The sequence below is a fragment of the Hevea brasiliensis genome, chromosome 12 (genome assembly GCF_030052815.1).
Source record: "Hevea brasiliensis isolate MT/VB/25A 57/8 chromosome 12, ASM3005281v1, whole genome shotgun sequence".
In the NCBI taxonomy this organism is placed as follows: Eukaryota; Viridiplantae; Streptophyta; class Magnoliopsida; order Malpighiales; family Euphorbiaceae; genus Hevea; species Hevea brasiliensis.
In genome coordinates, this window is record NC_079504.1 from 72987831 (window position 1) to 73059919 (window position 72089).

Sequence of the window (72089 nt, forward strand, 5' to 3'; positions counted from 1 at the left end):
TATGGCATTAGAATGCCAAGAAAATACTTAGAAAAATTTTTCAATCGGTACAGACAATTTTGGCCCGTTAAGCCAAATGGAGAGCATTTTGGTCATTTCATCCTCAGAGATGATTTTTTGCTAACTTGTCTAGTTAAATAAATAATTTATATAACATAAAATATGAACAAATATTGTTAAAAATTTAATTGCAATTAAATAGATAAGAAATGAAGAGAAAATGAAAGAAAATGGACTTATGACATTATAATAATGTCATTAAAAATCTTCCAACTAATCCAATCTTGACACATGGCATAACTTTATATAAAAGAGACTAAATGAGCTGAAAATGAAAAAAAAAATCATAACCTCTTCCTTCTCCTTTCTTTTTGCCGTCACACTCCCACCATGGCCACCATGAACAAGCTTTTTCAAACTTGATTTTCCCTAGCTTTCTTCCACAAAAAACCCTAATTGTCAACACAAAAAAGTATTCTTGTAACTTGGTGAGTATTTTGGGAACAAAAATAAGAGGAAAACAAGAGCTTTAGCAAGTGGGAAAAATCTCACTCCATAGAGGTTAGTGACTTAAACTTAAATTTCACTTTAAATTCATGTTTAATACTTATGAATGAGTGCAAATGATAAGGAAATTGATGGAGTAACATTTGTATTTAAACCCTGAATTTTCAGCAGCCATGGTTAGGGTTTGTTTGTGATGAGTTTAATGAAGTTAAAAGGTTATTATGGCTGCCCTTAATGTGCATCTTGTAAGTGGATTGAAGAAATGCAATGAAAATGCATGAATGGTAATGTGTGAGTTAGGGTTTGGGGTGGAGAAATGGGACTTTGACCATGTGATAATGAAAATAGGTTTTAATGGTCAATTAGTGACCATGTGGTTCTGTTTAAATAAAAAATGAAGTGTGTTGAGTAGTGGAGTTTGGGTTTGGTGTGGCTGCCCATGGTGACCTGTAGAATTAGACATGAGTCTAGCAGGTTTGGGCAGCCATAACTTGAATTGTAGAGGTTCAATTGGTGCAATGCCAATTGGACATGAAACTAGACACATAATAGTGCAACTTTGGTGAAGAAACCATGCCCATAAAACCAAATCAAGTGGACCAAAAGCTTGCCCTAATTCGGGTGACCTGCAGTCTACCTGGGCAAAATGACCAAATGAATAGTGTTTGGTCATTTGGCCATAAATTAGTGTAGAAAGGTCCAATTGACCTGAACTTTTACCAACAACAAGTTGAGATATAGACCAAAAACTTTCATGAAGAAACCTAACCCAAATTATGGCCAGAACATATTCAAAAGGTGAGTTATATTCACTATTCATTACACTATAGATATGGTCAATCCAGAAATTCTGGACAAAATTTCAATCCGGCCAGTTGTGGTTTTTGGACCATAACTTGAGCTAAAAAACTCCAAATGGAGTGATTCAAAAAAGGAAATGAAACTAGACAAAATAAGGAACAACTTTCATGTTAATCATTTTGCCAAATTTCTACTACAAAAATGACTAATGGAATAGTAAAAATGAAGCATGAAAACTGAAAATTCTGTCTAATTAACATTAAGTTTAGAAATGGTATTGGCAATCAATACCAACAAGTTTAAAATGCAAAATGTGGTATGTTGGGAGTATTAGAACCAATGTGCCTATTACCTATACAAAAGTCAACATTTTTGTTGACTAATGAATGGAATAGTAACACTAAAACTTAAATTTCAAAAATTGTGAAACTTAAAAGTGTAAAATGCCCTAGTATACCTAACAAGATTGGTTTGGATAGCTTGGCATGCCAATAGGGTTCTATTAGCAGTATTGCATATGGCTTCATGCCATTCTGTGTTTCATGGTTTCCCATGCCATTTTGTGACATAATAGCCTTTGGCTATGTTATTTGAATTATTACACTTGGGTTTTAACCCCGATAATTATTACAGCTTATTAGCTGTTCTGTTGCACACCGGGAGACACAATGTGATCGATGGTGTGATGGTCCAAGATACTTAGTACCCAGTGCTAGTTTACCCGTTTATCCAATCCAGTCAATTAGTATGGGTTACTCGGGTAATGATAATAAATCTGACCAAATTTTAATCGAATAATAATGCAAATAATATCAGAAGTTAAGTTACCAAAAATGTAATCACACATTTTGCATATTCATTTTATTTTATTTTATATTGCCACCACTAAGCAGAATTGCTTAGCGCGTCACTTTTGCCACGTGCAGGTACTGGAGACCTAACTGGTGAGCCCAGCAGACATCAGACCTGGTGAGCCTTCAGATTTGCATCCAGAGTCCCGAGTCACCTCATACCTGCAGTGCATATGGTAGGACATAGGATTTTGGGAGCATTTTGTATTTTGGCATTTTGTATTAGTCTGGATTGTAACTATAAAGTCTTGTAATTATGTATTAATGTAAATATATGAAATTTCATATTATTGAAATTTTCTGCATAATGTATGTTGATAAATGAAATGTTGAGAAATATTTATGAATGAGCTTCCAGTGATGATGTGAACTGAAAAGAAAAAATTTTGAAAATAGTGTTGTGATTTGAGATTGAGATTTTGAGATTGATTTGAAATGTATATAATGGAGTTTGGATTTGGAAATTATATTGGAAGTGTTTTTAAACAGGTTCAAAAGAACTGTTTTTCCAATTTACAGCCAGCACTCTACCGGCTTTTTTATAAAATTTGCAGAAAAATTCAAATTTATCAAAAATTAAAAATAAATGAATTAAAAGAGATAAATTGTAATAGAAACATAAATTGGTGCTCTGGCACACTGAGTGGCATAACTTGCTCGGCTACACTGTAGACGGGTAAGGGGTGTCACATTTAGTGGTATCAGAGCCTGGTTTAGGCGTTTCTGGGCCTAGATAGAGTGCATACCATTGCATTGCATTTGTAAGTGTTGAGGTGACACAGATGCAGATCTGTTTGTTTTCTTATTTTGAATAGGATATGGATCCTACTTCGCAAAGAGCAGTTGAAGAAGAGGTGGAGAGTCGTGCCCCACCTGTGAATCAAAGGCGAGGAGAATCTGCTCCACCAGCAACTGAGGCACCTGCCCAACCTCAGTTTGCTCTATTTCAGCAAATGACTAAATTCTACCGACAAATGATGGGGGCAATTCCACCACTACAACCACAGCCACAACCACCACCACCACCAGCACCACAGAAATCTCATTTGGAGAAATTAAGGAAGCATGGGGCTGTGGACTTCTTTGGGAAGAGGGAGGATGATCCCATGGCCGTAGAAAACTGGTTGGATAGAACCATCAGAGTGCTGAAATAGCTTAACTGCACCCTCGAACAGAACCTGGAGGGTGCTGTGTCCCTACTTCATGATGATGCATATCAGTGGTGGGACACAGTAACCAGTGAGGTTCAACCTGAATGGATCACCTGGGAATTCTTCCTCACAGAGTTCAGGAAGAAATATGTGAGCAAAGTGTATCTAGAAGAGTGCAGAAGAGAATTTATCAGTCTGAGACAGAGACAATTGTCAGTGATTGAGTATGAGCGTGAGTTTGTTAGACTGAGCAGATATGGGAGGGAGATAGTCCCTACAGAGGCAGAGAGGTGCAGAAGGTTTGAATAAGAGCTCAATGATAACATCAAAGTCATGATCACATCACTGTAGATGACTGATTTTGCTAAATTAGTTGATGCTGCATCAAAAGTGGAAAGGGTCAGAATCAATGAACAAAATAGAAGGGAAAGACAGCAGAAGAGGGGTCTGGGTCAGTCCAGTACATTTTCTGCTCCTAGCAAGAAGAGTAAGGGTCCTCCTGCTCAGAGTTTAGGACCACCACAGGGTCAAAGTCAGTCTCAGGGGCTCAGACCACAGTTTACACATAGGAGAGGCCAGTCCACACCATCAGTGGGTAGCTCTCCAGGGACGGTGTTCAGGGGACCAGCCCCTGCATCTTCTGCTTGTCAGTACTGTCAGAAGTGGCATAAGGGGGATTGTTGGTGAGTGACCGGTGCATGCTTACGGTGTGAATCGACAGAACATCAGATCAAGAATTGTCCGAAGAGGACTACTACAGTTACTCCAACACAAACTGACAGACCTGCTCCTGCACCACAAAGGGGTAGGAAACCTGGTAAACCTGAGGCAGCTGGTCCATCACTGAGGCCTGCATTCGAGTCAGCTGAGAGGCCAGATACTAGAATACCTGCCAGGGCCTATGCCATCAGAGTTCAAGAGAAGCAAGATGCCCTGGATATCATCAGGGGTACGTTTTCCCTCTACAACACTTCTGTGCATGCATTGGTGGATCCAAGATCCACTCATTCCTACATTTGCATCAAACTACCCGTAGAGAGGGGAGTTCCAGTAGAGGAGAGAGATTAAGACATTCTGGTCACAAATTCACTAGGCCATGGTGTGGTAGTGAATAAGGTGTATAAAGGTTGCCCGTTGAGGATTTAGGGGTATGAATTCTCGGCAGACCTAATTTAATTGCCTTTCCACGAGTTTGATGTGATTTTGGGAATGGACTGGTTGTCACGTCACCAGGCAATAGTTGATTGTAAATTGAAGAGGATTTCTCTGAAAACTTCTGAGGGTAATGAGATTACTGTTGTGGGTGAAAGGACAGTTATTCTATCCAATGTTATCTCAGCCATAGTTGTAAGAAGATTGATGAGAGAAGGCTGTGAAGCTTACCTAGCACACGTGGTTGATACTAGGCAGGCTAAGCCAAACCTGTGTGATATAACCACAGTGAGAGACTTTCCAGATGTGTTTCCTGAAGAGTTACCTGGTTTACCACCAGAAAGGGAAGTCGAGTTTGCTATTGAGGTAATGCCGGGTACAGCACCCATTTCTATTGCTCCTTATAGGATGGCACCCACTGAATTGAGAGATTTGAAAACTCAGTTGCAAGAGTTGCTTGATAAGGGGTTCATATGCCCTAGTGTGTCACCATGGGGAGCTTTGGTGCTGTTTGTGAAAAAGAAGGATGGAACCTTAAGATTGTGTATTGATTACCGGCAGTTGAACAAAGTAACTGTGAAGAATAAATATCCATTGCCCAGAATTGACGATCTGTTTGATCAGTTGAAGGGAGCCAGTGTATTTTTAAAAATTGATCTCAGATCAGGGTATCATCAGTTGAGGGTAAAGGATGCAGATGTGTCAAAAACTGCATTCAGAACCCGGTATGGGCATTATGAATTTCTAGTGATGCCATTTGGGTTAACAAATGCACCAGCAGCATTTATGGACCTTATGAACCTTATCTTCCATCCATACTTAGATCGGTTTGTAGTGGTCTTTATTGATGATATTCTGGTGTATTCCAAGACCGGGGAAGAACATGATGAACATTTGAGGATTATTCTACAAACCCTGCGAGAAAAGAAGATGTATGCTAAGCTATCCAAGTGTGACTTCTGGATGAGTGAGATCTCTTTCCTTGGACACATTGTATCAGCAGAGGGGATTAGAGTGGATCCCAAAAAGATAGAAGCAGTGATGGAATGGAAGCCTCCTAGAAATACAACTGAGGTCCGAAGTTTCTTGGGGCTAGCTGGGTATTACAGAAGATTTGTGCAGGGGTTTTCTCTTATAGCTGCGTCAATGACTAAGTTGTTGCACAAGAATGTGAAATTTGGCTGGAACGACAAGTGCCAAGCCAGTATTGAGAGGCTGAAGGCTATGTTGACAGAAGCACCAGCAGCACACCAAAGGTCGGGGAAAGACTTTATGGTCTACAGTGATGCCTCACATAATGGGCTAGGGTGTGTATTGATGCAAGAGGGGAAAGTGGTCGCCTATGCTTCCAGGCAGTTAAGGCCACATGAACAGAACTACCCTACTCATGACACGAGTTAGCAAAGAATTATCTTCACACTGAAGATATGGAGGCATTATTTATATGGTGAAAAATGCTACATCTATACAGACCACAAGAGTCTAAAATATTTGCCAACCCAGAAGGAGCTCAATCTTAGACAGAGGCGATGGATTGAGTTCCTAAAGGACTGTGATTATGTGATAGATTATCATCCTGGGAAGGCAAATGTAGTTGCTGATGCTTTAAGCAGGAAGTCCATCACAGCTTTAAGATCACTAAATGCCTGTCTGTCCTTAGCTCAAGATGGAGCTATTTTGGCTGAGTTGCAAGTGAGGCCAACCCTGCTACAGCAGATACAAGATGGGCAGAAGGCAGATGAAAAACTAATAGCCATTGTGGGTAAAATTCCTGAGGGAAAGGAAACTGAATATGAGGTGAAAGTAGATGGTTGTCTGTACTACAGAGGAAGAGTGTGTGTACCAGATGATGGGGAATTGAATACTAGTATTCTGAAAGAAGCACACACTAGTGTTTATGCTATGCACCTGGGAAGCACAAAAATGTATAATGATTTGAAGCCTCATTATTAGTGGCCTAGTATGAAGAGGGATATAGCTGACTATGTGACTAAGTGTTTGACATGTCTGCAAGTTAAAGCAGAACATCAAGTTCCATCAGGATTGCTACATCCTATAAGCATACCTGAATGGAAATGGGATTGGGTCACTATGGATTTTGTTAGTGGTTTACCTCTCACCCAGAAGAAGCATGATGCAGTATGGGTGATAGTGGATAGATTGACAAAGTCAACACATTTTCTGCCAGTTAGGACTGACTACTCACTGGAGAAGTTAGCAGAATTGTATATCAGTGAGATAGTTAAACTGCATGGAATCCCACTTTCCATCATATCTGACCGAGACCCAAGGTTTACATTGAGATTCTAGAAAAAGTTGCAAGAAGCCTTGGGCACACAACTCCGTTTTAGCATGGCTTTTCATCTCCAGACAGATGGACAGTAAGTAATCCAAGTAAACTTAGAAACTAATTGAATTTTCGCAATTAATAAATTGAAATGATTGTAACAATATGAATTATGTGATAGATCCTGGAGGATATGCTGAGGAGTTGTGTCATTGAGTTTGAGAGGAGTTAGGATAGATACCTCCCACTGGCAGAATTCGCATATAACAATTGCTACCAAGCTAGCATTCAAATGGCTCCGTATGAAGCACTGTATGGGAGAAAATGTAGAACCCCAGTATGTTGGACTGAATTAGGTGAAGATAAGCTAGTAGGACCAGACCTGGTGAAACAGACTGAGGAGAAAGTGAAGATAATCAAAGCTAACTTGAAGGTTGCCTCAGATAGACAGAAATCTTATGCCGACTTGAAGAGAAAAGAGATAGAGTATGCAGTTGGCGATAAGGTGTTTCTCAAAGTCTCACCGTGGAAGAAAGTACTGAGATTTGGAAGAAAGGGTAAGTTAAGCCCTAGGTTCATTGGCCTATATGAAGTCATTGAACTTGTGGGACCAGTGGCCTATCGGCTAGCTTTACCACCAGAACTTGATAAAATTCATAATGTATTCCATGTTTCTATGCTGAGAAGATATCGCTCAGACCCTTCCCATGTCATTTCCATGGAAGAGATTGAAATCCAACCGGACTTGACATATACAGAAGAACCTATACAGATCCAAGCTCAGGAAGTGAAAGAACTGAGAAATAAACAAATTCCACTAGTGAAAGTGCTTTGGAGGCACCACACACTTAAGAGGCAACTTGGGAAAGTGAAGAGACGATGAGGCAACAGTTCCCTCAACTGTTTGCATCAAGTAAATTTCGAGGATGAAATTTTTATTAGAGGGGAAGAGTTGTAACATCCTCACTTTAGCTAATCAAATGCCATCGCTCTGGTGACGATGTCTCAATACAGCTAGAACGTCTGGAAAAATATTTAAACTAAAGTGAGTAACCATAATTAACTCAAATATTAATAAGAAAAATTTATGAAAAATTTTAGAAATAAAATACAACCAAGTTAAATGAGCTGGTGCCCTAGCGATGGGTAACCTAGTGAGAAGTTGCGGTTCTTGCAACTAGGAGCCTTAGACCAGGGGAAAAAATTATAAAATAATTTTTGGGACTCCAGAGAAGGGTCATTGAGGTTCTCATGGCATTAGAATGCCAAGAAAATACTTAGAAAAATTTTTCAATCGGTACAGACAATTTTGGCCCGTTAAGCCAAATGAGGGTATTTTGGTCATTTCGTCCTCAGAGATGATTTTTGGTCAACTTGTCCAGTTAAATAAATAATTTATATAACATAAAATATGAACAAATGTTGTTAAAAATTTCATTGCAATTAAATAGACAAGAAATGAAGAGAAAATGAAGGAAAATAGACTTATGACATCATAATGATGTCATTAAAAATCTTCCAACCAATCCAATATTGACACATGGCATAACTTTATATAAAAGAGACTAAATGAGCTGAAAATGAAAAAAAAAATCAGAACCTCTTCCTTCTCCTTTCTTCTTGCTGTCACACTCCCACCATGGCTACCATGAATAAGCTTTTTCAAGCTTGATTTTCCCTAGCTTTCTTCCACCAAAACCCCTAATTGTCAACACAAAAAAGTATTCTTGTAACTTGGTGAGTATTTTGGGAACAAAAAGAAGAGGAAAACAAGAGCTTTAACAAGTGGGAAAAATCTCACTCCACAGAGGTTATTGACTTAAACTTAAATTTCACTTTAAATTCATATTTAATACTTATGAATGAGTGCAAATGATAAGGAAATTGATGGAGTACCATTTGTATGTAAACCCTTAATTTTTGGTAGCCATGGTTAGGGTTTGTTTTTGATGAGTTTAATTAAGTTAAAAGGTTATTATGGCTGCCCTTAATGTGCATCTTGTAAGTGGATTAAAGAAATGCAATGAAAATGCATGAATGGTAATGTGTGAGTTAGGGTTTGGGGTGGAGAAATGGGACTTTGACCATGTGATAATGAAAATAGGTTTTAATGGTCAATTAGTGACCATGTGGTTCTGTTTAAATAAAAAATGAAGTGTGTTGAGTAGTGGAGTTTGGGTTTGGTGTGGCTGCCCATGGTGACCTGCAGAATTGGGCATGAGTCTAACAGGTTTGGGCAGCCATAACTTGAATTGTAGAGGTTCAATTGGTGCAAGGACAATTGGACATGAAACCAGACACATAATGGCACAACTTTTGTGGAGAAACCATGCCCATAAAACCAAACCAAGTGGACCAAAAGCTTGCCCTAATCCAGGTGACCTGCAGTCTGCCTGGGCAAAATGATCAAATGAATAGTGTTTGGTCATTTGGCCATAAATCAGCGTAGAAAGGTCCAATTGACCTGAAATTTTACCAGCAATAAGATGAGATATAGACCAACAACTTTCATGAAGAAATCTAACCCAAATTATGAGCAGAACATATTCAAAAGGTAAGTTGCAGTCACTGTTCATTACACTGTAGATATGGTCAGTCCAGAAATTCTGGACAAAATTTCAATCCGGCCAGTTATGGTTTTTGGACCATAACTTGAGCTACAAAACTCCAAATGGAGTGATTCAAAAAGAAAATGCAACTAGACAAAATAAGGAACAACTTTCACGTTGATCATTTTACCAAATTTCCACTGTAAAAATGACTAATGGAACAGTAAAAATGGAGCATGAAAATTGAAAATTCTATCCAATTAATATTAAGTTTAGAAATGGTATTGACAATCAATACCAACAAGTTTAAAATGCAAAATGTGGTATGTTGCGAGTATTAGAACCAATATACCTATTGCCTATGCAAAAGTCAACATTTTTGTTGACTAATGAATGGAATAGTAACACTAAAACTTAAATTTCAAAAATTGTGAAACTTAAAAGTGTAAAATGCTCTAGTATACCTAACAAGATTGGTTTAGATAGCTTGGCATGCCAATAGGGTTCTGTTAGCAGTACTGCATATGGCTTCATGCCATTCTGTGTTTCATGGCTTCCCATGCCATTCTGTGGCATAATAGCCTTTGGCTATATTATTTGAATTATTACACTTGGGTTTTAACCCTGATAATTATTACAGCATATTAGCTGTTCTGTTACACACCGGGAGACACAATGTGACCAATGGTGTGATGGTCCTAGGTACTTAGTACCCAGTGCCAGTTTACCCGTTTATCCAGTCCAGTCAATTAGTATGGGTTACTTGGGCAATGATAATAAATCTTACCAAATTTTAATTGAATAATAATGCAAATAATATCAGAAGTTAAGTCTACCAAAAATGTAATCACACATTCTGCATATTCATTTTATTTTATTTTATATTGTCACCACTAAGCAGAATTGCTTAGCGCATCGCTTTTGCCACGCGCAGGTACTGGAGACCTAGCTGGTGAGCCCAACAGACATCAGACCGGGTGAGCCTTCAGATTTGCATCCGGAGTCGCGAGTCACCTCACACCTGCAGTGCATATGGTAGGACATAGGATTTTTGGAGCATTTTGTATTTTGGCATTTTGTATTAGTTTGGATTGTAACTATAAACTCTTGTAATTATATATTAATGTAAATATATGAAATTTCATATTATTGAAATTTTCTGCATAATGTATGTTGATAAATGAAATGTTGAGAAATATTTATGAATGGGCTTCTAGTGATGATGTGAACTCAAAAGAAAATTTTATGAAAATAGTGTTGTGATTTGAGATTAAGATTTTGAGATTGATTTGAAATGTGTATAATGGAGTTTGGATTTGGAAATTATATTGGAAGTGTTTTTAAACAGGTTCAGAAGAACTATTTTTCCAATTTACAGCCGGCACTCTACCAGATTTTCTATAAAATTTGCGGAAAAATTCAGATTTATCAAAAATTGAAAATAAATGAATTAAAAGGGATAAATTATAATAGAAACATAAATTGGTGCTCCGGCACATTGAGTGGCGTAACTTGCTCGGTTACACTGTAGACGGGTAAGGGGTGTCACAAAAATCCTGCCTAGAAAATTAAACCAAGTTGACCTAAAAATTGCCCTAATCCGGGTGAATTGACCTGAAATTTTACCAGCAGAAATCTGAGACATAGACCTACAACTTTCATGAAGAAGAAAGCAAACCCAAATTTTGATCATAACATGTTCAAAATTTGACCTGTAGTCAGTGTATAAAACACTGTAGATTAGGTCCTGTCCAGAAAATTTGAAAATTTGTAATCCGGTTAGTTATGGTGTTCGGGCCATAACTTGAGCTACAAAACTCCAAATGGAGTGATTCAAAAAAAGAAATGTAACTAGACACAATAAGGAACAACTTTCATGAAGACAATTTTGCCAAATTCCTACTGTACAAATGACCAATGGAATAGTAAACTTAGTGCTTGAAATCTGAAAATTGTGAATAACTAACACTAAGCTTTGAAATGGTATTGGCAATCAATACCAACAATTTCAGAATGCAAAATGTGGTATGTTGGGAATATTAGAATCAATGTACCTATTGTCTATGCAAAAGTCAACATTTTAGTTGACTAGTGAAATAAATAGTAACACTTAAACTTCAATTTCAAGAATTGTAAAAATTAAAAGTGTAACATGCCCTAGTACACCTAGTAAGATTGGTTTGGATAGGTTGGTATACCAATAGGGTTCTGTTAGCAATACTGCATATGGCTTTATGCCATTCTGTGTTTTATGGCCTTCCACGCCATTCTGTGATATAATAGCCTTTGGCTATGTTAATTGAGTTGTTATACTTGAGTTTATCCCTAATAATTATTACAGCTTTTAACTGTTCTGTTGCACACCGGGAGACACAATGTGATCGATGGTGTGATGGCTCGAGGTACTTGGTACCCAGTGCCAATTTACCCGTTTATCCAGTCCAGTCGACTAGTATAGGTTACTCGGGCAATTAAAATATATCTTACCAAATTTTAATTGAATAATACTGCAATAAATGCCAGAAATTAAGTCTACATAAAATATAAATATACATTCTACATATTTATTTTATTTTAGTTATTTTATTTTATATTGGCACTACTAAGCAGAATTGCTTAGCGCGTCGCTTTTGCCACGCGCAAGTACTGGAGACATAGCTGGGGAGTCCAGCAGACCTCAGACCGGGTGAATTGTCAGATCTGTACATAGAGTCCAGTGTCACCTCACATTTGCAGTGCATTGGTAGGAAATTAGGTTACTTTTGGTATTTTTTATTTTATAAACTTTTGTAATTAGACTTTTATTTTGCCATGTATATTATAAACTCATGTAATTATGTTTTGATGTAATTATTTATAAACCATATTCAGTAATAAATTTGAGTATTTCTTATTGAGCTGAGTATGATATGAAATGAATTGAATTTTGAAATTATTGAAGTCATTTGAGAAATTATAGAAATATATTGGTGGTTGACTGAGATTGATAATATGATTATATTGGAAGTATTTTTAATAGATTCAGAAGAACTATTTTTTTCAATTTACAGCCGGCACTCTGTCGAATTTTCTATAAAATTTGCGGAAATTTCAAATTAATCAAAATTATAGATAAATAAATTAAAAAGGGTAAATTGTAATGGAAATATGATTTGGTGCTCCGGCACACTGTGTGGCATATCTTGCTCGACTACACTGTAGACGAGTAAGGGATGTCACATTCTTTGATTGAAAAAATTCAATTTCATTATTATTTAATGACTTAGAAACATACATTGATCAAACATTCTTACTAGGATAACTTTTTTTATTATGTCTTAGTTCACAACATATTGAACAGTGGATATTTAATCTGTCCCCCATTTTTCCTTTAAGCCTCCAGTCCATTTCATTCTTCCTTTTAGTGGACTTTGGCCTTCCTTTCAGCCTTATTTGAGTTAAGTCAAGGATAAGAGGATTGCCATCATCTTTAGGCCAATAAGTTGGGTCTCCAACAGCATGGAACATTAACTCATATCATTTTAGCATCCATTCCAACTTATAATAATCAGACACATATTGCTCATAATCTCTTGCTCTAGATTGGCATACTGCTATGATATGTGAGCAAGAGATTCGCATCTCTTGGAATTTCCCACATGTGCAAGTTCTTTCATTAAGCTTCACTACCTACTTATGACCTAGCCTACTACTCCTCACTTTAAATTCACCAGAATTGCTATTGAATACATGGACATGATGTTTATTAGCTTTTTATACATTTTGTTGTAAAATTTAACTACATATCTATATGAACTTAAAGCCCATTTGTTCCTCTTCTTGAAACATTGTGTGTCGTATATCAAATTAAATACTCAAAGTATTGGTAAAATATTTTTTCTACCATTGCAGTAATTGGTACTGCACATAGTCCTTTAAGCATGCCGTTGAGTGACTCTATAGTGTTTGTCGTCATTAAACCATACCTTTTGTCTTTGTCTTGCGACCGAGTTCATTTTTACATATCCATCTTTATTGCCCTATCATATATTTCTTTATGCACATCATGTATTTTACTCATTGATTCATAAAATTTCTTCTTTTGGTTTTAATGAGCTTTATCAGAAAATTGACCAAATATGTTATCATTTATAAGGTGATATATTTAATCTAGTTTTATATTTAAATACAAGACATTATTTATACTAACTTGCCTTACATAGTGCTTCTTTCATCAGAAAATTCTTGAACTTGGTATTATAATTGTTAAGGATACATCAAATACAATACTGGTGATGAGCTACAAGTGGCTGCCACCAATCATCCAGCATTACCTTTCTAATCTCTATGTGTCTATCTGATATGACACATAAATCTTCCTAGTCAGTGACAAACACCCTTAAACATTTCATAAACTAGTCTCAATTCCTTATGTTTAACTATCAACAATAATCCAAGCAATGCAAAATATATGGTTATTTCCATCCAGGGCTAATAAATAACCTTATACTTCCCCATACAAAAAGGTGGAGTCAATGCATAAAACAGGTTGGCAATTATTAAATCCTGTAGTTGTTTGTTTAAACAAGCAAAATATTCTATAAAAAACCCTATACCCAAAACTAAATGATTATTGATGAATAATTCCTCATCTCCAATGAGGATAGAAGATTCATGGCTTTCCTTATACAATGCAGTCATGAATCGTCTCAACCGGCCATATGATTCTTCCCAACCACCATATATCTTGATAATTGCCATATGTCTTGCCTTCCAAGTTTTTATATGACTTGAATCATAACTAATTTTGTCTTTATGTTTTGCTTGTAAAGCTAAAATCTTTACACTCGATTGTTCTTGAACTATAGGCATAATGAAATCAAAAATGAATTTCAAATCCATTTGTCGATGATCCTTTAAGATGGTTGGATTTGGACATGTATAGGTTCCGTTGTAAGGATTTATTTTCCAAACATCAGAACCTTCTTGTTGGGATGCACATATTCTCCACTTACAATTACTATTAGCATCACTGCATCGAATAGCATATGTTCTAATTTTGTCTCTTCCTTGCAAATTTATGGTATCTTTGCATGTGATATTTTTTAACAGCATTTTTTATAGTCTCTCTTGACGGGAATGTTATTCCAACTTCAAACTTTCTGGACTTATCCCAAAGTGAAGAAGATGGCGGTTTTGAGAATGTGTCAACCGTTAACAATGACAAATCTATTTTCTAAGTAAAATGGAAGAGGCACAATCAGCACAATTGGGTTCAGCACATGAGTGTTGTAATAATTGCACATATTAACATCTACACTAAAATTATCATTACCTGTGTCATCATCATAAAACAAAAATTCATCTTCATCTTCGTAATTGACGTAATAATCAATATCATAGGATTCATAATCGAAATCCAATTGACTTGAACCAACACCATCAATTTGACGTGAAACATCACTTACAATATTATTGATGCCATCGCAACATTAGGATTTCTTATGTATTAGCATTTGACTGGCCGGCCTCATCTACGATATTTACACTACCATTCAGTCTGTAAATGTCAACATAGAATTCAATAAACTCTATACCCCAATTTGCTGAATGAAATTAAACATTAGTCATACATCTTCATTAGTTTTTAAATCCATGCAAGCAAGCCCATTTCAAGACGCTTCTATTTAGTTTTGGTTTTCTAAATATTATACGCTCAATGAATTCATGTCCTTCTACCATGGAAATTATATGTACTATTCTCAGTACTATTCTCATTGCGAGATTTGCATATTTTAAGATACTACCAATACTAAATACAACTAATTTACTCTCATTATAATTATATCCATCATCACCCAAAATAATATCGCCATCCTATTACATAGTAGCATAATGTGGAGTTGACATCTTTATATGGCAAAAATTACATATTTTACATTTTATAATATACTTTTACAATATTAAGTAAACACATAAAGAAATGTAAGAAATGAAAATTTCAATACTGGTTTAGACAATTGGACCAGTTAACGTCTAAGGATCAACCAAAACATAATATATTCTGGTTTTAAATTAAACCGTTTAGACCTTTTGTCAAGAACATAATAATTTAATTTAATTATTAGCAATAAATTTTTGAAGGTTCACATAAATATAAACAAACTATTAAGTATGCAATAAATATAAATAAAGTTTAATTCTTAACGGTTAGTTGACTTTTTTTTCTTCTAATAAAACGTTCAATTGCAATCTATTCAAATTTGTGGATCTTTTAGATCCAACAACTTTGCTTCTTCCAAAAATAGCTAACATGTACACATAAAAAAATTTATTTTCTTTATATTTTTATTTTACACATAATATTAACAATTTAAATTAAACTTATCACAAATATACAAATTAACAAAAAATATTACAGTTACCCTATAATAATATATTGCTTACACATACAAAATAAAATATTATTTACATTTTATCCAATTTTTCTAAAACTAATAATATATTGAGAATTATAGAACATAAATAAAATTTTGCAATAATATAATTTTATCTCATTCTATTTTTAACTACTTCTAAAAATAATATATATATATATATATATTACCTAATTACTTTTGCCGAATAATATAATACATATTGCAAAAATATGAAAAAATTCATTTCAATATGTTTTTATCTTATTATACTTTTAATAATTTATTTTATTTTATTTACGCAGATAAAATAAAATCTTATATTATTTAACCTAATTATTTTTCCTAATCAATTTGCTGAAAATATATTCAAATTAATAATAATATATATATATTTATCTTATTCTCTTTTTACTATTTTATTACCTTGTTTACACATAGATAATAATTTTATATACCTAATAATGTTCCCTAATCATAATATATAATTTTATCTAATTTAAAATTTACATCATAATACATAATTTTATCTAATCATAAATTTTATAAAAAATTTTTACTAATACAATTTTTAATTCCACTAGTAAAATTATTATAGAATATTCTATTTTTTCTAATTATTTTTTTCACCACACTAATAAATTTATTACACTATATTATATTTTACTTATAAAGTTTTACATTAACAAATAATATTACTTAACATAAAATTAACACTATACATAAAAAAAAAAAAAAAAAACACTACACATACCTCACTATTGCCTCTTCCCGGAGAGAATTTGCTTGGAATTATTTTTTGCTGAGTAGGAGCCTTGAGAGTGAGAGTGAGAGTGAGAGTGAGAAGAGAATTTAAATAGAGTGTGAGTTAAGCTGGACCGGTGGGGACAGTTGAATTTTAATCAATGCCTTAAAAGTTAGTCACTATATATATAAATGTCCCATTTATTGACTCGTCCAACTTGCCAGATGCATATGTTAATAGTGTCCAACATTTTACTAACGTTCAGCTACTACTGCAAGACTGCTACTGGGTTGCCATCACGCAACACCAACTACATGCTAGCCTTAATAGCGTCTAGTTTCTGCCACTACATTTTTTTAATAGTTTTTTTTTTTTTTTGCTTTTCAAAGAAACCACAAATTAATTTTTTTTTTGGTGGACGCTATATGTAGTCTCGTGTCCCACTCCCTTTCTTTCATGTTAGTGACCCTCAACCCCTTTAGATAACCCCTTTAGATAAATATTTTGTTCATCACTCCCTTTTGATAAATTTATTTTTAGCTTGCCACCTTTTAGAAAAAAACCTCGCTTGGTTGAAAGTTCAAAGGATTTGGTATTTATAATGTTGTAATATCAAAATGTGATATTGAACCGTACCGTTTTAACTCTTGCTTCAAGTGTAGCTTGAGTGGGACTCTTTGAGTGGTTTAGGTGGAAGAAGCTAAGCTTTCCAAAAAGATTGTGGGGGAAAAGAAAGCTAAAGATTGTTAGAATTAGTCAAGTTACAGTCCTCACAATGGATTTTGTTGGATAATGATTGTAATAAGGCTGTAGTCTCTGTAAGATTAAATAGTAAGAGAATGATTTATGGCTTTGAGAGTATTTATTCAAAATTATTTTATTATTTAATCCTCTTTATATTAAATAAACAATTTTAAATTTATTTATTTATTTTTCATGTGTAATATACATACTTACTGGGCTTAATTGACTTAAGTTTTGGATTTTAAATTTAAAAATTTTTTGATTTGATTACTCACTTTTAACATTTGATCTAAAATATATTTTTTTAACTTAAAATTTAAACTAAAAATAAGTAGTTAATTGTTTGATAAAATTACTTAAAAATAATTTTTAAATAGCTTAAATATTTTATTAAAAGATTTTCATAAGTAATTTATTTATTAAAATTCTCAAAAAAGATATGTAATTAAATGTTATACTTATTAAAATGAGAATAAATTTAATAAATTTAAAAATTATTAAAATAATATAATCTTTTATTTTATCAAATAATAATTTTAAAATAAATAAATAAGTTATAAGTAAGTTATTAAAAATATAAAAGCGTGAAACTATAAGATTGGTAAAAGACGTATAAGTAGAAAATGCCTTATTATATTAAATATCAATTTAATTATAATTTTTTACTCATATGCAATTTTGATTTGCTTATAACTGAAATCACCTCTTTTAATGTCCTCTTGATGTTATTTTCAGGGTAAATTGACCTTTATTCCTGCGAATCAGAAGAATGTGGCCCAGCAGCGGCCCATTCCCTGATAAAACACTAGTACTCTACCCTACTTCGCTTTCGATAAAACCAACAGCCAAAACTTCGTCTATCCTGCACCATTTATTATCCCTCCTCTCAATCGTTCTCCTCGCTTCCCTTTCTCTCTTATCCAATCCAATCCAATCCCAATCCAACGCTGCAAATTGCTCGAACACCCACAAGGCAGAATATGCTCTCTGCCTCTGCTACATGTCTGTGCATGCTTAAATTCTAGGATGAGAATAAATTCAATCAAGAATTGCTAGTTTTGGCGATAAGAGTTTGCGAATGGGAACGGGTTCCTCCAAGGATGCGGATGGTAGCTCTCATGGGGAAGGGCGAGAAGAGAGTCTGGACCAAGCTGGAGGTCAGCTCTATGTGTCTCTTAAAATGGAGAACTATAAGCGAAAGGGCGACCTTATCCCTCATGTCTATGGCTCCGTTCCTCTTGTTGGCTCCTGGGATTCTTCTAAAGCTGTAATTAGACATTTTTCCCTCTTTTTTTATGAAAATGTTCAATTCAGTTATTAGTTTTCACTTTTTAATTTTTTTTTTCTGAAAAAAATTTTAATGTTTAGCTTTCAATGGAGCGCGAATCGGCTTCAATGTGGGAATTGAGCTTTGTTGTTCCTCCAAATCACGGTATGAGAATTACTTTGCTTTACCTACCACTATGAGCTCCTTCATTTTGGTTACCCTTTTGTTTGGTTGCTGAGAAAAACAAGTTGAAAGAGAAAAATGAATAGAATTTTGATTACAAGAATCTGTTTTTATTATTATTCTTTATAAACTAACTCAGTTTTTTTAGTATTTTTTTCTTTGGTAAAAAATTGAGTGTTTGAAAATAGTGAAATTGGACAATTGAAATCTCAGTGGTAGTTTCATTCCCTTGCACTTATTTCCTATCAAGTAGTGCATAGCTTTCCTAGGTTATTTCTTTACTTACTTTTTTTTTTTACAAATAGAAACTTTGGATTTCAAGTTCTTGTTGAAGCCAAAGTACAGCAACAGTCCTTGCGTGGTTGAGGATGGCCCAAATCGGCTTCTTTCTAGGGGAACATTGCAAGGGGAATCTAGACTGGCTGTCTTTAGGAATGGTGATGAGGTTCATGAATATAGAGTGTTCATTAAAGCAGACAGAGTTTCACCCTTTGACCTTGCTGCTAGTTGGAGAGCTTATCAGGAGAATCTCCAACCTTCAACTGTTCGTGGGATTCCTGATGTCAGTATCAATTCTGTGCCAATTGCAGGAGCTGAGGTGTGCCTAAAATCATAAATTTGTTACACGTTCCAGTTGGTTATGTATGTTGCATAGCATGGTGCTATGTCATTTTGACGATATTTTGTTGAATAGTATGTTTGTTTCATATTCTGTTGTCAAGTAATTAGTAAGGATTATTATCTTCACTCCCCTCCTCCCCCCCCCCCCCCACCCCCCTTCCCCCTTCTCTCTCTCTCTCTCTCTCTCTCTCTCTCTCTCTTCCCAGCATATCTGAATTCACTGTTACGAAGAGCCAAAACATAACTGTTTCTGTGACATCTTTCGAACTCTCATAGTTTGATGGCCCCCTTTAAGCTATTTCTTCTGAGAGTTTATTCTTAATTGTTTGTGGGGATACAAATCTTGGAATCCATTGCTTGATGTCACTTGAATGTGTTGCCTGCTCCATAACTCTTTGTTTTTGGGAATGGACAACACTGATTAATACCATACCATTTTTTTTTTCTTAAATTTGGTGTGAATTCATTGCTAGAATCTCTCCAACTGTTAACCTTAAGTTTTTAGGTGAGATGTTCTGATATGTTATCAGAGCTTGCCATTGTATTTCATTGTGTTGTTATTATCCATGGAATAGGCATGCCATGCTCACTTTTTATGCTGTGTCAGGTATATAATTCTACAAACTTGAAGGTGAGGAAGAGTATTGAGTTATCCATATTGGTCAAGTTTCTGGTTTTAAGTTTGGTGACTTTTTATCCCATAATGGCCTCTGCCCGTGCTAGTTTAAGTTTTTGGGCTAGATACTTCAACATGATATTGGAACCTGCCTTCTTACTTTATTGTAGATGTTTATATTATTTCTTTTTGTTATTTTTTCTTTTTAATTATTTCTGGTAAGTCTACATGCATTGGATGATTAACTAATTCTGTATTGATCATGTGTATATTTTGGAATATGCTTACATAGTCTAAAATAATGCCTGCATGATATTTTTGGCAATTTACCAGTTACTGCCTGGAAATAGATGCAACCATTTCTTTCTCTTTCATGGTTTCACCACCCACGTTTTCCTGACTATTGCTTTTAAATGTTAAAAGTTTCCCTCACCCAAGCTAGATATTATGGAATTAAATCATTATTTCAAGATGGCGAAGTATTAGGGAGAACTGTTTAGTTGAGCAATTGAGTTCTATTGAGGTGTTTTCTCTGCTGAAACAGTTGATTCTATCTATCATCTACTGGGTGGATTAATTATTTGTGTATATTTTATGATGATAGTTTTTGTTCACTTACTACAGAAAATCTTTCCAATTTCTTGCAGAATGGCTCCTCAGCTAGTTTGGAGCTGGATCTTGAACATTATGTCATCCCAGCGCCATCAACTTCTGCAAACTCAGGTCTGGTATATGCAGCTAACAATGCTGAGAATCCAAGGTTTTCAAGTGGTGATGGCTCAGGCAATGCTTCAAATTCCTATAAGGATGGTAGTTTTTCTGTTGATCGGCCTGCAACTATTAAGGTTTATCTTCATGTCTGATCTTTAAAAATACAACCAAGATTTTATTGCATGTCTAGAAATATTTAGGTTAACCATATTGGTGTGGAGATATCCTATTAGATTTTCTTATGTTCATTAGCTTATAATTTCAATTGCAAATTTCCTCATTGCTCAACTCAGTGTCAGTGGCAATTCAATAATACTAGTTTTGTGGGGCCTGAGGCTTTAAACTTTACCAAGTGCAATTGCAAGCATAAGTGGATTTTATGCAGGGTGATATTATTGTTGTAGACCTTAGACCGGGCATTTGTTGTCCTGTTTATGTGGCTGACAGACGTTGTGCTGTCTGTAATCTGTATTATATGCTTTATATTTAACTGTACATTTATGTTACATAGGAGATGGAGGTCAGTATCCCAGATCCATCCAGGGTCTACTCAGGTTCTGGGTTGGTTGAATCGAAGTCAGTGGGGACATTTTCTCCTTTGCAAAAGCAAGATGGTCACAGGGGACTCTTTGTGGATAGGGGGGTTGGATCTCCTAGGCTAGTTAAATCATCCAGTTCAAGTACTTTTGCTTTTGATCTCAAACTGGACACAGAAACCAAGGTTTGTGCCAAAGATTATCTCATAGTAGTTAAGATTGTGCAGTCTTTATTTATTTATTTATCTTTCTGCTGTATCCAGTGGCAGTTTTTCTGTCATATTTTTAAGTCTCAAATCTTTTTTCAGAATTCAATGCCAGCAGCTGCTGGAGCTGTTGCAGCAGCAGCTGTAGCTGATCAGATGCTTGGACCAAAGGAGGATAGACATTTGGCAATTGTTCTGGTATATTCCTGCATAAATGATAATCTGAATTGGCAATGAAATTTATCACCTGTTTTATTCTCTCCTCCTCCCACTATTTAAATGTAAAGCTTTTGAGATTGGATTTTTGAGAGTTTATGAACCCTTTGTGTACAAGAGTAGTGCACCAATGCAATATAGAATCTCTAACCAAACACTTTACCCGAAATCACTAGTTGCCTGAACCTTGACCAAATGCCCCTTTATGGAGAATTTTATAGTTGGATTTTGAAAAATATATGAAGTTCGAGTTGAATGGTGCAAACATTAATTCATATCAACTGTTGATAACAGACAGAACTTGCTGTTGCTTGTACATTAGGTTGGTTTGCCTGCTCGAGGCAAGACTTTTACTGCTGCGAAACTTACAAGATATCTTCGCTGGTTGGGTCATGATACCAAACACTTCAATGTTGGGAAGGTCAGTTATGTTTCACCACAAAAGTTTGCATACTTCTCAGATTTCTTCTAGAAAAGTTTATAGTTAATATGTTTCTATTATTGGTGCAACAGTATCGACGCCTTAAGCATGGAGCTAATCAGGTATACCTAACTCTTAATCAGTCTATGTTTTTTATGTTTTATTTTCTTGATTATGAAAGTAACTTTGTGCCTTCTTATTTTTTATTTTATTTTTTATTTTTATTGATGAAGGAACTCCTTCAACATTTTTGGTTTCCATGAACTGATGTTTCCAATGTTGTTAAAAGTATGCTTTAACATCTAACCCATGGAATGCTCCTCTCTCTCTCTCTCTCTCTCTCTCTCTCTCTCTCTCTCTATATATATATATATATATATATATATATATATATATTATCCATCTAACATACCCAATTTCCTTCTTCTTTACTTCTATCATCCTTTACAGCCCTCTGTTGTTGTTTATCATATTTTATTATTTTAATGTTTTTGTAATTCTTCTGGCTTAGTAATTATATCTCTCATTATCTTCTCTTTCCTTTTCTGGAAATCCTCTATACCTTATGAGGGTGAGTGTTTGGTGGTTAGATGTCTAGACAAGTAATTTGAAGAATGTAAAGTTTTCTTGTTTGGTTGCTGTTTAAATTTTCTTTAAAATGTACATTTATTAAGTTTTCTTGGTGTCTAATAGAGCTGAATGGCAAGAAAGAATCGATATAGTCAGCCCCAACCAGTTTGGGATTAAGGGTTAGTAGTTGTACATTTATTAAATTTGGTTATTGTATGAGAAAGTACAAATAAAGTGAAATAGTGAGTTACATTACCATAATACCCTAGTCTAAATATATATTTTTTTATTTAATCTAGAATCACATATCATAATGCAATGAAATTTATCATAATTGCCACACTAGCTTGAAATACAGATATTTGTTTTCAGATGAAACACTTAAAATATATAAAATATTGATGGTTTAAATTATATGATTTGTGATAAATAAATATATAATATGATATAATTTTTATTGATAAGAATTATATATCTTTTAAAATAATAAGATGTAGGAGGTTATTTTGTGTAAATATTAATAGATTTGAAGGCTTTAGTGTCTATATCTATTCATTTAATTTCCCACCTCATAGGAAAGTATCTTTCCTACCCTTTGAGATGGTAAAGTGCTTCATGTACATAGAAAAATAAAGATGGGAAGCACAGATTTAGGAATTTAACTGCCAAAAAAAAAAAAATCCCTTTCAAACTAAACACAAGAATTTAACTTTCTTGAGTAATTCCAAGTTCCAACAGCCATGGCTGCCACGCACTCTATAGGCAAAGTTTGTCTTTTCAAAATTCGAGAATTGAACTCTAGATATATTTTTTTTCCCCTATTGTTGTGGGTGATTAGAAAGATTCAAGCCATGGAACACTAAACTCTCTCTTACATCAATTTTATTAATTATTTGATGTTTATTAATACTATTTTTATCTTTTTTAAAAATTTGTTTCTGTTGTTGACCAAGGACTTAATACCATGGTTGTGAAACCTAGACCTACCTAGCTGGTTCAACCAGAAAACTTGGGAACCGGGCCTGTGGCTGGTCAGGGTCACTCTTAAAAACTGGAAATTCTAGAACCCATTAAAAGCTTGTAAAACCTAGTCTACTTGATCATGGGTCACATGGGTCAATCGAGTTTCAACCTTTTTTTTGCTAATTTTTTGTTTACAAATATGGTTCATGGAATGTTGATGAAATGAGAAAAACATTCATTACTAATTGGGTAGCCATAATACATTACGTTAGGTGTCAATTTTGACTTATGAGAGCCAAGAGTTAAATGGGGATTTCACTCTTGGTGTATAAAAGTTTTTCTAGTAATATCAAGGTGTTGATATTATAATCTCATTGTCAATTAGTTGTGAACCTATCAAGAAATATTAATTTGATTTATTAGTTAAAGAGTTTAATTAATTAATTAATTAAATTAAATTAATGAATTTGGTTTATAATTAAATTTCAAAATCATTAGCATGTCTTGAAGCCAAAATTCAAAATAAATGGGTGAATTGTATTTTGTACTTAATTTATACGAGATATAAATGGGTAGGCCCAAAATGCATAATATGGCAATTTCACGTTTTGGACTTAATTTATATGTGATATAAATGGGTAGGCTCAAAACATAAATAAGTAATTATTTGGACTTAATTTATATGGGATATAAATTGGTCAGACCATATTCTTTTGGACATTTCTTGATGACTTTGGCTAATGCAGTCTGCAGATTTTTTCCGAGGTGACAATCCTGAAGGCATGGAGGCACGTAATGAGGTGAATATCCGTCAACTAAATATTGTTTCAGTCAATTATGATGACTTTGTTTCCTCTTGAGCCTGTGGTTATTTTTCTTTTATCCTGTGATATGTTGGACGGGTTTTAGTTAACTTTTTCTCTGAGCATGAATTAAGTGTTTGGTTGGACTGGATAAACATTTAATATTTTATAGGTTCAGCTATAGCAGTTTTCCCTGTCGAGATGATGATAGAATTAATTTTTCTTTTATGGGATGATGATAGAATATTTATTGACATTTAAAGAATAAAATCTGATAATAGCTCACCTTACAGTCTTTCATTTAAACATGTGAATTAATCTGAGTATTGATCCATTGAAATATTTGGATTTATGATTTGGCTTTTACTGTAAAAATCATTTGATTCAGATAAACTCTAAGTGAAATATTAAGTGTGTTAATGATAGAGGGAGAGAAAGGATCTCTAATCCCATAAAGACAGACTTGTCTGTTGTCAAAAATGCTGTATTGCTGAATTTATTTTTTCTGAGATGATTTGACCCCACCATATTAACATTCTCCTTTGTACATAGTTTTAATTTGTCAAATGCTACTAGGTAGCAGCACTGGCAATGGATGATATGACTACCTGGATGCAAGAAGGTGGCCAGGTATTATGGTTTATGTAAAATACTGTGGTGCTTCTATCTTGCCTACGCAACCCTTTGGTTTTTGTTCATTTTAATTCCTTGCAGGTAGGAATATTTGATGCAACAAACAGTACCAGAAGTAGGAGGAATATGCTGATGAAAATGGCTGAAGGAAAGTGCAAGGTACTAGGACTATTTGTGCATGCAGCTCTAAACTTAATTAGTATGAACCTATGTGATTAGGTGTCTAGGTGATGCTTATCCTTTTGGAATTAGCATTTTTAATTTGTTTCTCCCTGATTTTGCACTTTTGTGATTTTATTTTATTTTTGTTTCTTATCAAATCTCCTCCATGCAAACATCTCTTCCTCCCATCTCTTCAATAACAGGAAGACTTGCAGAGTAATTTTTGCAAAATTGGTATCTCATCACTTAATTTTCAGTACCAGTGGTTAACATATAATGTATAAGGAAATAAAGTGCAAAGAAACCAAATTTTATTGGACTGTAACCAAAGTGTAATGAGTAGGATTGAACTCTTCTGATTCACTTATTCTTTCATTGCAGATTATTTTTTTGGAAACAATATGCAATGATGAACGCATTATTGAAAGAAATATACGTCTTAAAATTCAACAAAGCCCTGACTATGCTGAGCAGTATGGTTATATCTGAAGCTGCTTACTTTTGACCTCAAGTATTCTGTATTTATGCTTCCTGTAATTATGCAGGCCAGATTATGAAGCTGGATATCAAGATTTCAAGGATCGACTGGCCAATTATGAGAAAGTATTTCCTATGTCTTAATGTGTTATTGATGCTTGATTCCAAATGGTGGATTAAAATTCTGTTGCTAGGTTTATGAGCCTGTGGAAGAAGGATCCTATATCAAAATGATCGATATGGTCAGTGGACATGGTGGACAAATACAAGTATGCTTTCCTATCTCTCCCCCCTTCTTGTATCTAATTCTTATAGGCATGTATTTGTGAACAAAATATATACTTCAGGGAGGATGTTACTTAATGTATTATGGTGCAAAATCATGACAATTTAACAGTTTGTCTTGAAGCAACAATTGTTATAATTGGTAAATTTTGCCTGAACATGTTTTGGGGTGTTCGAGAGCATCTAACCCGTTAGTAGATATAAAATCTAGCCTCAAGTACACTTGATATTGATAGATGCACTACGTCTGAATCTGATGTTTTTGTTTCCCTCTTTTCTTCTTTGTTCCTTGTGGTTTTATACATACTTGTGGCTGTGGCATATGACTGATCTAAGAACTAGTTACTTGTGTGTATAACAAGGGTTTAGTACAGTGAGGAAGGATTGGTGATAGCTCCTTGAGGTTTTAGGTAATTATGATTTGAGGTATCTATTGTAGAAATCAGAAACTAAATCTTATGCTCTAAGTATCCTAGGTGTTGAGGAAACATTGAGTTATCGCTTATTTTAATATTGGGATGGATGCCTACCCCTTATTAAAGAAAAGAATTAACGCATTGCTCTTGTTGGCTTATTAATATTTTGTGTGTTGGAATTGATGAGATTTTCCCTTAATTCATGGTATATAATTATGAGAAATTCATGTGATTGATAAGAAAAATCATTGGCTTGATTAATGTCTATATTGAAGAGAGATTTATGGATGCAATATATATCTTGTATATTCCATTATAAATATGGACTCTTACATATTATGCTAATGTAGAAGTGAATTAAATGTAACTCTTTGATGTTTTGTGTTGGTGGACATAGGCTCTCTGTAGCTGGACCACGTAAATTTTTCTCTTGTTATTTTCTCCTATCTTTTTTATCATTCTAAATTTCAACATGGTATTAAAGCGTGGGATTTGGGTCCTAAAACTATTTTTCTCCCATATTCACCTTCTTCATTTTAGCCTAGAGTTTGAGCCCAAAGCTATTTTTCTCATATATTCTCCTCCTCCATTTTAGTCGAGGGTTTGAGTCCCAAATCTATTTTCTCCCATATTATTTTTCTTCTACATGGTATCCAGCTTTTTTTTTTTTTTAAAAAAAAAAGAAACACACTTGAGGATCGATCCATGACTTTAGCAAAAATCTCATCAATGCGGTGTTGGAATTGATGAGATTTTTCCTTTAATTCATGGGATTTGATTATGAGAAACTCTTGTGATTGATTTGCAAAATATTTGGCTTGATTAATGTTTTTAGTAGTAAGGAGTGATTTATGGGATGCCATATATATCTTTGTATCTTCTATCATAAATATGGACTTTTATTTATTGTGCTGATACATGTTTGTGGACGTAGGCTCTTCGTAGCCGAATTACGTAAATCCTTCTCTTGTTATTTTCTTCTATCTTTTCTATCATTCTAAATTACAACACTATGCATGCAAATTTGTCTTCTAAGAACAGAGGCAAGTAAGAAGAAAAACAGAGAAAATACCATATTGCATTTTTCAGGTTGAAAAAAATTTGTGGGGACTGTAAGGAAGGTTTGTAAGGGAAGAGGTTTAAGAAACAGAATTATGGAAGAGAGGGAGGTTTATGGAGCTGTTTGGAGTGCAAGTCATGCACAATGAAAAATAGTCATAAATAATAAAATAAAAGGAATCTTGTTGTACTAACTTAATTTGGAATCAAATTAAGATTCCTAAATAAAAGGACTCCTAAAGACATCTGTACAGACTCCTAAAGGAATACAGTACATCTACATGATGGTTGTATTTTGTTGGTTGAGGTTGATGCAATTTATGTATTCAGTTGTCTTAACATCTTGATTCTAGCCATGCATGACTATTAGAAATGAGATTTAACATGCTTCTTGTTTTGCCCTGAAAATTCCCATGGTTGGACTTTATGCACTTCTGTTGTCTTTCAGGTCTCAGCTTATTAGTATGTATGTTAAGGCAATCACTCTTCACATGAATAATGGTTTTACTTATTCAGAAACATTTCGTCTGATTCAGGTAAACAATATCAGCGGCTACCTTCCTGGACGAATTGTCTTTTTCTTGGTATGTTGTCTTGTCAAGAATCTGTATTGGCTTTTCCTTTGCATGTTAGAAAAATGGATTCTCAGTCACTTCTCTTAATTTTTGAAAATTTATGACATTATTAGTATGATTACTGGTGCTGATTATAGTTTCAGTTTCTCAACTATATTATGTTTCAAGTTTCTTGAATATGGAAGAGCAATCTATGAATATTTATGGTTTTATAAAGGTGCCTGTACATGTTCTATAGGATAGATTTGAATAGTCTGGGCATATGAGGTGACGTTGATGGATGATAAATGGTATCATTATAATCTCTTCATCTTTTGTGCTCGTTTGTTTGACTTTGATGCACACCAAGAACCTTGATTAATCTGTTGCAGGTGAATACACATCTCACACCCCGCCCAATATTACTTACTAGGCATGGAGAAAGTCGGGATAATGTTAGGGGCAGAATTGGTGGAGACACTGTTTTGAGGTATTAGGTTTCGAGATAATAATAATCTTTTTAACATAAATTCAAACAGTTATAGAAGTTGCTACTTGCTAGTGTTACTATGAAATGAAACTTATGCATATGTAAATTTGATTGTTAATTTCAGATGTCCCACATACTGTTATATCTGGCTGCACTGATTTTGTGGGCTGGTTTTTACTTAATTAAATTTTATTTCACAAAAAATTTCCGTGATAATTATTGTTCAGAAAATAAGCAAAGCATGATGAACAAACACTATCTCCTTAGCGCAACAACAAGGCGTTCTTCTGGAAAGTATAATTTTGGTATAGGTTATGCTAGTATTATGTTTAGCATTTTGTTTTCTCCTTTCATTGTATTTTATTTACTAGTTCTTCTTGAAGGGACACTCTACAGACATGCATATAATACCAAAGCCTTCATGCTACCTAAAATGCAGGACTGACGGCCAACATCTTGCTTTTGGCCTCTCAGTTTCTGAACATAAGTATTTTAAAAAAATACTTGTTGCCAATGTTGGGCAGGACAGAATTCTTAGTGATTGAAATGGTTAAGTATGGGGCTTAAATAGCCGAAATAATTACTGTTATTATATCAGCAACATACAAGCAAGAAGTGTATTAGAAAAATAATAAAATCCTAGAAATCAGTGATTTATTGAAGACCTATAACATCAGTTTGTGTGTTATTTTCTTAGCCTTCTATAAAATGCAACTCCTTTGTGTTTTTAAAGTTTGAGTTATTTTTCTGAAGGCACTTATCTGCTTGAGTCTGAGAAAGAGGATAGTAAGTTAGCAGCCCATTTAAGAAGGTTTGTCTCACCATGTCAGGTTCCAAAGGTGTTTGATATGGATTCATTTCTAACCTAGCAATTTTTCATAAAGCAGCTATTCATAAGGCTTGAACTCTGTGTTTGGTAGTCCATGACCAGACCTTGAGATCTCTGGACAAGGATTGAATGTAATGGCACATAAAAGTTAGCCCAGTCATATGTCTATTCACATTATAATGTTATATTCTCTTTATTTTGATGGCCAATATGGATGCTTTCTAATTTTTCTGTGATTTATGTTCTTTGAGATTACTTCAAGTTACTGTAAAATATGATAATTTGTTTCCTCAGTGATGCTGGAGAAATTTATGCGAAGAAACTTGCCAACTTCGTTGAAAAACGACTGAAATCTGAGAAGGCTGCCTCTGTAAGCTTCACTAATGTGCAAACTTAACCTTTTGTAGTATTTATTGTCCTAAATAATAGGTAACTAAATTAGTAAAATGCTTTTACAGTGTCTAGAGCCTTCTTTGTGTCTATTCTTTTGTTGCTAAATGTACCCACATAGCATGGATGTCTTTTCTAAAAGCATCACTTAATTTTCTATTTATTGGTCTTTTTTGCATCTTAATCACCTAGTTTTCTGTTTATTGGTGTTATAGCATCTATAAAATTTGCACTTATAAGTGAGGAAGCTTTTGGTAGTAGTACCATAAGTTGTTTCTTTTAAAAGCTTATTAGCTCAAGAAGTTTTCCAAATTGTAAAACCTAATTTAATGGTCAAGATTTTTCCAAATTGTAAGGTTTACTGGTCAATTTAAAAATAAATAAATAAATAAACATGTTTAGCTTCTTGGATGCTACTCATTACATTTTCCTGAAGCCTTTTTGTTTCAGGTAAATTTTGTCCATCTAATTTTCATGTCTTTTTTATTATTATCTTAATTTTATTTTTTTTCCTTTATAAAGAAAAAAATTTCTGGTCTACATCTTGTTCATTTTACAAAATCATAGATGCTTTTTGTTTTGCTGGTTTCTGCTCATTTTAATCCCTCCAACCTTTTCACTGTCGGGAAAATTGTAACCTTTTAATATCTATTTATCACTTGCAGGTTTATTTGAGCCCAGATTGTCTGCAATTAACATTTTGGACTTAATGACATTTTTTTTTAATTTTTTGTATGTAGATTTGGACTAGCACACTGCAGAGAACCATTCTCACAGCTAGTCCAATCGTTGGATTTCCTAAGGTTAGTGTTGAATAAAAAAAACAGTGTTTACCTGTTTGGCATAGTAATTACATACTTTGCTTATTTCTCTGGGTAATAGATGGTTATTGGCATAAGTATAGGCGTGGTTACTTAAAATTTGACAGTTCATAACATATTTGACAGATTCAATGGCGTGCCCTTGATGAGATAAATGCTGGAGTATGTGATGGAATGACTTATGAAGAAATAAAAAAGAACATGCCTGAGGAGTATGAGTAAGTTTTGTGTTCTCTAAAAATATGTTTTGCCCCTTGTTACTAATTATCAACTATCTAGTAAACTTGGAATCTTTGATAGCTATTAGTGCAGGTTGTTTTCACATGAAAGCTTGCATTTGCTTTACATTTTTTTCCCTCTGTGCTTTCACATTGTTTATTTGCTGGATTTGTCCCCAAAAGCAGGTCTCGTAAGAAGGACAAGCTGAGATACCGGTATCCTCGAGGAGAATCTTATCTGGATGTCATTCAAAGGTTTAAAATTAGCAACATTGACTAAAACTTGTAGTATATAATTTGAACACGTTATGAAACCAGCTTTCCATATTAATGCAGGCTAGAGCCTGTGATTATTGAACTTGAAAGGCAACGAGCTCCTGTCGTAGTGATTTCTCATCAGGTTAAACATTAGACTTCTACTTCCTTATTGTCTAATGTTTTAGTAGTAAACCTTAGAAGACCTTTAGTCTCTTTTTAATCTCTTCTGTGCAGGCAGTATTAAGAGCTTTGTACGCATACTTCGCTGATAGGCCTCTGAAAGAAATTCCCCATATTGAGGTAAGCCATGAATGATTAAAAACTAGCTCTGAGGGTAATGGTATTTCTACAGCTATATGTTTAATAGAAGGTTAAAAAATTAAGGGTTAAATATTACTATTGTAAATTTTAACATTCAAAGATAGTAATTATTAACCTAGGTCTCCCAATGTTAATATTTAACCCCTCAAAAAAATATAAATATTAATGAGGTGAAAAGTTAACCTAGTCTCTTTAAGAATCCAAATAACATTATATGAGGGGTTAAAAGTTACATGGGTTACAATTATTCATTGTTAACCTCATATGGATTATTGTTCCACATGTTTAGTAAAAACCAAGAACATGATTATTCTTGGCTAAGTGAAGATGAAACAATGCCCATTTAAGTTTCTGGTGAAACATGGATCTTCATATGATTATTGGGAATTTTAGCGTTTATTACATATTTTAATAGCTACTCTCTGACGGAGTTGTATTGTTTCAGATGCCACTTCATACTATAATAGAGATACAAATGGGAGTTACAGGTGTCCAAGAGAAAAGATACAAACTCATGGATTGAACATGGTTATAGAAAATTCCATATTTTTCCATTTAATTTCCAATGGAGATTCGACTCTCTGCAATAATTGATGTATGAAAGTTAATGTGATGCTGTAAATAACTCATTTCCAATGTTTTAGCATATTTGTTTTTCAGATCTTAATGTCTATGAATCTGCCACTTACACGGCAGGAAAATGTGTTTAAAAAATCAAGGCCGAAGATGGTAGTACCTAGTGGTAATCCACTCCTAACATCTCATAGCTTTACTGAGCGTAAACAAATCCAGTCGAGATTTGAAGAGCTCAAGCTTTGCTTGTCAAATTTTTTTGAGTTCAAGTTCGGTTTATTTGAAACATAAGCTGAATATTAATAAGTTCAAGATTAGTTTGTTTGAAAAGTGAGTCTAGATGAGTTGATCATTTAGACTTGAATAGTTTGCCAGTAGGTTGATTCATTTACAGCTTTAGTGAGTTTTCAGCTTAAGATTATGAAGTTTAAAACTACTTAATTTTGTTAGGTTTAAAGATAATAAATTTTTAAAATTAAATAATTTTAATTAAATGAATCAGTTTGAGACTGTTAATGAGTTGATTTGTGAATTTATTAAATAAATGAGTATAGGAGCTTCAATAAATTGAATATTAATGAACTTAAATTTAGCTCGTTTATTGAATGGGTTTAAAACTTAATTTCAAGCTTGGAGTTTTTATCAAATCAAAGCCTCTAATAACTCGGCGGCAGCAACAGCTGCGATTGTAATTTCAGTTCTTACAAAACGTAGGGGCTATGTTAGGGTTATTGTTAAGCTCGTCCTTAGGTGCTGGTCATTGGTCTACATGTAGGAGTAGGAGAAGGGTCACAAAGTAAATGGTACATTTACCCTTAAGAGGGGTCAGAGGTCACGAGCTAATACCCAGCTAAAGTGTTCAGTTGCCTTGAGATAAGCAGTGAAAAAAGACCTGAGGCGAGCAACGAGCAGTGGTCTAGTAGTGGACTGGAAATTATTGGGTCAAAAGAACCATCTACTTAAACTCACATGGGACCCCTGAAAGAGATTGACCACCATATGATGACGTGGCCCCACCCTACCCCACCGATGACTCAACTAGAAAGAGATGAGAGGAATGAATGGCTGAATAGATTTGTTTGGTCATTGGGATCTGTGTCTAAATACTCATTAAACAAATAAAATAAAACAAGCAGATGAGTTCAACAACCCCACCCTTCTGCTGCCGTCGCCTTCACGAGTCCTTCATTTCGGCCTTTTTTTTCTCTTCTCCATCATGCATAAGTCTCATTCATTCCTTGGATAAAGGGATTCTTTTTGACTTCAAAGTACACTATAGACACGCAGTCTGTGCTTTTGCTAACCAATACACGCAAATGTTGTATGGGCACGTTACCCATAATTTAGTCCTTAATCAACGTCTTACATTTATATGCAACTCAAGCATCGAAAAATAGGAAGACGAAGATTCCATTGATATCTTAATCTCGTGGGTTGTCTATAACTAATCATATTATTCCTTCTTTGCTACAAAATTTCACACAAGCATCAGTCTCGTTGTGGTTTAGCCTCCTATTAGAGAAGAGAAGATAAGCTATGTTGAGTACTCCAAAACACTATCCACTAAGTCACTTCATTAACAGTATATCCTCATATGATAGCAACATAATGCTGGCTGCGGTGATATCCCTCCTTGTGGTCATTCTCTTTGTGTTACTTCTTCATATCTACGCCAAATGGTTCTTGGAACAAGCTCGCCATAGAAGGAGATCAAGCTCCGTCTCTGTATCTCACGTTCTGCGCCCTTCAAGATTCCACCATTTCCACGCATTTACTCTCGACGCCTTCCCCTCTTCTCCTTCTACAGAAGGTCTTGCCCCATCAATCATTTCTTCCATTCCATTGTTTGTTTACAAAGCTGAAGAGCATGAACAAGATTTGGAGTGCATCATTTGTTTAAGCCTTTTCGAGGAAAATGAGATTGGTAGGAGCTTGAAAAAATGTGGGCATGATTTTCACGTTGAGTGCATTGACATGTGGTTGCTTTCCCACTCTAATTGTCCAATTTGCAGAGCTCCGGCAGTGGTGGGTGATACTGCATGTGATGCCAAGTCTATGGAGTCAGCAGAAGCTGGTTTAAATAATAATAATGGGGAGTCAAGAGTGGAGATTGTGATTGATGTTTCGAATTCTGAAAATGAAAATGGGAATGAAAATAATAATGTTGTAGTAAATTATGATACACCATCATCATCTTCTTCTTCTTCTCTGGGTTGTTCTTTGAAGCGGATGTTGAGTAGGAATAGATCAGAACGTAAGGTTTTCCAATCTTGTAATAATGATTCTGAAATCATTGTCTGAGAAGAGAAAGAAGGAGTTAATTTTTTTTTTCTGTCCCAATTTTGGTGAAGAGGTCCGACATGGCCATTCTCATTTACTTCCACACCAGCAGCTATAACAACCCCAATTAATGCCTATCGCTTATGTTTACAGTCTGCTATCTCCAAATGTTGCAATGGATCTTTCTTAGTGGAAAATATTTTCTATTTTCTATTTTCTTAAAATTTTTTTCATTGTATATGTAACATATAGAAAATATGTCCCTTTGTTAAGAGTATTTTTTCTGAATCTTGGAAACAAAAGGATTTGCATAATTATTATTTTTTTTGTAATTAGAGAACTTAAAATTTATAAAATATATTAAAATTTTATTTCCTTTTATGCATAATAATAATGATAATAATAATAATAATAATTATTATTGATAATAATAATAATAATAATAATAATAATAATTCGAAAAATAATATGCACAGCATCTTTATTTATAGTGGATACAACGACGAATTATAGGACCCAATTAATTTAGAATATACACTTTCCTATTTTGTAGCATTGACCAAGGCTACAGTTGTTTCATGTATTTTCTGCATTTTTTAATTTTTGAGATATTTAGAAAAAAGAGTCAATAAAAAATATTTTTCTAATTAAAGAGAAAATTAAATCACATTAAAAAAAATGACATCATCTTTTTTAAAGAAAAAATCATTTTTTATTTTTCTAATATACACAGCATCTTTATTTATAGTGGATACAACGACGAATAATAGGACCCAATTAATTTAGAATATACACTTTCCTATTTTGTAGCATTGACCAAGGCTACAGTTGTTTCATGTATTTTCTGCATTTTTAATTTTTGAGATATTTAGAAAAATGAGTTAATAAAAAATATTTTTCTAATTAAAGAGAAAATTAAGTCACTTAAAAAAAATGACATGCTCTTTTTAAAAGAAAAAAATCATTTTTTTATTTTTTAAAATGTATTAAAATATTAAAATATTAAAATAATTATACATAAATGATATAAATATATACTATTAATTTAATATTATAATTAAAAAATATAAAATATTTTCTTAAAAAAAATATTTTCTGTAAAAAATATTTTACATATATAAATTGAACCTAAATCTAAATATTTATACATATAATATCCTAAGGATTTCTACCACATCATCGTAGAGATCCTTATTTCCAACACTACCGTTCAAGCGGGTGTGAATATGTCTTCCATGGCTAGTTTGCTGATTAAGTAGTGGAACTGCCTTACGTATAGTCCTTTTGTAAGAATATTTGCTACTCGATCTGCAGTGGGCGAATCATGAAGATTAGTCCCTTCTCAATCTTTTCATTGATATAGTGGTTGTAAACTTCCACGCGCTTAATTAGTTCTATAATGAAGGACAAGATTGTAAGCAATTGCAATTGCTGCCTAGTTGTCACATTACTTTCATTAGTAGTGTATGCGGATTTTTTGTATCTTCCAATAATTTCTTGATTCACAAAGCTTCACAAATTCCATGAGCCATTGATCTAAATTTGACTTCAACATTACTCCCAGACACTACATTCTATTTTTAACTCCTTCAAATAACCAAACTTGAAGGCATAGTAATTCTCCCAATCTAAACTGCATCAATATATACTTCTACTAGCAAAATACCCTATTAGCAAAATACTCATATTATGCACAATAATATATATATATATATATATATATATATATATATATCAGATTTAATTATATCATATTTAATTAGGTAATTAACCATTGTTAATTAAAAAAATTTTAATGTTGCTATTTAAAATATTAAAACTCTAAAATGTTAGTAATAAAATTTGATTAAATAAGTTAATAGTTACTCTCAAATCAATGAACTTAATAAACATAATTTTTTTTTCTTTTTTAATGGCCATAAGTTATTCTTTGTATATAATAATAATAATAATAATAATAATAATAATAATAATAATAATAATAATAATTTTAAAATAATAAAAATAAAATAATATTAAAGTAAATTAAAATTTATTAAATGTATAAAAGAGAGAGAGAAAACTTTTTAAATATTGATCTTCCTTTAAAGTAAATATGAGCTTTAATTTTACTGTAATTAACGTTTTTAAATTAAAAATTAGAAACATGATAACGTGTAATAATTATATTTGGTAATTATGTATTATAACTATTTAGAAAATACAGAAAAAACTTAATGTTAACTTTTCTCTTCTAAAAAATTTAAAAATTAATAGATAGGTATTACCTTTAATAATTAGACATGTTTACAAGAAAATTCATTTATTAATTTCTCATAAAAATTTAAATATGTTTGGTTTTAATTTGGAGCATATATTTTAAAGGAAATTAAACTTTTAGTTGTGGTAATAATTAGATAATCATGATAATATTCGTTAAAATTTAAAATTAAATGTCTTGGGTTGTCAAATCATCAGCAATTAAATACTAAATTTAATTGCATAATGTGTTTAACAATATTTCACTTTCTTTTAAAGTAACTGTCATTGACATTTTTAAATTAAAAATTTCAAAACTTATAATGAATGACAATTATATTTAGTAATCAATACTTTTTCATTATTTAAATTTAGAAGATCAAAATAATTAAGAATTGAATTTAAAAAATTAAATTATATAATAATTTTATATTACAATTGTTTAAGAAATACAAAAAAAATTGTAATCAATAAATTCAATTAAAAATTGTTACTTGATATAAATATGATAGATTTAAAATCTTATCTCCCCTTGAATTTATTTTACAAAATCTAGACCACCTAATCATCAGAGAAAGCAAAAATAGAACATATATAAAATTAATATATATGTTTATTTAGTATAATTAATAAATTAATCTGATTACCACTTAATTTTTCCTATCTTTAATTAAATTGAGCTTTTTAGACATTTATAATAATTAAATAATAATAATAATATCTACTTATTATAATATTAAAGTGTAATAATTAAATAATTTGTAACTTATATATACATAATTAGAAAATTAATAACTTAATCATAATTTAATGAAATTATATAATTAATTAACAAAAAATAGAGAGAATTTAATGAAATTACTATATATATATATATATATATATATATATATATATATATATAATTTAAAATTTTTTATAAATAATAATAAAATAATATAACATGATTAATATTAAACAAAGTAATAATATTAATTATTTATTAATTATACTATAAAAATATCAAAAAAATAATGAAAATTTAATATTAATATAAATTTATTGTTTACCATAACTATAAAAATAAAATTTTATTTCATTTCATTTTTTCATAATTCATTATATATATTGTAACACCTTTTACCCGTCTACAGTATAGCCGAGTAAGATATATCACACAGTGTATCAGAAAACTCTATTTTATTTCAATCATTTTTATCATTCCTTATTTATTTTTATCATAGTTATGAAGTACAATTTGGTGAAGTATAATTTATTTAATTCATTTATGGAAAACATCAATTTATTTGAGGTTCCACAAATTTTATAAAAAATCCGACAGAGTACCGGCTAAAAATGGAGAAAACAGTTCTTCGGAACCTGTGAAAAACACTTCCAAAATTTTTAATTATTCCCAAACTCCAATTTATCAATAAAATCTCAATATTTTTCAACAACAATTCCATTTCTCATTCATTCATTCATATGATATTCATATGCAAGTCACAAATAAATATTCACTTTTTCATTCATAAATACAATTTTTACTATTTACATTAATACCAAAATACATTACATGAATCTCAATTACACATGAGAAAGTAAAAGTTAGTTACAAAATACCAAAATGAAACCTAGTGTCCTACCAATGCATTGAAGTCGATGAGGTGACACGGACACTATGCAGAGCTGCAGATGGTCTCACCTAGTCTGTGGTCTACTGGGCTCTCTATCGGTCTCTCCAGAATCTACGCGTGGCAAAAAGCAACGCGCTAAGTAATAATGCTTAGTGGTGCCAATAATATAATAAAAAGGAATAATAGAAAATAAATATGCAGTAAATATATGGATATCTTATGCAGACAGTTTTTCGATAATTATTTGTAGTCTTATTTGTTTTGTACTTGTTATATTCATTATTTCATTAAATTTATCCACTTTCTTTTTTGGTTGCCCAAGTAACCTATCTTTGGATCGATAAATTTGGATAAGCGGGTAATTGGGTATCAAGTACCTTGGGCCATCACACCATCAGTCACATTTGTATCTCCCGGTGTGCTATAGAATAGCTAATAAGCTGTAATAATATTAGACACAAGACCAAGTATGAACACAATGTCAGAATGGCTAAAAGCCATAAAATCACAGAATGGCATAATGCCATGTGCAGTACTGCTAACTGAACCCTATTGGTATGCCAACCTATCCAAACCAATCTTACTAGGTGTACTAGGGCATGTTACACTTTTAAATTTTACTATTCTTGAAATTTAAGTTTAGGTGTTACTATTCATTTCATTAGTCAACTAAAATGTTGACTTTTATATAGACAATAGGTACATTGGTTCTAATACTCCAAATATACCACATTTTGCATTCTAAAGTTGTTGGTATTGGTTGCTAATACCATTTCTAAGCTTAGTGTTAGTTATTCAAAATTTTCAGATTTTAAGCATTGTGTTTACTATTCCATTAGTCATTTGTACAGTAGGAATTTGGCAAAGTTGTCTGTATGAAAGTTGTTCCTTATTGTGTCTAGTTGCATTTATTTTTTTGAATCACTCCATTTGGAGTTTTGTAACTCAAGTTATGGCCTAAACACCATAACTGGCAGGATTGCAAACCTTTAGAATTTTCTGGACAGAACCAAATCTATAGTGTTTTGTGCACTAACTGTAGGTCAACTTTTGAGCATGTTATGATCAAAATTTAGGTCAGGTTTCTTCACGAAAGTTGTAGGTCTATGTCTCAGCTTTTTGCTGGTAAAATTTCAGGTCAATTGGACCTTTCTACACTGAGTTATGACTAAATGAATAAACACTGTTTATTTAGTCATTTTGCTCAGGCAGAATGCAAGTCATCCGGATTAGGTTAATTTTTAGATCAACTTGGTTTGGTTTTCTGGGTAGGGTTTCTATACCAAAGTTGTGCCATTATGTGTCTGTTTCATGTCTAATTGACCTTGCACCAATTGAACCTCTATAACTCTATTTATAACTGTCCAAACTTGCTGGACTCATACTCAGTCCTGCAGGTCAGCCAAGGCAGCTCACCCAAACTCAAATACCAAGCCCCAACTCACTTCATTTCCTCATCATACACAGCCAAATGGTCACTAATTGACCATTTAAACTTTCATTCACCAACACATGAACAAAGTCTCAATTTTATACCCAAACCCTAACTCTACCATCTCAAATCATGCATTTAACTTGCATTTCATTATCCTAATCATGAAGTTAATGTTGAGGGCAACCATGATATCATTTTACCTCAAAGAAAACTTCATAACCCTACCAAGTACAAGGCTGCCAAAATTTTGGGGGAGGTATACACATAATTTTAATTCAATTTTCTTGCAGATTTTTACTTAATCTCAAACCCTCAACATGAAACTAAAGAGAAACATGAAACATGAAACTAAAGAGAAACATGAAGTCTGGTCACTAACCTTGAATGGAGTTAATTCCAATCTTGCAAGAGCTCTTCTTTTTCACTTCTTTTTGCTCCCAAAAGCTTCACTAAGAAGAACTATTAAGTTTTTGTGTTGGGAATTTAGGGTTTAGTTGAAGAAAAAGCAAGGAGGTTAGCCTTGAAAACTTGGCAATGGAGGACAATGGATGGGTATGGTTCGACCAAAGGGAAGGTTGAAGAAAGCAACTGATTTTTTCTTTCTTTTTTCTGCCACTAAGAAGAACTATTAAGTTTTTGTGTTGGGAATTTAGGTTTAGTTGAAGAAAAGCAAGGAGGTTAGCCTGGAAAACTTGGCAATGGAGGACAAAAGATTTAAATTTTTTTTTTCATTTTTTTTTTTTTTTTTTAAAAATTTTTTTTTTTTTTGATTTTTTTTGCTTTTTTTTAAGAATTTTATCATTTTTTGTCATTTTCAAATTTGTTTAATTTTTTTTAATTGTTTTTATTTTTTATTTTCTCATTTATTTTTTTTCTTATTAATTTTTATATTTTTTTTCATATAAATTTATTATAATTTATTTAAAATTTTAAAAAAAATTAATTTTTTAATTAAAAAAAAACAAATAAAATCAAAAAAAAATGAAAAAAAAAATTAAAATGAAAGATGAAAATTGAAAAATTTTTTAATTTTTTCTTGATTTTTAGAAAAATTATTAAATATTTATTTTCAAAATTTTCTTTAAATTATTTCCCAATTTTATTTATTTGTCACCCTTCTTTCTCCCAATTTTTAAAACTTATTTTTAGAATTTCCCCTCCCAAACCTTTTACTTTTTTTTTTTATTTATTTTTTTTTTATTTTAATTTTTTAAAATTTTTTTTTTTTTTTTTTTTTTTTATTTTTTTTATTTTTTTTTTTTTCTATTTTTCATTTTAATTTTTTTTTTAAATGTTTTTTATTTTATTATTTTAATTTAATATGTAAGACGTGTATAGTATGATATATACTGAGTTGATAATATATAAATATGAATATATAAATAGAAAAATATATATATAAAAATAATATATAAAAAAATATAATAAAAAAAAAAAATATATAAATAAAAAAAAAAATAAAAATAATAAAAAAAAAAAAATAAATAAAAAAATATTAAAATTTAGAAAATATATTTTTATTATTTTATTTTTTTATTTTTTTTTTTTTAATTATTTTTATTTTTTTTTTTTTTATTAAAATATATAATAAAAAAATAATTATTAATTAAAAAAAAAAAAAAAAAAAAAATTTTAAATGAAATAATTAATTAAATAAAATATAATAATATATAACATAATATCAAGATATATATATAACTCTATACATACACTAATAAATAAATAATTTATATTAAATCATTGAATAAATTTTATTTTTTTTTTTTGCTTTTTATTTTATTAAAATTTTTAAAAATTTTAAAATTTTAAAAAATAAAAAAAAAAAAAAAATAAAAAAAAAAACAAAAAAAAAAAAAAAATAATAAAAAAAAACAAATTAATAATTTATTAAATAAATTATCACATTAACATTAATTATTAATTATAAAATTATTATTAATACAAAAAAAATAAATTATTAATACAAAATATACAATAAAAAAATGTAAAAATAAGTACAACAATGCAATGTCAATACAATAATATTGCTTAATGCTTTTACATTACATACAAATATACAATATATATACAAATAAATACAAAATATACAAAATAAATAATATAATAATATATATATACATAATATATATAAATCCCTTACACTAAATGTTGACCTTCTCTTTCTCTTTTCTCCTATACCCTTTTTATTAATTCATAATTGTGCATTAAAATATAAATATAAATTAATAATTAAAATAAAATAAAAAAAATTTTAAAAAATAAAAAAAAACATCAAAATAATTTTTAAATTAAAAATGAAAACATACAAAAAAAAAAATTAAACATACAAAACATCATTAAGCAAAAAACTTCATAAAAAGAAATCATCAAAAAAAAAAAATACAAAAAAAAAAAAAAACAAAAAAAAATCAATTCACAAAAAAACAACAATCAATACATACAATTTCAATAACATCAACACTTAAAAAACACACGACAATTCACAAACATCATCCACCACAATGTTTTTGTACTCACCACCATATTTAATCTAACCATTATTAATGAGGGAAGGGCTAGCTAGCTAATGATTACTCATTTAGTCTCGCCCCACCAACCATTATTAGTGGGGGACATAATCATAATTAAATATCAAACCCCAAGTAGCTGTTACTACTGAGGAGTTCCGAAAGGGACAGTCATGCTAACTGCAGTTTCAAAACAATTTTCAAAAGTTTTTCACTCAACAATTACATTTGCAAACCAATAAGCACATTCAAATCATCATAAAACCCATATAGAGGTGGCAACATCCAAATTTCTCAAATGTAAGAGAAAAACCATATCTCATGCAAATTAAACTCATTCAAAGCAAACTCATTCAAATAAACTCATTCCAATCAATTTACAAGTTTAAAGACAAAGAAAAAGGTTAGTTGTGCACAAATATTCAATGATCTCCTTTCTCCTTACTTACTTCTCCTTGTTCGTCCCAACTTCTTTTTCTACTGAAAACACACAAATAGAATACCTCAATACTCATCTCAATCGCTGCCAAGAACTCATTACATGTGTAACATCCCCACTGTACGTGTTTTGTACGTTCTGTTGCTTCAGTGGTCAAATAACAATCCAGGCAAGTTAGGATGTCTGGAATTACACTTCAGTGATAGTGAATAGACATATAATGATGAAATAAATAAAAAGAAAATATAAGAAAAATCAAAAAAAAAAAAAAATGAAAGAGAGAAAATGAATCTAAGTTAAGCAGTAGTCTGCGCGATGGGTGACATATGGGAAGCGTTCATCAGGACTGAAGGGGACCCTCGGAATAAAATTTCAGGACATAAATAAAAATTTATATAATAGGTTTATTGAAATATAATTGAGAAAAAATATCAAAGAAAAAATTTAAAGAAAAGCGAAAAAAAGAAACAGACAAAAATCGGTATTACTGAAAAATCGAGAATATAACCCGAAGTGGGGTATTTTGGTCATTTGACACCTAGATTTGCCTTTTGATCTCAATGTCCATTAAAAAAAATGATATTACACTTTAGAAATGTCATGAAAAATTAAATTGTGATACATTATGTAAATTGTGAAAGAAAGGAGATAAATGGGTAAATAAAGGAAAATTAGTATAATTAAGCATTAAACAATTGATTAGTGCTCCACTAACTACATTATAAGGTACATAAAATAACCATTAATGGGCAGAAATGGGTCATCTTCAACCTTGAGAGAAAGCTAGCCGAAGTGAATTCCACCATTGAAGTCCACCATAGCCGAATGAACTCTTCTTCCATGCTACCTTGATCAAGCCATCCTTTCCTCTTGATTCCTTCAGTAAAACTTGCCTACTCACCTTGGGGAAGATATTGGCAACAAAAAAAAAAAAAAAAACAAGATTTGGTGAAGTTTGAAGGAAGCTCTCAAGTGGTAAGTGTCCAAATCTTCTCCCTAGCTTTAGTAAAAGTTGTGTTTAGGTTGAGATGAGTAGTTTGATGAAGAGAAATGAAAGAAATAGTGAGATATGGACTTGTCCATTTTTGGCAGCCATGAACCTTTGTTGAGCTTGAGCTATTTTTACTTCTAATGAATGGAAATGAAGGTTGATTAATTCAAATGAAAGTTGTAGTAAGTTTACATCCAAGTATGTGCATGCTAATGCTTGAATTAAGGGTTTGAAATGAGATTTTGATGCTTTGGCAAACTGCCATGTTTGGCAGCCTATTAAATCATGAATTTGTGTGTGAATATGTAGTTTATTAATGAAATATGCTAGTGTTAAATTATGGGCGGTATGTGTAAGTGATATTGAAGTATGATTATGTTGAAGTGTATGTGTAATATTGACATTGAGATATATTGAATTTTGGTGGAAGAGTGAACTTAATGGTGAATTGTGTGCATTGAGTACTTGAATATTCTGCCCAAAATTGTTGCTAGAATTGTGTATCATATATATATGGAAGTGTCATTGATTGAATATTGAAGTAATGAGGAGGAGAAGGAATATCAAATTGGAAGTGTATGTGCTTTGTGCAGGTTGTGTATTGAAGGCAGTGCCTAAATTAGGTCATATGTAACACCCTCCCGGTAACCACTCCGTACATTCTACTGTTCCGGTGACCGGTGTCGGTCCGGACAGCTAGAACGTCCGGAAAAATATTAAAATTAAAGTCGGGAACCATAATTAACTCAAATATTAATAAGAAACACTTAGTAAAAATTTTAGAAATAAAATACAACCAAGCAAAGCTGCCAAGCGATGGGCGATGGAGGGAAGAGGGAAGTGCGATTAACGAGGAGCCCTAGACCGGGAAAATTTATAAAATAAATTTTTGGGACTCCAGAGAAGGGTAATTGAGGTTCCCATGGCATTAGAATGCCAAGAAAATACCTAGAAAAATTTTTCAATTCCATGACGATTTTGACCGTTAAGCCAAACGGAGGGCATTTTGGTCATTTCGCCTTCCGAGGTGATTTTTGGCCGACTTGTCCAGTTGAGTAAATAATTAATATGACATAAAATATGAATTAATGTTGATGAAAAATTTATTAAAAATGAGAAATGAAAATAAGAAAACAAAAGTAAGAAGAAAAGTAAGTAAATGGGAATTATGATGTCATTAAGAAAAACTATGACCAATCAAAATTTAGCCATTATTTGACTAACTAATAAAGAGATAAAAGAAGACCTAAACAATTAAAAAACCAGCTGCTTTCTTCTTCTTCTTCTTCCTTAAAAACGTGATCCTCTCTTCTTCCTCCCTCCATGAAAATTTTCTTTCATTACCTCCATTTCCCATGAGTTTCCACCACTAAACCCTAACCCCTTTCATTAAACCTTGACCATATCACTTGAAGAAGCTTTTGGCAGCCAAGGAAAGGAAGAAAAGTGAGGTTTAGGGCTTTGGAAATTCTGCCCAAACAAGGTTAGTGCACTTATACCCATTAAACTCTTTAATTCCATGATTTTGGACTTGAACTTAGTAAGAATTGTAGTTTAAATTAACAAAAACCCATGGCTATGAACACTTCAATTTGGAAGCCCTAAGAAGAACCAATAAGGGAGTGTTTTGAATGTTTTTAATGGACTTAGCATGAGTTGGAGATTGTATTTAAGTTATATAATTACCTAGATGTTTAACTAGGGTGCTAAAGGAGGTTTATGGGTAAATTACCTTGGACACTAGGGTTTTGAGGCATGAAAAAGTGACTTAGCTGACCAACCTATTAAAGAACACTCTAATGGTCAATAAGTGACCATTTTGGATATGTTGACCATAATTAGAACTGAAAAATGGTAGGGTAAAGTGAAAGTGAAATCGCCTAGGGCGAAAGATAGGATGAAAATTCATTCCCTTTGCACAGCCATAACTTGGGCTGTGTTAGTCCAATTGGTGTTTGGCCAATTGGACATGAAACTAGGCTTATAATGGCACATTTTTTCTGAAGAAACCATGCCCAAAAGACCAAAGCAAAAGGGTCAAAACTCAGCCACAATCCGGATACCTGACCGATCTGCAGAATTTGCCAAATAAGCGAATCGCTCATTTGGCCATAACTCACTGTAGATTTGGTCAATTGGCCTGAAATGTTTACAGCAACAAGTTAAGACATAGAACCTACCCCAAATTATGGCCAGAACCCATTCAACCAAGTGACTCAAGTTACTGTTCATGCACTGTTGATATTGTAAATTTCTGCAGAATGCGTATCTGGACAGCTTGGGTTTTTGAGCCATATCTGGAGCTACAAAACTCCAAATGGAGTGATTCAAAAAAGGAAATTCAACTAGACAAAATAAGGAACAACTTTCATGTTTTACATTTCTTCAAATTCCAACAGTAACAGTGTCCAATGGAACAGTAAAGTTGACTCACCAAAACTGAAATTTTCTGCTTGTGTGGGTTACACTTTGAAATGGTATTAACACTTAATGCCAACAAGTTTTAAACACCAAATGTGGTATGTTGGGAGTGCCAAAGGCAATGTACACATTTTTATTCCAAAAGTCAACATTTTTGTTGACCAATGATGAATAGTGACACCAAAAAAGTTGAAATTCACAAATTGACAAATTTAAGAGTTTCAAATGCCCTAGTATACCTAACAAGATTGGTTTGGATAGTTTGGCATGCCAATAGGGTTCAGTTAGCAGTACTGCACATGGCAATATGCCATTCCGTGATTTCATGGCTTTTAGCCATTCTGACTTTGTATTGAGACTTGGCCTTGTGCCTGATATTATTTACAGCTTGTTAGTGCTCATGCACACCGGGAGATGCATATGTGACCGATGGTGTGACGGCCCGAGGTACTAGGTACCCAGTGCCAGTTTACCCGTTATCCAGTCCAGTCGTCTAGTGTAGGTTACTTGGGCAACCAAATGAATGAAAATGAGCAATGTAGAAGAAATAAATGAATGGATATACAAATACATGACAAACAAAACATGTACATACAATACATATTTATATATGTTATTTTCTTTTATTATATTATTGCACCACTAAGCATTATTGCTTAGCGCGTTGCTTTTGCCACGCGTAGGTACTGGAGATCCCGATCGCGAGCCCAGTAGACCACAGACTGGGTGAGTCCATCCGGCAGTTCTGCTCAGTGTCCGTGTCACCTCGTCACCTGCAGTGCATTGGTAGGACACTAGATGTCATTTTGTCATTTTGTAATTAAATTTTTATTTTCTCATATGTATTTGGGATTATGTAATGTATTTTGAGGTTCATGTAAATAATAAAGATTTATGGTCATGTATGGTATTAATTTGAGTATTAAATGGTTGTTTATATACGAGAACCCTGAGAAAGGGATGTGTTGAGAAATGAAAAGGCTATTGAGAACTGAAATTTAGAAATATTGTTGAGTTTTGATATTGAGATTCTGTTGATGAATTGAAGTTGGGTTTGTTTGAAAATTATTTGGAAGTGTTTTCACAGGTTCCGAAGAACGGTTTTCTCCATTTTTAGCCGGTACTCCGCCGGATTTTCTTTAAAATTTTCGGAACCTTAAATGAATAAGAATTTCGATAAATGGCTTAAATAAATCATATTTCATAAATTATCTTCAAAAGCATGATACAAATTAAGTACGGTATATTATAGTGTGCCAGTACACAGTGTGGCCTTACTTACTCGGGTATACTGTACACGGGTAAGGGGTGTCACATTTAGTGGTATCAGAGCACGGTTTAGGCGTTTCTGGGCCTAGATTGAGTCCATACCATGCATTGCATTTGTAAGAGTCGAGGTGACACTAACGCAGATCTGTTTATCCTTCTTATTTTGAATAGGATATGGACCCTTCATCTCAGAGAGCCGTTGAGGAGGAAGTGGAGAGTCATGCTCCACTGCAGAAATGAGGCTGGGGCATGAGAGAATCTACTCCGCCAGCTCAAGCAGAGCCTGCTCATCCTCCATAGGCCATGTTCCAACAAATGGCCGACTTTTTTAGACAAATGGCCGGGGTAATGCCAGCACCACCACCACCACCACCAGCTCCACAGCAGAAATCACACCTGGAAAGACTAAGGAAGTTTGGAGCTGTGGACTTCTATGGTAAGAGAGAAGATGACTCATTGTGCCGAGAATTGGTTGAGCAATGGGCAGAGTCTTGAAACAACTCCACCGCACTCGAGCAAAATCTAGAAGTCGCTATCTCTTTCTTGCAAGACGATGCATATGAGTGGTGGGACACTGTGTGTCGAGTGAAGTGCAAAAAGTCAGTAACTTGGGATTTCTTTCTCTCGAGTTCAAGAAGAAGTATGTGGATCTTGTATATCCGAAGAGAGAAGAAGAGAATTTATTAACACGAGGCGAGACAATTGTCCGTGGCTGAATATGAGAAGGAATTTTGTCCGATTGAGCCGATATGGAGGAGATAGTCCCTAATGAAGTGAAAGATGCAAGAGATTTGAAGAGGACTAAATGACAACATCAAGATTCAGCTCAACGCCTTGGGAATCACAGAATTTACCAAGTTAGTGGAAGCCGCCATAAAGGTTGAAAATGTGAGAATTAGTGAGTGGACTAGAAGAGAGAGACAGAGAAGAGGGGACCGGGTCGATCGAGTTCGGCTCTGCATCAAGGAAGAAGTTCAAGGGTCCTCTGCACAAAGTTCAGCCACGTGGTCGTGGTCGGTCTCGGGGCGAGCCACGATTCACTCCTAGGAGAGGTCATCCACACCATCGGGGCGCCTCTCGAGGATGGGGTTCAGGGACCAGCCCAGATCTTCTGCATGTCCACATTGCACGAAATGGCATAAGGGAGTGTTGGAGAGTGACTGGTGCTTGCTTGAGATGTGGGTCAACAGAGCATCGATTGAGAAACCGCCCACGCAGAACTACTACAACCGCTCCAACACAAGCATGCACTCGCTCCGCACCACGAGAGGTAGAAAACTGCAAGTCGGAAGGCGTTGGACCATCACAGAGGCCTACATCCGAGCCGGCAGAGAGGCCGATACGGACCACCCGCGAAATTATGCCTTGAGAGCTCGGGAGGAGCAAGATGCCGGGACGTCATCGAGTGCGTTCTCCTCTACACTACACTGCAGATGCATTGGTGGATCCAGATCCACTCATTCTTACATTTGCATCAACCTACCCGTAGAAAGGGGATACTAATAGGGAGAGTGACCAAGACATTCTGGTCACTAATCCATTGGGTCACGATGTAGTGGTGAACAAAGTATACAAGGGTTGCCCGTTAAGGATTGAGGGTATGAATTCTTGGCGACTGATTGAGTTACCCTTCCACGAGTTTGACGTGATTTTGGGAATGGGTGGTTGTCACGTCATCGGGCAATAGTTGATTGCAAATTAAAGATAATTTCTCTAAAAACTTGAGGGTAATGAGATCACGATTGTGGGGAAAGGATAGATTTCTTGTCCAATGTCATCTCGATTGCAAGAAGAATGATGAGAAAAGGTGTGAAGCCTACCTAGCACATGTGGTGGATACTAGGCAAGCTAAGCCAAACTGAGTGACATACCCACGGTGAGAGACTTCCTGCAGGTATTTCTGAAGAATTGCACAGTTTGCCACGAAAGGGAAGTTGAATTTGCTATTGAGACACCGCCGGCACAAAGACCCATTTCCATTGCTCCTTATAGGATGGCACCCATCGAATTGAGGGAGTTGAAAACTTCGGTTGCAAGAGTTGCTTGATAAGGGGTTCATACGCCTGTGTCACCATGGGGAGCTCCAGTCTGTTTGTAAAGAAGAAGGATGGGACTTTGAGGCTTTGTATTGATTCTGGCGGTTGAATAAAGTGATCGTGAAGAACAAATATCCGTTGCCTAGAATTGATGATCTGTTTGATCGGTTGAAGGGAGCAGAGTATTTTCTAAGATTGATCTCGATCGAGGTATCATCACCGAGGGTGAAAGATGTAGATGTGCCCAAGATCGCATTCAGGACCGGTATGGGCATTATGAGTTTCTGGTGATGCCCTTTGGCCTAACAAATGCACCGGCGTTCATGGACCTTATGAACCGTATCTTCCATCCATACCTAGATCGGTTCGTAGTGGTTTTTATTGATGACATTCGTGTACTCCAAGACCAGGGAAGAACATGATGAACATTTGAGGATTGTTACGCAAACCTCATGCGGAAAAGAAGGCAGATGCTAAGTTGTCCAAGTGTGACTTTTGGTGAATGAGATTGCATTCCTTGGACACATAGTGTCAGCTGATGGGATTAGGGTGGATCCCAAGAAAATAGAAGCAGTGATGGAATGGAAACCTCCCAGAAACACAACTGAGGTCAGAAGCTTCTTGGGGCTAGCTGGGTATTACAGAAGATTTGTGAAGGGATTTTCCCTAATAGCTGCTCCAATGACCAAGTTGTTACACAAGAATGTCAGATTTGACTGGAATGACAAGTGTCAGACCAGTTTTGAGAAATTGAAGGCTATGTTGTGAGGCACCAGCAGCACACCGCGTGTCGGAAAGGACTTTGTGGTCTATTGTGATGCCTCACATAATGGGTTAGGGTGTGTATTGATGCAAGAGGGGAAAGTGATCGCCTATGCTTCCAGACAGCTAAGGCCACATGAACAGAACTACCCTACCCATGATCTAGAGCTTGCAGCAATTATCTTCGCACTGAAGATATGGAGGCATTACTTGTATGGGGAAAAGTGCTACATTTACACAGACCACAAAAGCCTGAAATACTTGCCAACCCAGAAGGAGCTCAACCTTAGACAGAGGCGATGGATTGAGTTCCTAAAGGATTATGATTGTGTAATCGACTACCATCCTGGGAAGGCAAATGTAGTTGCGGATGCTTTGAGCAGAAAATCCATGACAGCTTTGAGATCATTGAATACCCGTCTAACTTTGATTCGAGATGGAGCTATCTTGGCTGAGTTGCAAGTGAGGCCAAACCTGCTACAGCAGATTTTAGATGGGCAGAAGGTAGATGAGAAGTTAATGGCTATTATGAGCAAGGTCTCAGAGGGAAAAGCAACTGATTATGTGATGAAAGCAGATGGGTGTCTGTATTACAAAGGAAGACTGTGTGTACCAGATGATGGGGAATTGAAAGCTAGTATTCTAAAAGAGGCACACACTAGTGTATATGCTATGCACCCAGGAAGTACAAAGATGTATCATGACCTGAAGCTTCAGTATTGGTGGCCTGGTATGAAGAAAGACATAGCTGACTATGTGACTAAATGCTTGACATGTCAGCAAGTCAAGGCAGAACATCAAGTTCCATCAGGTTTGCTACAGCCTATACGCATACCTGAATGGAAATGGGATCGGGTCACCATGGATTTTGTAAGTGGTCTACCTCTCACCCAGAAGAAATATGATGCAGCATGGGTAATAGTGGATAGACTGACGAAGTCAGCACACTTTCTGCCAGTTAGGACTGACTACTCACTGGAGAGGTTAGCAGAATTGTATATCAGTGAGATAGTTAGACTGCATGGAATCCCACTTTCCATTATATCTGACCGAGACCCAAGGTTTACATCGAGATTTTGGAAGAAGTTACATGAGTCCTTGGGTACACAACTCCATTTCAGCACAGCTTTCCATCCTCAGACGGATGGGCAATCAGAAAGAGTAATCTAGGTAAACAATTGAAACCCATGAAATTGATACAAATATAGAACTGAATGATAATAATAACATGAAATATTTGTCAGGTCCTTGAGGATATGCTGAGGAGTTGTGTCATTGAGTTTGAGGGAAGTTGGGATAGATACCTCCCACTGGCAGAGTTTGCATACAACAATAGCTACCAAGCTAGTATCCAAATGGCTCCGTATGAAGTGCTGTATGGGAGAAAATGTAGAACTCCAGTGTGCTGGACTGAATTGGGCGAAGACAAACTGGTAGGGCTAGACCTGGTGAAACAGGCTGAGGAAAAGGTAAAATCAATCAAAGCCAATCTCAAAGTTGCCTCGCATGCATGTAAATCTTATGCCGACCTGAAGAGAAAAGAAATAGAATATGGGGTTGGCGACAAAGTGTTCCTCAAGGTGTCACCATGGAAGAAAGTGTTGAGGTTTGGAAGGAAAGGTAAGTTAAGCCCTAGGTCTATTGGCCCATATGAAGTTATTGAACGTGTGGGTCCAGTGGCCTATAGGCTAGCTTTACCTCCAGAGCTGGACAAGATCCACAATGTGTTCCATGTATCCATGCTCAGAAGATACCGCTCAGACCCTTCACATGTCATCTCCAGAGAAGAAATTGAAATACAACCGGATTTGACATATGAAGAAGAACCTCTACGGATCCTAGCTCGGGAAGTGAAAGAGTTGAGGAACAAACAGATTCCATTGGTGAAAGTGCTTTGGAGGCACCACAACACCGAGGAAGCAACTTGGGAAAGTGAAGAGATGATGAGGCAACAGTTCCCTCAACTGTTTGCATCAGGTAAATTTTGAGGACGAAATTTAAATTAGAGGGGAAGAGTTGTAACACCCTCCCGGTAACCACTCCGTACATTCTACTGTTCCGGTGACCGGTGTCGGTCCGGACAGCTAGAACGTCCGAAAAAATATTAAAATTAAAGTCGGGAACCATAATTAACTCAAATATTAATAAGAAACACTTAGTAAAAATTTTAGAAATAAAATACAACCAAGCAAAACGAGCCGGTGCCCAAGCGATGGGTAACCGGAGGGAAGTTGCGGTTCTCGCAACGAGGAGCCCTAGACCCGGGGGAAAAATTATAAAATAATTTTTGGGACTCCAGAGAAGGGTAATTGAGGTTCCCATGGCATTAGAATGCCAAGAAAATACCTAGAAAATTTTTTCAATGCAGAGCGATTTTGACCCGTTAAGCCAAACGGAGGGCATTTTGGTCATTTCGCCTTCCGAGGTGATTTTTGGCCTACTTGTCCAGTTGAGTAAATAATTAATATGACATAAAATATGAATTAATGTTGATGAAAAATTTATTAAAAATGAGAAATGAAAATAAGAAAACAAAAGTAAGAAGAAAAGTAAGTAAATGGGAATTATGATGTCATTAAGAAAAACTATGACCAATCAAAATTTAGCCATTATTTGACTAACTAATAAAGAGATAAAAGAAGACCTAAACAATTAAATTACCAGCTGCTTTCTTCTTCTTCTTCTTCCTTAAAAACGTGATCCTCTCTTCTTCCTCCCTCCATGAAAATTTTCTTTCATTACCTCCATTTCCCATGAGTTTCCACCACTAAACCCTAACCCCTTTCATTAAACCTTGACCATATCACTTGGAGAAGCTTTTGGAAGCCAAGGAAAGGAAGAAAAGTGAGGTTTAGGGCTTTGGAAATTCTGCCCAAACAAGGTTAGTGCACTTATACCCATTAAACTCTTTAATTCCATGATTTTGGACTTGAACTTAGTAAGATTTGTAGTTTAAATGAACAAAAACCTATGGGTATGAACACTTCAATTTCGCAGCCCTAAGAAGAACCAATAAGGAGTGTTTTGAATGTTTTTAATGGACTTAGCATGAGTTGGAGATTGTATTTAAGTTATATAATTACCTAGATGTTTAACTAGGGTGCTAAAGGAGGTTTATGGGTAAATTGCCTTGGACACTAGGGTTTTGAGGCATGAAAAAGTGACTTGGCTGACCAACCTATTAAAGAACACTCTAATGGTCAATAAGTGACCATTTTGGATATGTTGACCATAATTAGAACTGAAAAATGGTAGGGTAAAGTGAAAGTGAAATCGCCTAGGGCAGAAAGATAGGGACTGAAAATTCAGTCCCTTTGCACAGCCATAACTTGGGCTGTGTTAGTCCAATTGGTGTTTGGCCAATTGGACATGAAACTAGGCTTATAATGGCACATTTTTTCTGAAGAAACCATGCCCAAAAGACCAAAGCAAAAGGGTCAAAACTCAGCCACAATCCGGATACCCTGCACTGAATTCTGCAGAATTTGCCAAATGAACAGTTGGCCATAACTCACTGTAGATTTGGTCAATTGGCCTGAAATGTTTACAGCAACAAGTTAAGACATAGACAAACAACTTTCATGAAGGAACCTACCCCAAATTATGGCCAAAACCCATTCAACCAAGTGACTCAAGTTACTATTCATGCACTGTTGATATTGTAAATTTCTGCAGAATGCGTATCCGGACAGCTTGGGTTTTTGAGCCATATCTGGAGCTACAAAACTCCAAATGGAGTGATTCAAAAAAGGAAATTCAACTAGACAAAATAAGGAACAACTTTCATGTTTTACATTTCTTCAAATTCCAACAGTAACAGTGTCCAATGGAACAGTAAAGTTGACTCACCAAAACTGAAATTTTCTGCTTGTGTGGGTTACACTTTGAAATGGTATTAACACTTAATGCCAACAAGTTTTAAACACCAAATGTGGTATGTTGGGAGTGCCAAAGGCAATGTACACATTTTTATTCCAAAAGTCAACATTTTTGTTGACCAATGATGAATAGTGACACCAAAAAAGTTGAAATTCACAAATTGACAAATTTAAGAGTTTCAAATGCCCTAGTATACCTAACAAGATTGGTTTGGATAGTTTGGCATGCCAATAGGGTTGATTAGCGATCGCACATGGCAATATGCCATTCCGTGATTTCATGGCTTTTAGCCATTCGACTTTGTATTGAGACTTGGCCTTGTGCACGATATTATTTACGCCTTGTTAGTCGCTACTGCACACCGGAGATGCATATGTGACCGATGGTGTGATGGCCCAAGGTACTAGGTACCCAAAGTGCGATTTACCGTTATCGATCCGATCGTCTAGTGTAGGTTACTTGGGCAACCAAATGAATGAAAATGAGCAATGTAGAAGAAATAAATGAATGGATATACAAATACATGACAAACAAAACATGTACATACAATACATATTTATATATGTTATTTTCTTTTATTATATTATTGCACCACTAAGCATTATTGCTTAGCGCGTTGCTTTTGCCACGCGTAGGTACTGGAGATCCCGATCGCGAGCCCAGTAGACCACAGACTGGGTGAGTCCATCCGGCAGTTTTGCTCAGTGTCCGTGTCACCTCGTCACCTGCAGTGCATTGGTAGGACACTAGATGTCATTTTGTCATTTTGTAATTAAATTTTTATTTTCTCATATGTATTTGGGATTATGTAATGTATTTTGAGGTTCATGTAAATAATAAAGATTTATGGTCATGTATGGTATTAATTTGAGTATTAAATGGTTGTTTATATACGAGAACCCTGAGAAAGGGATGTGCTGAGAAATGAAAAGGCTATTGAGAACTGAAATTTAGAAATATTGTTGAGTTTTGATATTGAGATTCTGTTGATGAATTGAAGTTGGGTTTGTTTGAAAATTATTTGGAAGTGTTTTCACAGGTTCCGAAGAACGGTTTTCTCCATTTTTAGCCGGTACTCCGCCGGATTTTCTTTAAAATTTTCGGAACCTTAAATGAATAAGAATTTCGATAAATGGCTTAAATAAATCATATTTCATAAATTATCTTCAAAAGCATGATACAAATTAAGTACGGTATATTATAGTGTGCCAGTACACAGTGTGGCCTTACTTACTCGGGTATACTGTACACGGGTAAGGGGTGTCACATCATAAGTGCCAAACTGTGAACCCAATTGGTATGAGGCCAATGGGGGGCGAAACTAGACACCAAATAGGCCAACTTTCATGTAGAAATGTTGCTAAAATTCTGCCTAGAAATTGACCTTAAAAATGACTAAATCCGAAATAGCAACCTTGCAACCCAGATTTTTGACCATATGAACAGTAGTCCTTGGGATGACCATAACTCACTCAAAACAGGTCCAATTGACCTGAAATTTTTACCATGGTTAGTTAGACATAGATCTACAATTCTTATGAAGACACCAAAGCCCAGAAATGGCCAGAACCAAGTCAAATGGCTTGCACAATTTCGAGTACAAAAACTGCTGAACCAAAAGTGACCTAAAATTGATCAAATTTTGTACTAAAAGTGCAATCTGTCCAGCTTTAGTAAATTGACCATAACTTGGTCTATACAACTCAGAATGACCTGAAATTTTGCCTCAAGTGCAATAAGATATAGAGCTACAATTAGCTTCTTTGACCAGAAGATAAAAACCAAGATAAATAGGACTTTAAGCTAGACCAATCTAGCACACAAAAATTGAGAATTTGACATTTTACATACAATGATGCTTGAAGCATTTTGGCAATGAATGCCAACTTGTAAAAATGGTAAATTGCACTATATTGGCAACATATTAAGATATAAATTGTGACATATTGATGCTAGAAACAACTTATCCATATTACCTAAAAAGGTCAACATATACATTGACTTGTGAATTACATAATAGTTAGTAAACTCCAAAAATTAAAGAATTAAACAATTAATTTATAATGTGCCCTAGTTTGCCTAGTTGACTAGTATGGATAGGTTGGCATGCTAATAGGATTCTGACAGCTGTTCTGTAAATGACTTTATGCCATACTGTGTTTTTACGGCGTATTGTGCCGCACTGTGACTTTAATAGCCTACGGCTATACATATTGTATATTTATTCTTGGCTTAGTGCCAGATTGATTATATGGCTTTTTAGCCACACTATTTGCACACTGGGAGATACTTTGTGACTGATGGTGTGACGGCCTGAGATACTTAGTAACCAGTGCTAGTATATCCATTTATCCAGTTTGGTCAGTGTATAGGCTACACAAGTAGTAATTCAAGTACTATTAAATTTAAATAGCTAAATCCAGTCTACTAACATACAGCACTGCCAAAAGTTAGCAAATATTGAAATGTTAGCAAATAAAAGTAGAATCAGCAACTGCAAAGTATATCGATGTTATAAATTCATAAACACTTCATTTAGTTTATTTTAGTGTATATTTCTTTATATTTGGCACCACTAAGCAAAATTGCTTAGCGCGTTGCTTTTGTAACGCGTAGGTATTGGAGACACAGCTGGGGAGCCTAGCGGACCTACGATCGGGTGAGACATCATATCTGTACAGGAGTCCAGAGTCATCTGCACTGCATTGCATACATGGTAGGACTTAGAATATCTCGTATTTTGTACTTTTTTTGTATTTTTTAAATTTGGCCCTGTATTTTATAATATTATGAAAGCTCTAAAGTTTGTAATATCTTGTACATATTAAATAACATAGAGATTTTCTGGATATAAAATATAAATTAATTAATTAATCTCTATTAATTAATTTCTCATTAATTAAAGAGATTAGCCATCAATCTCTTGAATTAAGAACACTGGAAATTGTTTCTAGTGTCCTGTTTACATATCTAATCTCTTAAAAGGCAGAACTTGAATTTCTAATTAATAAAAAAAGCTTTAGAAGCTGTTCAAGGGCTGCCATAGGTGTTCTTGGTGTGGACAAGTTAGAGGGACAACATCTGGTGTCCTGAAGACGAATCTCAAAGGCACAGACACGCTGCAGTGCATCAAGAGGTTAGTGTAATCGTTCTTGATTTAATCTAGGGTTCTAAAATTAATCTGATTAATTTTAAAATCTTAAATGGCAAATACAGATCCAAAAACATATTAAAAGAGTTTTAATATGTTGTTTATCATTGAAATCAAATAGATAAAAATAAATCTTGCATGATGCATGTGACCCTAGGTGAAAAATTTTGAATTCAATGGTATAAACTTGTGTTTTTCACGCTTCCGTTCCTTCATTTAAATTATTATGGACTGTATTGTGAAACTGTTTAATGACTGTAAAAGTCTATTGACTTTACTGAGAAATAGAGACTGTGAAATATCTGAGGTTTTGATATTATCATATTAAACTGTTTTCAATAGGTTTGGAAGGACAATTTGTACGAAATACAGACGGCACCTTGCCAAATTTTTATTACCATTTTTAAAACACTTATTTTATCAAAGTATGAAAATAGTATCAGCATGATATGAATATTACATAAAAGACTTCTTAAAATCAAATTGAGTTCAGGAAATGAAATAATAAAAAACTAGGTGTTTCGGCATGCCGTGTAGCACGCCTTACTCAGTTATACTGTAGACGGGTGAGGGGTGTTACATTTAGTGGTATCAGAGCTTGGTTTAGGCATTTCTGGACCTAGATAAATTGCATATCATGCATTGTATTGTAAGTGTTAAGATGACTCTAATGCAGATCTTTTGATTTGTTTTGTTTTTTTTTTTATATCAGAATATGGACTGCACATCGCAGAGAGCGATCAATGAGGAAGTGGAGAGTCATGCTCCATCTATGACTGAAACAGGAGGCAGGAGGGAACCTGCTCCACCAGTACTAGGTGCACCAGCCACATTCCAGCAAATGGCTGAGTTCTTCAAACAGATGGCAGGAGTTATGCCACCACCACCACCTCCACATCAAAAATCTCATATGGAGAGACTCAGGAAGTTTGGAGCAGTGGATTTTCTGGGAAAAAGGGAAGATGATTCTATCACAGCTGAAAATTGGTTAGGCAGAACTAGAAGAGTCTTGAAATAACTTCATTATACTTTAGAGCAGAATTTGGAAGCTGCTGTATCACTACTGCAAGATGATGCATACCAATGGTGGGATACAATAACTAGTGAGGTGCCACCAGAACAGATAACTTGGGATTTCTTTCTCACTGAGTTCAGAAAGAAGGATGTGGGTAGTGTATACCTGGAAGAGAAAAGAACGGAGTTTATTACCCTATGGGCAGGAAATAGTCCCTAATGAGGCAGAGAGATGTAAGAGATTTGAGGAAGGACTCAATGATAACATTAAAGTAATGATTACAGCCTTGGGGATTACAGAGTTTGCCAAGTTAGTGGAAGTTACACTGAAGGTTGAAAAAGTTAGAATGAATGAGCAGAAAAGAAGGGACAGATAGCAGAAAAGAGGTCAGGGTCAGAATGGTACATCTTCTGCCCTAAGTAAGAAATTCAGAGGTTCACCTACTCAGAGTTTCAGCAGAGCACCAAGTCAGGGTCAGTCATAGAGGCCCAAATCTCAGTTTGCACTAAGGAGAGGCCAGTCCACCCCTTCAATGGCTAGCTCTCCAGGGATAAGGTATAGGGGACTAGCCCCAACAGTATCTGTTGCTTGCCCACATTGCCAAAAATGGCATAAGGGTGAATGTTGGAGGATGATAGGTGCTTGTTTACAGTGTGGATCCACAGACCACCTAGTCCGAGATTGTCCTCGCAGAACTGCTAAATCCACTCCGGTATCAACTGATAGACTTGCCCCTCCAGCTCCAAGGGGTAGAAAGTCGGGTAAGGCTGAGGCAGCCGGCACTTCACAGAAACCTATGTCAGAGTCTGTGGAGAGAGCAAAAGGCAGAAAACCAGCCAGAGCCTATGCTATAAGGGCACAAGAGGAATAGGATGCTCCAGATGTCATCAAGGGTATGTTCCTCCTCTATAATACTTCTGTGCATGCATTAGTGGATCCTGGATCTACTCATTTATATATTTGTATCAAGCTACCCGTAGAAAAGGGAATACCAGTAGAGGAAAATGACCAAGACATCCTGGTCACAAATCCGCTAGGCCACAGTGTGGTAGTAAATAAGGTGTATAAGGGCTGTCCATTGAAGATTCAAGGGAAAGAGTTCTCAGCAGACTTAATTGAACTAATTTTCCATGAGTTTGATGTGATTTTGGGAATGGACTGGTTATCCCATCATTAGGCAATAGTAGATTGTAAATTGAAGAGAATCTCTCTGAAAACTACTGAGAACGAAGAAATAATAGTTGTGGGTGAAAGGACAGATTTCTTGTCCAATGTCATCTCAGCTACATTTGCAAGGAGATGGTTGAGAAAAGGGTGTGAAGCCTATCTGGCACACGTGGTTGACACTAGGTAGGGTAAACTTGACTTGTCTGACATACCCACAGTAAGGGATTTCTCTGAGGTATTTCCTGAGGAATTGCCTAGCTTACCACCAGAAAGGAAAGTTGAATTTGCTATTGAGATTATACCGGGTATAGCTCTAATTTCAATTGCTCCATATAGGATGGCACCTGCTGAATTGAAAGAGTTAAAAATCCAACTGCAAGAATCACTAGACAAGGGGTTCATACTCCCCAGTGTGCCACCGTGGGGAGCTCCGGTACTGTTTGTAAAGAAGAAGGATGGGACACTGAGGTTATGTGTTGACTACCTGCAGTTAAACAGAGTAACAGTGAAGAATAAGTATCCGTTGCCTAGAATTGACGATCTGTTTGATCAATTGAAAGGAGCCGGTGTGTTTTCTAAAATTGATCTCAGATTAGGGTATCATCAGCTAAGGGTTAAGGATGCAGATGTGCCTAAGACTGCATTTAAAACCCGGTATGGGCATTATGAATTCTTGGTGATGCCATTTGGGTTAACAAACGCTCCAGCAGCATTCATGGACCATATGAATCGAATCTTCCATCCATACTTAGATCGGTTCGTAGTGGTCTTCATTGATGACATCCTGGCGTATTCCAAGGATAAAGCAGAACATGATGAGCATTTAAGAATTGTTTTACAGACTCTAAAGAGAAGAAACTGTATGCTAAATTGTCCAAGTGTGAGTTCTGGTTAAATGAGATTGCATTCTGTAGAAAGAGATGATTCTTCTTAATATCAATTAATCTGTACATGGGTATATATATACAATTGATTCCTATAATTGTGTTCTACTAATTAGGAAGAAATCCTAAATAAGAAATCCTAAATAAGAAATCCTAAATAGGAATATAGAATACAGAATATACAGAGAAATAATATAGTGATTGACTTTCTATAACACTCCCCCTCAAGTTGGAGCATAGATGTTAATCATGCCCAATTTGTTACAAATGTAGTCAATCCTAGCTCCATTCAGAGCTTTTGTGAAAATATCTCCTAACTGCTCCCCAGTTTTGATGTGTCCTGTTGAGATGATCTATTGTTGAATCTTTTCACGAATAAAGTGACAATCAATCTCAATATGTTTAGTCCGCTCATGAAATACCGGATTAGAAGCAATATGGAGAACATCTTCATTATCACACCACAATTTCGCAGGCAAGGAGGTCTTAAAACCTGTCTCATCTAGTAATTGAAGTATCCACATTACCTCACATACTGATTGTGCCATGGCTATGCATTCGGATTCAGTACGAGATCGAGAAACTACACTCTGTTTCTTGCTTCTCTAAGACACCAAATTTCTTCCAAAAAAAATGCAATATCCAGTAGTTGACCTTCTATCAACCTTATATCCGGCCCAATCAGCATCTGAAAAACATTCAACATTCAAATGCCCATGATTACCATATAATAAACCTCTTCCTGGAGTGCCCTTTAGATAACACAAGATTTGTCCCAAGGCTTCCTAATGAGCAATAGTTGGGAAAGACATAAACTGACTTACCACACTAACGACAGCAATGTCAGGACGAGTGACTGTAAGGTAGTTCAATTTTTATACCAATCTCCTGTATCTCTCTGGATCTTCAAACAACTCACTATCCCCTGCTAACAGTTGTAAATTTGGAGTCATTAGTGCACTACAAGGCTTAGCACCTAATTTTCCTGTCTCTGTTAATAAATCAAGGACATATTTTCTTTGAGATAAGAAAATACCCTTCTTACTTCTCATAACTTCAATACCCAAGAAATACTTTAACAATCCCAAGTCTTTGGTCCGAAACTGGGTTTAGAGGAAGGTTTTAAGAGATGAAATACCTGCAGAGTCACTTCCAGTGATGACAATGTCATCCACATAGACTACCAGGAGAATTAGACCAGCCTCAGATTGCCTATAAAATACTGAGTGATCACACTTACTCTTTTGCATACCAAATTCCTGTACTGCTTCACTGAATCTCCCAAACCAGGCCCTAAGACTTTGTTTCAAGCCGTAAAGAGACTTCCGAAGCCTACAAACTTTACCCAACTCCCCCTGAGCAACAAACCCAGGTGGTTGCTCCATAAAGAAAAACATTCTTGATATCCAATTGGTGCAGGGCCAATCATATGTAGCTGCTAAAGAGATAAACAAGCGAACAGAAGTAAGTTTAGCTACAGGAGAAAAAGTGTCAGAGTAATCAACCTCATATGTCTGAGCGTATCCTTTTGCTACAAGGCGTGCTTTTAACCTAGCCACAAAACCATCAGGATTTCCCTTTACTGTAAATACCCATTTGCAATCAATAGCCTTCTTACCAGTGGGCAAAGGCAACAGTTCCCATGTACCATTAGCACCTAAAGCCTCCATTTCCTCTTTCATAGCAAAGACATCACCAGGGATGAGACAAAGGCCTCACCAACAAGATAGAGATAGGAACATAGTCTAAAGAAGTAACAAAACACTGAGAACAAGAAGACAATTGATTATAAGAAATAAAAGAAGAGATAGGGTAAATACATGAACGTTTACCTTTACAAAGAGCAATGGGTAAGTCTAGATCAGAATCATGATTAGTATGAGGTACAGGATCTCCCAACGAAGTAGTTGGTGGAGGATCTAAGTCAGGAATCTCCAATCTCTTGGAATAAACATGAACAACGGGAGGACAAGTAGGTCTAGAGACAGAAGGAACAGGCTGTGGGAGAGGACTAGACATTAGCTGGACAATATATATTAAGAGATCATCCTCCTCCCCCTGACTCTCATACACAAATGATTGAGGAAAAAATGAAGTGGACTCAAAAAATGTGACATCTGCAGAAATAAGATAACGATTAAAAGTAGGAGAGAAACAGCGGTACCCTTTTTGCAGCCGAGAGTACCCAAGGAAGACACATTTGAGAGACTTTGGATCCAATTTAGTAACCTGTGGACGAACATCACGCACAAAACAAGTACAACAAAAAATACGAGATTCAACAGGGAACAAAGATTTTGTAGGAAACAAAGCAGTATAAGGAATATCCCCATTAAGGATAGAAGATGGCATACGATTGATAAAAAAACATGCCGTAGAAACTGCATCTGCCCAAAAGTGTTTAGGAACTTTCATCTGAAAAAGAAGAGCACGAGTTACCTCAAGAAGATGCCGATTTTTTCTTTCGGCCAAGCCATTTTGGGATGGGGTATCCACACAGGAAGACTGATGAAGAATGACATTTTGTGTCATATAAGACTGAAATTGTGCTAAAAAGTATTCTTTGGCATTGTCACTTCTTAATATGTGCATAGAAATATTAAATTGAGTTTTGATTTCATTACAAAAGGCACAAAAGATAGAAAACAACTTAGAACGATTCTTCATTAAATATAACCAGGTAACACGAGAGTAATCATCAACAAAAGTAACAAAATAACAAAATAACAAAATCCAGTTTTAAAAGTAATAGAATAAGGACCCCAAACATCAGTATGAACTAACTCAAAAGGGGATGAAGCCCGTTTATTGACTCTAGACTCAGAAGGCAAACGATGATGTTTTGCAAACTGACACGACTCACATTCTAGTACTGATAAAGACTGAAACTGAGGACATAACTTATTCATGGTAGACAAAGAAGGATGGTCCAATCTACAATGAGCTTCTAGAGGTGTTAAGGTACTGGAGCAAACAAGCAACTGCGGTATATGATTTTCCAGAATGTAGAGACCACCTGACTCACGTCCTCTACCAATAATCTGCTTCGTCATAAGATCCTGAAACAAACACTGGTCAGGAAAAAAAGAAAACAGAACAATTTAATGTACGAGCAAGTTTGCTAACAGAAAGTAGATTAAAAGAGAATTTTGGTAGACACAAAATAGATGACAAAGAAATTGACGAAGTCGGGTTCGCAGTTCTAGAACCCATGACACAAGAAGTAGAACCATCAGCTAAAGTAACAGTAGAGGAAGTGAGATTAGACTAAAAAGTAGATAGAAGACTAGAATTACCTGTCATGTGATCTGTCGTACTAGAATCAATACCCCATTTGGATGAGGAAGACACAAGGCATGTAGTGGATTTACCTGACTCAGCGATCACAGTGACAGGGGAACTGGTAGGCTTTAGAGATGCCTGATACTGGGAAAACTGTGCAAAATCCTCTGCAGATACCAAAATAGTTTTCTCAGAGGAAGATACTGTAGAATCCTCTGCTGCCATATTTGCCATCTGTGATCTCTGATTTTTCCTCTGAAGTTGCGGACAATTATATTTTGTATGGCCAGGCTCATGGTAATAATAACAAATGACTCCTCTTGAGTCCTGATTAGAACTAGCTTCTCCATTACGCTGATTACTTCTGTTGCCTGTAATTCCTCCTCTACTCTCTCTTCTATTACCCTGTTGTCCATTTGGATTACGACTAATAAGAGCACTACTGGCAGGCTGTGAAGATTGGGTATTCTCTGTACAAAGGACCAGTGTGAACATTTCATGCAAAGAGGAAATATCAGAACTGGAGAGAATTTGAGATTTAGCAGTCTCATACTCTGAAGGAAGGCCTGCAAGAAAACTCATAACAGCCAGTTGCTCCCGTTGGGATGCTGAACTTTCACATCAGGATTAAAAGGCAACAATACATTAAGTTCCTCATATACCCGTTTAAAATCTATAAAATAAGCCATGAGAGACTTATCCTCTTTTTCAGCCCGATAGAATGCCTTACAAACATCATAAATACAGGAGATATTCCCTTTACCAGAATACAAAAAATCTAAGTAATCCATCAATTCCTTAACAAATTCACAGTGATTAATTAAACTAATTACCTCACTGTGAATCGAGTTCCGAAGCTACAAAAATAACTGAGCATCCTCCCTTAGCCAAGTTTGTCGTGCATCATCCGTAGGTGAATCTTTAGTAAGGTGATCATCCTCATCAATGCTATGCAAATAGACCCTAACAATCTTACTCCACTCCAGGTAATTCGAACCATTAAGTTTGTGTTCCGTGATCTTAGTCATCACCTAAATTACATCAGAAATAATATTCTTATTGTCTGCCATTTGTTAAGACAAAAAAAAAACTAACCGAACCGCTAATCCAAAGTGCTTACAGCAATAAAATAACCCAAAATCACAAATCAAGCAAATATCAAAATAGGATCTGAGAGCCAAACCTCAGAAGTCCTTTAATCATATACTGGATTAGGCAATAGCACACAGTGGTGGAATGAGGGGGTTGAGGTGACACCGGCGATGTTGATCGGAGTTAAAATGGCCGATCGGTGACCAAGGTCTCTCCTAAGTTGGGTGGTGAGAACAAATAGTCACCCTAGATAGATGACCTGCTCTGATACCATGTAGAAAGAGATGATTCTCCTTAATATCAATTAATCTATACATGGATATATATATACAATTGATTCCTATAATTGTGTTCTACTAATTAGGAAGAAATCCTAAATAAGAAATTCTAAATAGGAATACAGAATACAGAATATATAGAGAAATAATATAGTGATTGACTTTCCATAACACATTCTTTGGACATGTAGTATCAGCTGAAGGGATTAGAGTGGATCCTAAGAAGATTGAAGCAGTGATGGAATGGAAGCCTCCCAGAAATACAACTGAGATCAGAAGTTTCTTGGGGTTAGCTGGATATTATAGAAGATTTGTAAAGGGATTTTCCCTGATAGCTGCTCCAATGACTAAATTACTACACAAGAATATGAAATTTGACTGGAATGACAAGTGTCAAGCCAGTTTTGAGAGGCTGAAGGCTATGTTGACAGAGGCACCAGTGTTAACACAGCTAGTGTTGGGAAAAGACTTTATAGTCTACAGTGATGCCTCAAATAATGGGTTAGGGTGTGTACTCATGCAAGAAGGGAAAGTGGTCGCATATGCTTTCAGGCAGTTAAGGCCACATGAAAAGAATTACCCTACTCATGATTTGGATTTAGCAGTAATTATCATCGCATTGAAGATATGGAGGCATTACTTGTATGGAGAAAAATTCTACATATACACAGACCATAAGAGTCTAAAGTATCTACCAACCCAGAAGGAACTTAATTTGAGACAGAGGCGATGGATTGAATTCCTGAAAGATTATGATTGTGTGATTGACTATCACCCTGGGAAGGCAAATATAGTCACTGATGCTTTAAGCAGAAAATCTATTGTAGCATTAAGATCTCTAAATGCCCAACTGTCCTTAACTCATGATGGAGTTATTTTGGCTGAGTTGCAAGTGAAGCCGAATCTGTTACAACAGATACAGGATGGGCAGAAGAAAGATGAGAAATTAATGGCTATTAAGGGCAAAATCACTGAAGGGAAGGAAACTAAATATGAAGTGAAAGAAAATGAGTGCTTGTACTATAAAGAAAGAGTATGTGTACCAGATGATAAAGAATTTAAAACCAGTATTCTAAGACAAGCACATAACAGTGTGTATGCTATGCACCCAGGAAGCACAAAAATGTACCATGACTTGAAACTCCGATACTGGTGGCCAGGCATGAAGAAGGACATAGTTGACTATATGACTAGATGTTTGACATGCCAGCAAGTCAAAGCAGAACATCAAGTTTCATCAGGTTTGTTACAGCCCATAAACATACCTGAATGGAAATGGGACCGAGTCACTATGGACTTTGTCAGTGGTCTACCTCTCACTCAGAAAAAGCATGATGCAGTATAGGTGATTGTGGATAGGTTGACCAAATCAGCACATTTTTTGCTAGTCAGAACTGACTACTCACTGGAAAAGCTAGCAGAATTGTACATCAGTGAGATAGTTAGACTACATGGAATTCCGCTTTCCATTATATCTGATAGAGACTCGAGGTTTACATCTAGATTTTGGAAGAAATTACAAGAATCCTTAGGCACCCAACTCCATTTTAGTACGGCTTTTCATCCTCAGACGGATGGACAGTCAGAAAGAATAATCTAGTTAAATTCTAAAACTCATTGAGTTATTGTAAACAATAATTGAACTGATAATGATAATAATTGCCGAACATATGTGATAGGTCCTCGAGGATATGCTGAGAAGTTGTGTTATTGAGTTTGAGGGAAGTTGGGACAGATACCTTCCACTGGCAGAATTTGCATACAACAATAGCTATTAAGCTAGCATACAAATGGCACCCTATGAAGCACTGTATGGGAGAAAATGCAGAACACCTATATGTTGTACTAAAGTGGGTGAAGATAAGATAGTGGGGCCAGACCTGATAAAACAGATAGAGGAAAAGGTGAAACTGATAAAGGCCAATTTGAAAGTTGCCTCAGATCGACAGAAATCTTATGCTGACTTGAGGAGAAAGGACATTGAGTATGAAGTTGGCAAGAAGGTATTTCTCAAAGTATCACCGTGGAAGAAAGTGTTGAGATTCGGGAAAAAGGGAAAATTAAGCCCTAGGTTTATTGGCCCATATGAAGTTATTGAACATGTGGGACCAGTAGCCTACAGATTAGCCTTACCACCTGAGTTGGTCAAGATACATAATGTGTTCCATGTCTCGATGCTCAAAAGATACAGATCAGATCCTTCACATGTCATCTCAGTAGAAGAAATTGTGGTACAACCTGACCTGACGTATGAAGAGGAACCAACTAAAATCTTGGCATGAGAGGTAAAAGAGCTCAGAAATAAGAAAATTCCACTAGTGAAAATCCTATGGAGACACCACAACACGGAAGAGGCAACATGGGAGAGCGAGGAGACAATGAGACAACAATTCCCTCAGCTCTTCACATCAGGTAAATTTCAAGGACGAAATTTTTATTTAGAGGGAAAGAGTTGTAACATCCCCACTGTACGTGTTTTGCATGTTTTGTTGCTCCAGTGGTCAAATAACAATCCAGGCAAGTCAAGATGTCTGGAACTACACTTCGGTGATAGTGAATAGACATATAATTAAAAAGAAAATATAAGAAAAATCAAAGAAAAATGAAAGAGAGAAAATGAAGCTAAGTTAAACGAGCAGGTACTGCAGCGATGGGTGACCGCACTGGAAAGGCCGTTGCTGACCCTAGGATCGCGGGGAACCCTCTGAATAAAATTTCAGGACATAAATAAAAGTTTATTGAAATATAATTGACACTAAAATATCAAAGAAATAAATTAATAAATTAATATAAAGAAAAATGAAAAATTGAGAAACAGACAAAAATCTGTGTTACCGAAAAATCGGGAATATAACCCGAAGTGGGGTATTTTGGTCATTTGACACCTAGAGTTGCCTTTTGATATCAATTTCCATTAAAAATAAATGATATTACACTTTAGAAATGTCATGAAAAATTAAATTGTAATACATTATGTAAATTGTGAAAGAAAGGAGATAAATGTGTAAATAAAGGAAACTTAGTATAATTAAACATTAAACAATTGATTAGTGCTCCACTAACTACATTATAAGGTACATAAAATAACCATTAGTGGGCAGAAATGGGTCATCTTCAACCTTGACAGAAAGCTAGCCGAAGTGAATACCACCATTGAAGTCCACCATGGCCGAATGAACTCTTCTTCCATGTAACCTTGATCAAGCCATCCTTTCCTCTTGATTCCTTTAGTAAAACTTGCCTACTCACCTTGGGGAAGATATTGGCAACAAAAAAAAAAACAAGATTTGGTGAAGTTTGAAGGAAGCTCTCAAGTGGTAAGTGTCCAAATCTTCTCCCTAGCTTTAGTAAAAGTTGTGTTTAGGTTGAGATGAGTAGTTTAATGAAGAGAAATGAAAGAAATAGTGAGATATGGACTTGTCCATTTTCGACAGCCATGAACCTTTGTTGAGCTTGAGTTATTTTTACTTATAATGAATGAAAATGAAGGTTGATTAATTGAAATGAAAGTTGTAGTAAGTTTATATCCAAATATGTGCATACTAATGCTTGAATTAAGGGTTTGAAATGGGATTTTGATGCTTTGGCAAACTGCCATGTTTGGCAGCCTATTAAATCATGAATTTGTGTGTGAATATGTAGTATATTAATGAAATATGCTAGTGTTAAATTGTGGGCAGTATGTGTAAGTGATATTGAAGTATGATTATGTTGAAGTGTATGTGTGATATTGACAATGAGATATGTTGAATTTTGGTGGAAGTGAATGTTGAACTTAATGGTGAATTGTATGCATTGAGCACTTGAATATTCTGCCCAAAATTGTTGCTAGAATTGTGTACCATATATATGTGGAAGTGTCATTGATTGAATATTGAAGAAATGAGGAGGAGAAGGAATATCAAATTGAAAGTGTATGTGCTTTTGTGCAGGTTGTGTATTGAAGGCAGTGCCTAAATTAGGTCATAAGTGCCAAACTATGAACCCAATTGGTATGAGGCCAATGGGGGGATGAAACTAGACACCAAATAGGCCAACTTTTATGTAGAAATGTTGCCAAAATTGTGCCTAGAAACTGACCTTAAAAATGACCAAATCCGGAATAGCAACCTTGTAACCCAGATTTTTGACCATATAAACAGTAGTCCTTGGGATGACCATAACTCACTCAAAACAGGTCCAATTGACCTGAAATTTTTATCATGGTTAGTTTAGAAATAGATCTACAATTCTTATGAGGGCAACAAAGCCCAGAAATGGCCAGAACCAAGTTAAATGGCTTGCACAAGTTCGGGTACAAAAACTGCTGAACCAAAAGTGACCTAAAATTGACCAAATTTTGCACTAAAGGTGCAATCTGTCCAGCTTTAGTAAATTGACCATAACTTGGTCTATACAACTCAGAATGACCTGAAATTTTCCTCGAGTGCAATAAGACATAGAGCTACAATTTTGCTTCTTTGACCAGAAGCTAAAAACTAAGATAAATAGGACTTTAAGCTAGACCAATCTAGCACACAAAAATTAAGAATTTGACATTTTACACAATGATGCTTGAAGCATTTTGGCAATGAATGCCAACTTGTAAAAAGGGTAAATTGCACTATATTGGCAGCATATTGAGATATAAATTGTGACATATTGATGCTAGAAACAACTTATCCATATTACCTAAAAAGGTCAACATATGCATTGACTTGTGAATTATATAATAGTTAGTAAACTCCAAAAATTGAAAAATTAAACAATTAATTTATAGTGTGTCCTAGTTTGCCTAGTTGACTAGTATGGATAGGTTGGCATGCTAATAGAATTCTGACAGCTGTTCTGTAAATGGCTTCATGCCATACTGTGTTTTTAAGGCTTATTGTGCCGCACTGTGACTTTAATAGCCTACGGCTATACATATTGTGTATTTATTCTTGGCTTATTGCCAGATTGACTATATGACTTTTTACCCACACTATTTGCACACCGGGAGACACTTTGTGACCGTTGGTGTGACGGCCCGAGGTACTAGGTACCCAGTGCTAGTATATCCGTTTATCCACTCTGGTCAGTGTATAAGCTACACGGGCAGTAATTCAAGTACTATTAAATTCAAATAGCTAAATCCAGTCTACTGACATACAACACTACCAAAAGTTAGCAAATATTGAAATGTTAGCAAATAAAAGTAGAATCAGCAACTGCAAAGTATATCGATGTTATAAATTCGTAAACACTTCATTTACTTTATTTTAGTGTATATTTCTTTATATTTGGCACCACTAAGCAAAATTGCTTAGCGCGTTGTTTTTGTAACATGTAGGTATTGGAGACACAGCTGGAGAGCCCAGCAGACCTACGACCGGGTGAGACATCAGATCTGCACAGGAGTCCAGAGTCATCTGCACTGTATTGCATACATGGTAAGACTTAGAATATCTCGTATTTTGTACTTTTGTTATATTTTTAAAATTTGGCCCTGTATTTTATAATATTATGAAAGCTCTAAAGTTTGTAATATCTTATACATATTAAATAACATAGAGATTTTCTGGATATATTTAAATTATTATGGACTGTATTGTGAAACTGTTTAATGACTGTAAAAGTATATTGACTTTACTGAGAAATAGAGACTGTAAAATATTTGAGATTTTGATATTATCATATTAAACTATTTTTGTCACACCCTACTCCTCGTAAGATATAACATGCTCCCGTAGTACACCTAATGAATTACCGTACTTCGCCTACTGGTAACCCATTAAATATACTACAAGGAATTTTGAAACAATTTTCGTTCAATTTTAAATTGGTGGGTTAAATTTTCTCAGATTTTAAAAACCTTTATTTAAAGTCCAAACATAAATCAAATTTTTGGATATTTAAAAATCTCTACAATTTTTACAAAAATTTCGGTAGAGTGCCGTCTGTATTTTAAGAAAACAGTTCTTCAAAACCTGAAAATAAAGACACTCCCAATATTTTTCTCAACAACTTCTTCAAATTTCACAACAATCTCAACCAATTTCTCAAGTCTCAAAATTCAAACCATCCTCATTTCACCAATCAACACAAGCAATTCAATACACAGTTTAAATTAAATCAGACATTGAAATATCTCATTAAGATAACAAAATGAATATTTACATTCATGGGAGCATTAAAATTTAATAATGCAAAACTTTATAAATACATAAAATCTCAAGATAATATTACAATAATTTGTATTTGATTATAATCGAAATATATATATATATATATATTACAAAAGAGTTGGTACAACTGCTCAGAGTAAATTTCATACATATAATTGTAGAATTATATCAAAAGCTAATGTACAAGAGTATACCTATGATATACCCGAAGATAATCTCACTGTGTCCTTTAGTAACCTCGCTCAGCTGCTCTATATATTTTCTTTCACCTGCGACAGCATACAAAGCTATTGTTGAGTGGTGAACTCAGTGGTGCACAAACTAATAATTTAAAACTTAATACAAATTATTCTTAACAATTCATAATGAATAAAAATTTAAAATTTCTAAATTCTTCAAAATCCATGACATTCAAAAATCATTATTTTCATTCATGCAAATTATTCATTTGAATAACATTTTAATCAAATAGTAACTATTTATTTACATTTCTTTTAATTTCCGAAACAATACAAAAATATTTTGAATCACTAACAAATTATTTATTTCAATCACAATTTATCAAATTATGCATAATTTAAAGGGCGTTGCCAACAATTCACACAGTTGATCCCATTAACCAAAATTCAAATAGATGCCGTGTTGTACACCACGACATTTCACATTCTCCCAATAACCGAGGCTAAAAGGGAGAAACAAAGACTAGCTAGTATATATGAGTACTCATTCAAATTCTTTCCCAATTGGCAAGCCAGAGAGGAAGTAACTCGCTCCATCTAGTGAAGGGGATATCTCACTAGACAAGCTAATGAGAATTCACAATAAATTTTTCCATGTCAACTGTGGTTTCAAATCATATTCAAAACAATTTCTATTTACAAAGTGTTTACAAATCATCAACATATTTAATCATCATAAATTCATGCTCAAGGTTGGCAACACATCAAACTTAAAATTTACAATCCTCAAAACAATGCAATAAATCCTTAAATGCATAAGAAAATTTATATTCAAATTATACAATTTCATTCAATAAGTTAAAATTCTCAACACAAAAAAAATCATAAATCATACCATAAATTTATTTCAAATCAATTTGGAATTGAAAAATAACAAAAAATAGTTGTGCACAAACCTTAAGCGAGTCACCTCTTGGCCTTGACTTGATTCCTAGAGTTCTTTCCCGGTGTTCTTTTCAACTGAAACACACAATTTTACAGTGTTTCAATACCATAACTTAACATAAATCCAAAAATAAATTTAACTTCACTTTTATTTAGCTCTAACGTGCTAAACTTGACGTTCTTTAATTTTTGTGTTTCGGGGTTACTATTCACTACACTATTTAAGTCAATTTGTTGACTTTCTAAGGCTTAATAGGTATGGGAATTCCAACTTCACCCACATACCAAATTTTGGT

The 72089-nt window shown here is 34.5% G+C and overlaps 2 protein-coding genes across 5 annotated transcripts; both read left to right on the plus strand.

Moving 5' to 3' along the window:
- Positions 1-18013: 18013 nt before the first annotated feature.
- On the plus strand, positions 18014-31867 carry LOC110637354 (6-phosphofructo-2-kinase/fructose-2,6-bisphosphatase). 4 transcript variants are annotated; one of them, XR_009142125.1, is made up of 23 exons: positions 18014-18449; positions 18551-18614; positions 18938-19230; positions 20517-20714; positions 21092-21301; positions 21425-21520; positions 21861-21959; positions 22052-22081; positions 24239-24292; positions 24872-24925; positions 25010-25087; positions 25472-25563; positions 25636-25693; positions 25762-25836; positions 27864-27911; positions 28274-28371; positions 29495-29570; positions 30331-30393; positions 30538-30629; positions 30813-30884; positions 30966-31029; positions 31126-31187; positions 31654-31727. XR_009142125.1 is itself a non-coding variant. In XM_058131585.1 (23 exons), the coding sequence occupies exons 1-23, from the start codon at positions 18261-18263 to the stop codon at positions 31729-31731; spliced, it is 2247 nt and encodes a 748-aa protein (XP_057987568.1). In that variant the 5' UTR covers positions 18015-18260; the 3' UTR covers positions 31732-31867. The 4 variants fall into 4 exon arrangements, 3 of the variants coding, with proteins under 3 accessions (XP_057987568.1, XP_057987570.1, XP_057987569.1); XM_058131585.1 differs by having other exon boundaries at positions 18015-18449; positions 31122-31187; positions 31654-31867; XM_058131586.1 differs by having other exon boundaries at positions 18016-18449; positions 30816-30884; positions 31122-31187; positions 31654-31867.
- A 1072-nt stretch (positions 31868-32939) lies between these two features.
- Positions 32940-34216, plus strand: LOC110637367 (RING-H2 finger protein ATL63-like). Its single transcript, XM_021787431.2, has one exon. The coding sequence runs from the start codon at positions 33318-33320 to the stop codon at positions 34080-34082; it is 765 nt and encodes a 254-aa protein (XP_021643123.1). The 5' UTR covers positions 32940-33317; the 3' UTR covers positions 34083-34216.
- The last annotated feature ends 37873 nt before the right edge of the window (positions 34217-72089 follow it).

Excerpts from the sequence above, each read along its gene's own strand:
- LOC110637354 (XM_058131585.1), top strand. The coding sequence starts at position 18,261 with ATGGGAACGGGTTCCTCCAAGGATGCGGATGGTAGCTCTCATGGGGAA. Across the intron at positions 22,082-24,238 it reads TTAAGCATGGAGCTAATCAG|TCTGCAGATTTTTTCCGAGG; the intron begins GTATACCTAACT and ends TGGCTAATGCAG. Across the intron at positions 31,188-31,653 it reads AAGAAATTCCCCATATTGAG|ATGCCACTTCATACTATAAT; the intron begins GTAAGCCATGAA and ends GTATTGTTTCAG.
- LOC110637367 (XM_021787431.2), top strand. The coding sequence starts at position 33,318 with ATGTTGAGTACTCCAAAACACTATCCACTAAGTCACTTCATTAACAGT.